The 72,089-nt window shown below is 39.5% G+C and overlaps 1 protein-coding gene, 2 long non-coding RNA genes and 2 pseudogenes across 3 annotated transcripts; 1 reads left to right on the top strand and 4 right to left on the bottom strand.

The window, feature by feature from the left end:
* Nucleotides 1-6,394: 6,394 nt before the first annotated feature.
* Nucleotides 6,395-7,502, bottom strand: LOC134202811 (uncharacterized). The gene is made up of 3 exons (XR_009977348.1): nucleotides 6,835-7,502; nucleotides 6,605-6,779; nucleotides 6,395-6,548 (listed from the first exon to the last, which is right to left on the bottom strand). It is a non-coding gene; the product is annotated as an uncharacterized LOC134202811 (long non-coding RNA).
* Nucleotides 7,503-16,320: 8,818 nt separating this feature from the next.
* LOC134202807 (uncharacterized) lies at nucleotides 16,321-20,899 on the bottom strand. Its single transcript, XM_062677802.1, has 2 exons — nucleotides 20,212-20,899; nucleotides 16,321-16,499 (listed from the first exon to the last, which is right to left on the bottom strand). Exons 1-2 carry the CDS (start codon nucleotides 20,801-20,803, stop codon nucleotides 16,474-16,476), a joined length of 618 nt encoding a protein of 205 aa, XP_062533786.1. The 5' UTR covers nucleotides 20,804-20,899; the 3' UTR covers nucleotides 16,321-16,473.
* Nucleotides 20,900-43,847: 22,948 nt separating this feature from the next.
* Nucleotides 43,848-46,703, bottom strand: LOC134202813 (protein TAPT1 homolog; annotated as a pseudogene).
* A 5,149-nt stretch (nucleotides 46,704-51,852) lies between these two features.
* Nucleotides 51,853-53,123, bottom strand: LOC134202809 (uncharacterized). The gene is made up of 3 exons (XR_009977347.1): nucleotides 52,609-53,123; nucleotides 52,255-52,537; nucleotides 51,853-52,103 (listed from the first exon to the last, which is right to left on the bottom strand). It is a non-coding gene; the product is annotated as an uncharacterized LOC134202809 (long non-coding RNA).
* An 8,777-nt stretch (nucleotides 53,124-61,900) lies between these two features.
* Nucleotides 61,901-69,048, top strand: LOC134202808 (peroxisomal N(1)-acetyl-spermine/spermidine oxidase-like; annotated as a pseudogene).
* Nucleotides 69,049-72,089: the final 3,041 nt, after the last annotated feature.

Here is a 72,089-nt window from a genome sequence, read left to right as displayed (position 1 = left end):
AGGTGGGTCAAAAAACACTTTTTCAAATTTTTGATGGGCCGCCCTCTTATTCGGTTCTATTTAATGCCCTGATGCTCTGGACAAAATTTCAGCCAAATCGGTCAACGTTTGGGCGGTGCTAAACTCGTTGGAAGTTTATATGGAAAAATGTATGCAGAAATATCCAAAAACAGTGATATGCAGTTAGATGGTACAATTTACGATCAAGAACTATGATACTCAAACAGTTCTTGTAGAATTAAATACAGAATGTTATGCTGAAAACCGCGAGAAGATTAGAGTTTATTACGCAAAGATATTAGCATTTTACTGGAGTGTTGTAGGGGTGAATTTATTTCTTTTCAAAGGTAAAAGAAACGAAATTTGCTCAAACCCCACTGTAGAGAAATGCTAATAACTTAGCCGGGCAAACTCGAATCTTCTCGCGGTTTTCTGCATAACATTCTGTATTAAATTCTCTAAGATCTGAATGAGTATCATAGTTCTTCATCGTAAGTTTTTTTTTCCAATTTCGTTTATTTGGTAGGCTTAGGCGTGTATAACACTTTACGGAGCCATTGTTCTTTGTGATATATACAATCAATATATTTTTTTTATACGGTTAGTAAGAGGGTGCTAGAAGCCAGCGTACTCGTGGTGACTCGAGGTTAGTTTACAATGTTCAAGGATGGACGGGGCTTAGGATTTGGGATCAGGAAATTTCAGCTTCTCATCCGGGCATTTGGCGACAGTGACGATGTGGCGTGTCGTCGTGCTCGGAGAATGGTTCGACTGGGAGCATCTTCCGGATGGAAAGAGCTATGGAGCTCTACGGAACAAAAAGGCAGAGACAGAACAAAAAAAAAACTTTAAAGAAAGAAAAAAAAAAACAAAATGTTAGATTTTGATGTCAGAAGCACAAAGAAAACTATAAATGGCCTGCATATAGACAACATCACGATCTCCCAAAACACCGCGAACTTCCCTGAAGGGTTGTTTACCTCGGGCCACAAGGGTATCCAATAATTGCTCTCTGGAGGCGTCATTTTCCGAGCAGGACCAAACTACGTGATCGATGTCATCATAACCGGCTCCGCACCTACATAAGTTGCTATCGACAAGGTTTATTCTGTACAGATGTGCGTTTAGTGAATAGTGATTAGACATAAGCCTCGACATCACGCGAATGAAGCCTCGACTTAAGTCCTCACCTCTGAACCACGCTCGCCCAGAAACTTTTGGAACTATGGAAAATAGCCACCGTCCAAGTTCGTTGTGTGTCCAATTTCTTTGCCAACTTTGAAGAGTACTCTGACGGACTAATGGGAAAAACTCGTTGCTCGAGTAATGTCTATCATGAACTTCACCTTCCTGTGCGCCCACCTTTGCCAGCGAGTCTGCCTTCTCATTGCCGTAGATTGAGCAGTGAGAAGGGACCCAAACAAAGGTAATCTTGAATGATCTTTCGACCAAAACACGCATCTGCTCTCTTATGTTTGTAAGAAAGTAAGATGCGTGCTTAACAGGTTTCATCGACCGGAGTGCCTCGATAGAACTAAGACTATCCGAGAAGATGAAATAATGGTCTATGGGCTGATTTGAAATTATCCCCAAAGCGAAGTTAATTGCTGCCAGCTCAGCAACATAAACCGAACACGGTTCCTGAAGTTTTCGGAAGGTGGTTGAAGTTACATTGAAAACACCGAAGCCAGTGGATCCGTTGATGCGAGAACCATCAGTGAAATATCTGTTGTTGCAATTGACATGTTCATATTTTTCAGAAAAAGTGAGGGAATAGATATTTGTCGAAGATGATCTGGTATTCCTTGAATAGCATGTTTCATGGACAGATCGTATACAATTGAGGAACTGTCGTTGGTGAAGTGAACTCGAGGGGATTATAACACGGAAGACAAAGATCTGATGATATGTAGTTGAGATAAACTCTCAGGAATCTTGAACGACAAGTTAGTTCAAGCATATTATCGAAGTTATCTAGAACAAGTGTGTTACTTGTTCCACATTTGATGAGTATTCTAAGCGAGAGCTCCCAGTAACGGTGCTTTAAAGGAGTGACTCCAGCAAGCACCTCCAGGCTCATGTTATGCGTTGAATGCATGCAGCCAAGGGCAATACGCAAACAACGATACTGAATTCGTTCCAATTTGATCAGGTGGCAATCAGCTGCTGAGAGGAAGCAGAAGGAGCCATACTCTAAAACAGAGAGAATAGTCGTTCTATAGAGTTTGATGAGGTCTTCCGGGTGAGCACCCCACCATGTTCCGGAGATAGAACGTAGAAAATTGATCCTTTTCCGGCATTTTTGTATCAAATACTCAATGTGGAGTTTCCAGGTGCATTTGGAATCAAACACGACCCCAAGGTATTTAGAAGATAAAGATTGGTTGATGTCATCATTCAACAGCTTGAGTTTCAGTTGAGCAGGATACCGCTTCTTAGTAAACACAACCAACTGAGTTTTTTGCAGTGAAAACTCGATCCCTAAATGTCTGGCCCAAACAGTCAGATTATCCAGGGTACTTTGCAATGGTCCTTGCAAGACAGCTGCACATGAACCTCTTAGAGAGACGACGGCATCATCTGCAAGTTGTCTGAGCGTGCATTGTCCTTCCAAACAATTGTCAATATCTTTAACATAGAAATTATAAAGCAAGGGACTTAAACATGATCCTTGGGGAAGGCCCATGTAGCTATTTCTGGAAGTTGTCAGAGTGCCGAATGTAAAGTTCATTTGTTTTCTGACAACAAATTATACAAGAAATTGTTCAAAATAACGGGTAATCCACTACTGTGCAGATTGTCTGACAGTACTTCTATGGAAACTGAATCAAAAGCGCCCTTAATATCCAAGAATACTGAAGCCAATTGCTCCTTGTGCGCAAAAGGCCAGTTGTATATCTGAAGAAAGCAACGCTAGACAATCGTTTGTTCCTTTCCTTTCGAAATCCAAACTGAGTATTTGAAAGCAATGCATTTTCTTCGACCCAATGGTCGACTCTTGAAAGGATCATTTTCTCCAATAATTTTCTCATGCATGATAGCATGGCAATCGGTCGGTATGAATTGTGATTAGACGCTGGTTTCCCAGGCTTTTGAATAGCTATTACTTTGACCTGTCGCCATTCAGGTGGCACAATGTTGTACTCCATGAAGCAGTTGTACAGGTCAAGTAATCGTCTTTGCGATATCTGGGAGGTTTTTAAGAAGATTGAATTTGATGTAATCGCATCCCGGAGCAGAGTTATTCGATGAAAGAAGAGACATAGAAAGTTCCAGCATTGTGAATGGTCCACCCAAAGAACCGGGATCAGTGACTGATTCTCGAAATAGCGGTTCTGCTGGTACGGAATCTGGGCAGACCTTTTTTGCGAAGTTGAATATCCATCGATTGGAGTATTCTTCACTCTCATTGGTGGAAATGCGGTTCCGCATGTTGCGAGCCGTTTTCCAAAGTGTTGTCATTGAGGTTTCTCGTGATAGTCCCTCGACAAAACGTCGCCAGTAGCTACGTTTTTTTGCCTTGAGAAGATTTTGAGTCTTTCGAGCCTCAAATACTCTTCAAAAGCTCTGACCTTCCGTGTTTACGGAAGGCCTTGAAAACATCAGATTTCTCAGAATACAACTTAGTACATTCATCATCCCATCCAGGAGTGGCTGGTCTTCTGATGACAGATGTACTTGGAACGCGTCGTTTCTGAGCTTCTAGTGCGCTTTTTGAATCAACTCAATAAGGAATCGATATTCATCCAAAGGTGGAAGAGTATCAGTTGAGTCAATACCAATTTTACCGCCGATGCAAATTTTGCCAGTCAATGTTCTTCGTGAGATCGAAAGGAACATTAACTGGCTCAGATTGTTGATAGCCACTCTTAATTGTGGTGACTATCGGCATATGGTCACTACCATGGGGATCTTGAATTACCTTCCACGTGCAATCTAATGATAGTGAATTTGAACATAAAGACAGATCAATACGGCTTTGTTGACCATTTGGTCCTATTCGAGTTACTTCACCAGTGTTCAAAATATTCAAATTGAAATCGTCACACAAATCATAGAAAATAGGCGCTCTATAATCGTCATACGTTTCGCCCCATCCAATACCATGTGCGTTCATATCACCCAATATCAATACTGGAGATGATAGGAGGAGACTGCGCTCCAAAAATGTCGACGATTAATAGAGGCATTTGGAGGAATGTACACTGAAGCTATGCAACGATCTTTATTCTTCACATTTACTTGGCATGCGACGATTTCTAAGCCGGGAACAGTCGGAATGGGAATTCTGTAGAAGGAGTAGCATTTTTGATCCCCAAAAGAACGCCACCATAATGATCATCCCGATCTTGGCGAATAATATTAAAATCGTGGAAGTTGATTTCATCTTCAGAAGAAAGCCATGTTTCACAGAGTGCAAATATATCGCAATCGGAATTGCGAATCAAAACTTGAACACTTCTAATTTATTTTTCAGACTATGACAGTTCCACTGCAGCACAGAGATTGTATCGTGGGTATTGGCCGTATTATCCATCGAAAGATACAATTCCTGCAAGAATGGCCATGAACAAGTCAATTGCTTCAGATAACTTTCCACTGTTGGTATAAAAAGGTCAATGATAGGCCTCAATGAATTCGGAATATTGAATAAATTCAAAAAACGGTCCACAAGGTCCTTAAAGGAGATCAATCCTCGCTTGGACGGAATACTTTTACTAGAAGTGCGAATTACTTTTTTTTTTCGTTGATTCTCCTAGCCGGATGTTTCTTCGAAACATCGGATTTTGGCAATGGCGGGAATGCCTTACTGCAACTAGGATCAAAAGAAGCAGTAGGGACAGGTTGCGTCGGAATTTTAAATAAACCCCCATTACCTTCAGATTTTGCCAAGCTTTTATGGATGATTTTTGTTCTCTTGCGGCGCGATCCCGGGGAAGACGGTTGCTTCCTCTTTTCGGGCACGTGTACCTCCGCAGGATCATTCATATCGGCTGCGTCAGAGTCCAATTCATCAATGGATATGGAATCATAATAATCACTTACACGAACGGTGGCTGAAATAGCAGTCGATGCAGTGGCTGTGGCGGATGTGTCTTGCGACTTAACCATTTCCGCATACGACTGCTTGGAGCGCTGTACCAACGAGCGCTTCACTTTTTGGGTGCGCTTTTTGTACACCGGGCATTCCTGCAAACCATGGGGAGGATTCAAACCACAATAAGCACATTTTGTTGCCTGTTGCTGGCAGGACTCCTCCCGATGCCTTTCAGAACATTTGCCACAACGTGGTTTGTTGTCACAAAACTCGGCAGTGTGACCAAGTTGTTTGCAATTGGTACAATTAAATACCCTTGGCACAAAAAGACGCACCGGAAATAGCATGTTTTCAATATCAACATATTTTGGGAGCATCGAACCGGCGAACGTCACCCGAAGCGAACCTGACTTGGAATATACCTTCTTTCCATCTACCGTGGCTGCTGAATGCAATTCCTTGCAGTCCAGAATATCCACGGTAGACTCCATTGCATTCTTTAGGCGGCCTTTTCCCGCAAGTACATCCTTGCAAGTCAGGCTCGCTGCGTTGATCACACCTTCAATTTCGACCTCCCGCGAGGGGACATAAACCATATATTCAACATTGTACGCCCTGTCGCCAGCAATTTCATTCGCCACCTGGTATGTAGGTGCGGTGATGCGTAGTTTGTTCCTGTTGATCTGGCAAAAATCAAGCTTCGGAAAACGACGCGTCAAATCTCGTTTAATGCCGAGAAAATCTAGGCTTTTTACTTTCTGCCGAAAGTAAACAACCCAAGACCCAGGCGAAGCCGCATGGTACAATCGAGTGCGCCCTCCATTTTTAGCAGGCACATTGCCTTCTCCAGTCTCCTCCTCCATTCTCACCCCGCAAGGTGGAAGGATAATTTTGCTAATACTAACTTAGAACTAATAGCAAATTAGAAAAAAAAACTTTAAAAAAAACTAATTCGATTAATTCTAAGCAGTTCCACTCTGTATCAAACAGAAGGGAGAACAATAAAAAGTTTTGCCACTTATCTGCCCCTGCTGCTGTAGGTAGCAGCAGTAACAATAGCCTGCTTCACTGGCGTCGCCAGAAGCAGCTACACGCAGAAAAAACTATTTTAAAAACAATAATTTCTTACATAAATATAATAAGAATTTCACATTGTTTTGGCGGTAATAAGAATTATTATTGTTTCAACAATCCGATATTGTTGTTTTCATAGGAGCTTGCAAAGCATAAACTTGAAAAGCTTTTTCTGAAAGCTTAAATCTATAATAATAGTATTATTGTTTTAACAAGAAATCTATGTTTGATTCAAACATCATTATTTTCAAAATAAATGGTTTTTCTTTTTATTCCGAATTTCATTGCTTTTTAAAACATGTCAATGTTGATTTTTTTATTCGTATATATTTATTTAATATTAAGGGATATTCGGGATTATTTAGATACAATTCATTTTTCCATTAAATTTTACAGCCTGAGTTCTAAGGCAACAGGGAATCCAATAACTGCCGATCTAGAACAAAGCATTTTCTGTAGTACAACATTGTAATATCGAATTAATTCACTTACCTAAATAGAAGAAACCTATTAGGCAGCATTTTACATAATGTATACAGTACATATCCTCCACTATAATGCTTCTCCAGATCTTCCAAGTGTCTGGGAGCTTTGATATGCCGCAGAAAGGATCAGCTACATCAGATCCTTTAATTGTGAACTATGAGGTGAACTTCATGTCAAATCGCTGGAAAAAAACGAAAGTAAAGTAAAATAATATTACAAAAGCAAAATATACATACCATTATCTCAAAGATCTCACTCGCAATCGCCAGTATTCCTGGTACCTCCTGGTATTCCTCCGATTTTTGACATTCGACGATTTGGAATTCATCCCATGGTTATTTACATTAAAACCAAGCCAAACATTTGATAATGCCAATTTGTTGAAAACAAATATGACAAACATCAAATGGTTCTGTGCCTTCTGTTAACGATAAGATATGCGGCTACAGGACGTGTTCATGCTCAAGGCAGATGGTTTATAAAATTGATCGCAGTTAATAAAAGAACTTGTGTCATGGTAGTAAGACCTAGTTGGAAAAGGGAATTATTGTCGACGTGTTATAACGGCTAAGGCCGTCGTAGCGTCCTTGAACTCCGCGGCGTGGACATGGTGTTAAAAAGATGCGAGTACAGAAATAAAAACGCCGTCATAACGAAAGTACTTAATGAGCGATTTCATTTAAGAAGGAGATTTACTACCGTACTTGCTTGGACGTGGCGTATAGTTTAAATCCACCACGTAAATATCGGGCGGGCCAAAAGATATTTTAGTTACAAGATAAACATTGTCGCTGTCGTCGCTGTCCGGAACATCTTTTGCTGGCGAAAATAGGGGATCTCAATGTCAATGAAGGAAAAATACATACGATTTGACAGTTAGGTACCAGCACACATGTTTCGGACAGCAGAACAAAGGGAACCGAAGCGACAATCTAAATCTGGTAACTAGAATATCAGAAAAATATATTAAGCTCTTTTAGTGGAATGTATTAAACCGTCTAAGACGAATTAAGTACCGTCCATTTAATTCCACCAGTTAATTTTCGTTATCTTTGCAGATACGTATACGGAAGTGACGTATACGTATACGGATACGGAAGTGACGAAGTCGAGTCAAGTACAAGACACTGAAGACGACCACACAGTTGTGGTCGAAATACGTATCTGCTAAGATAACGAAAATTAACTGGTGGAATTAAATGGACGGTACTTAATTCGTCTTAGACGGTTTAACTAAAATATCTTTTGGCGGGCCTAATTTGTCCGTTTATTGACGTTGAACGTCAAAACGATGTCATATTCAACTGCATTAATGTCGAATACAAAACAATAGTTTGACACCTAAAATGCATTATAATTATCGAGCGGAGTTTTCTAAACAAATCGTGGACATGTTGCACTTATCAAACTACACTAGCCTAGAGTTCTATAAGAAGAGTAACGTTATGTACCACGTTTGACAGGTCTCCTGCTCGTTTGGAACGCGCATTTGTATGGAACTGACAGACGATTATGTTCCAATTCTGACACTTGACGACACTGTTATTATAGTCACTGTACACTAGCCGATCGATAACTTCAATATGTTTACGTTTCAGGGAGCGCATGCCGTTATTAACTGCAATGTATTTACACGTAAAATGGGTATCAGTCGACGTTAAGATGCTGTGACTGTGAATTTGATTGTGCAACACAATGCAACAGCTGTCATTGAGCTTGACATCATCGGTTTGAAGCTTTGTGGTCCGATAACTGCAAAACTATTGCCACTATCGAATTGAATTTAAATGGCTGGAAGTTATCAAACGTCTACTGTAGTGAATAATTTCATATCATTGACACCAAAAATTAATTTTTTCAAATTTAGCTACAAAAATGAACTGAGGTTATTTTCAACTGTATTATGATTTTTGTTTGTGCTTTTTCAAAAAGCTTATTCTCAAGGAGTATTGTTGAAACAATAATACTTTGACATTGATGTTATCTTAACAAATCTTGTTAAAACAATAAATCTCTTCGTATTTTCTATAAAATTTGGTTATTTAAAAACAACAATCCAATTTTTTGGTTCAATGTGAAGAGTTTTCTGTCCGTGTACTTCACTCGCCGACAGTGATCGCCTTGGATCCGTAGGTAGGAGCGCACCACACAATAGCCTTTTCACTACCTAGCACAATCCGCGATGAGACACAGCACACACGTCTGGCTCTTTCGAACTATCGGCACGGAATGGGATTCATCGTAAGTTGTGTAGTCCAGCTGCAATTGACTATTTTTGGATGTTTCTGCATACATTTTTCCAAATAAACTTCCAACGAGTTTAGCACTGGCCAAACGTTGACCTATTTGGCTGAAATTTTGTCCAGAGCATCAGGCCATCAAATAGAACCAAATAAGAGGGCGGCCCATCACAAAAATTGAACAAAGTTTTTCCCATACTAATTTGCGCCACCCTAATATTCACCCTATCATAATGAAATGTGTGGAAGACAAATGAGCTTGATTCTCATTTCTGAGAAAGATTCCTATGTGGTAGTGAAATTGCACTTGGTGTTAATTATGGAAAGGCAATATCTAATTGAATTGAAAGCATCAAAATTAGCTTGATATGAACAACAACGGAAAGCCAATCAAAGCAATCGTGGTACTTTGCCAGCAGTCAAAGACATATGGTCAACCATCACGGACTGAAGTGGCATTTTTCCAGCAGACTGCTACTTGCCTATCAGCATGATAATCTCCACAATTCCCATCAGCATCCGAGAAAGATCCTCATCAGAATCCGAAAGGAATTCCCATCAGAACCCGAGAAGAATTCTCATTAGAATATCTAAAGAATTCCTTTCAGAGACATCAAAGTATTTCAACCCAAATCCAGAAGAATTCACACTGGATTTCTTTCGGTTTCGTTGAGGGATATACTTGGGAATCTTTGGGGGATATTCTTCATAATCCATGGAGGGTGTACTTCAGAATCTCTCGTTAATTTTTCACAGTTAATAATTCGTTCGAAGATTTGTTTCGGAATCGTTCGAAGATTTGCTTCTGAATTCCATGACGATTTGCTTCAGAATCTCTTCTAAATTTAATTAGGAGTCTCTCGACGTTTTGCCTCGGAATCCCATAATGATTTGCTTTGCGGAATCCCTCGACGATCGTGTGGTGAACACCAGCCAATTTCTTTAAACGCCGATCCATAGCGGATGAAATACTGTTCCAACCGTTCGCTGCAAACGTCGTCGAGAGAATGCCAAGTTTCTGGCCCTCAAATTTCAATTCGGTTTATCCGAGAGATACGAAGCAGTACGTTTAGAGAAAAGAAGGAGAATTCTAGGAGAAATTTCGCAGCACGATTATACATATGTACTCTCATGGTCGAACTTTTAACTCTCTCTCTCTTTTTTTGATCTGTCGGATATAATTAATGAGTGACATCAAGCTTCGCTCTTTTATTAAGAGAAATCTACTTCCGCCTCTATTCATTGAGGTACTAGATGTAGCTGAAAATTCTATACACATATTCAGGGACATATGCAGATATGTAAAATAATTAAATATTAACCTCACTACCAGAGGAATATTAACCTCACTTGAAGGATTCTTTACGGAATCCCTGGAGAATTAGCATTAGCATTAGCATTAGCATTGAGCAATTTGCACAAATTCGTAGGTGGTACAAGCCAAGACTATTGTATGAGAGTAGCATCACTTTCATCCGTTACCACAGATATTGATTTGGGACTAACCACTATCTCTTAGATGGAAGCAATGCACTCTCAAATAGTCGAGATCTGTCCTGGCCACGTCCTTGCGAATGCTGAGGAAGGGGAAGGATGGTTAGTTGGACACCTACTTAAGAAAGATGCAGAGAACTCTACGACCTCTCATAGGTGCCACGGGAGGTTTTTGGAATTGTTAGTGTGGAAGGTTATAACAGTAAGAATCGTTTCGGTAGAACGTGAAACACAGAAAGAACTAGAATAGAAATACAAAGAAGGAAAGGGACGAGCCTGGAATTGAACCCACGACCTCCTGCTTATAAAGCAGAAGCGGTAGCCACTAGACCACCGAGCTCGTCTTTTACGGAATCCCTGGAGAATTAATTCGAAGATTGCTTAAGAATCCTTCGACGATTTGCTTCTATACCCCTGGAACATTTCCTACGAAATCCCTGAACATTCACGTTGGAATTTCTGGAGGTTTTTGATGGAATCTCTGGAACATCCACGTTGGAACTCCTAGAACATTTCCTTTGGAATTCCCAGAGAATTTTATTAGAAATCTCTAGAAGATTCTCATTGGAATCCCTTAAACATTTCCTAGTAACGCCAATGTCTATGCCGCTCTTTATTTTGCATGGATCGACTTTTCTTAAGGTTTTTAACAGTTAATAACAACAGGCGACAACGGGTGATTTTTTCATATAGTTTTATTTCAATGATTTTTTTCTGGTTATTCCGAAGGCATTAAAATTTGATCAATTTTAAGTTTGTCTGCAAATTTCGCTTCCATTTGTATGGGCGGGATTTATGGGATTCCGTTGCAGAAAATTAGAATTTCGGCCCGTTTTAAATTAAATTACAATCCTGTCGGAAATCCCCGAGAGTCCGAGCTGCAAATCAGCCTATAAATTAGCCAAGATTTGTTTTACTATTCGCGACGAAATTGCACGAGTCCCGCCTTTTTGGAAGCATATGGGAACTATATTACTTACTTTGATTATTTTTTGTTATTTTCAATTGTTCAGAATTGGAATTGATATTGGTCAGTAATAAAATCCTTAATGCATGTTTAAGAGTTAAATTAAAATATAATTTCAAAATTCCACAATTTTTTAAAAATATTGTAAAAATGCATTATTTTGTGTTCATTTATATTTTTGTCCGCGCCCCTTTGAAGAGTGAAATATTTGTAGTTTAGTATTTATCAACTAACTCAATACGATAGGTGGTGAACGATTGACTCTAAAATTTTGAAATTTCCACAGCTCTTGAATTTTGTCACTAGATTTTTCGACATGTCCCGTTTTTCAGGTGCGTTTGTCCCGTTTTTCCACGGAAATGATCTGCTCAGCCCAATTACGTCACATTTATTTATTTATTTATTACCAGACTAAGGCCGGAGTGGCCTGTGCAGTACACAAAAGACTTCTCCTTAAGGCTTAAAGTGATGGGCATGTGCGATAAATTATCCTCCGATGAGTTCATCGAGATTTAAAAAAATCAAAATGAAGAGATCGCTATAAATGAAGTAAAGGTTATCAGGACGTACGCTTCAAGTACAACAAATACAATGTTGTGATTGAAGTCGATAAGGATACTCATAGTTGCTTGTTGACCGCAAAGAAAGTGAATACAAGGTTTGATCGGTGCCTTGTAGTTCCCGAAGTTAGTGTTCTACGATGTTTCCAATGTTGAGAATTCGGGCACATGAGTACGGAATGCAAGAAAAGTGTTGCGTGCTCTAAGCGCAGCGAAGGTCACAAAACATCTGATTGCACGTCAACTGCTTTGAAATGTATCAATTGTTTGAAAATGAATAAAGAACGTAAAATGAATCAATTCCGATAATATCGATATCGTCCGCAAATCCCAGGAGCATATGCGATTTTGTGATAATGGTACCGCTTCTTTGCACACCAGCTCTCCTAATCGCTCCCTCGAGCGCTATATTGAACAGTAGATTCATCACCCTGCTTTAATCCATCTAATGTAACAAATGACGTCAATATTTCATCCGCAACCCTTACACTTGATTTCGATCCGTCCAACGTTATACGAATCAGCCGTATCAGTTTCGCCGGAAAACCATGTTCAAGCATAATTTGCCATAATCAAGGAAGGAGCGCCCAACAGAGCTCTAGTCCCCACTGGTCCCTATCTCACGCTTCCACGGGTCGTCCGATGACAAAAGACCGCCAGCTAAGAGTTGTGTACTTAGCTGGTAGTGCAGCCTGGGCACTGTTGTCCTTCTGACATCAGCTAGAGTGAGAATGTACGCCTTGAGCGTCTGTTCACCAGGAGGTGCGGCTCAAACAGCGTCTGCCTGGTACCCATCGGCTGATTAACGAAATGCTGTATCGCGTCAGCTATACCTAAGGTGGCAGCCCCATCATCGCGATATAGGTAACGCGACCCCGATAAGGTAGCTTACTGAAGCCTCTCAAATACCACGAAAAATGGAGATAGAAGAAAAAGAGAACGTTATTTTTGGCAACCGACCCGGCAACGAAATAAGGACTATGATTGGAAACTCGGTACCTGGAATGTCAGGACCCTAAATGAACCTGGACGTTATCCCCACATGCTCCTTGAATTGAAGCTTACTGTCGATGATGACTCCAAGATCGCAGATAGAAGTGACTCGTTGCAGTACCTCCGTTCCTAAAGTGTATTGGTGGTGTATTGGGTTGCTGGAACGAGTGAATGATATGTTCTTGCACTTATTGTTGTTTAAACGCATGTTATTATCACTGTACCAGATCTATATGTTGTTGATATCTTCCTGCAGAGCGATGCAGTCATCAGGGGATTCTATGACGCGAAAAAACTTTAAGTCATTGGCGAATGAGAGCTTGAAAAAGGATAGCTTAACGCTTAGGTCGTTCACAAACATGTTGAATAGCAGTGGACCCATTAAGCTGCCTTGGGGCACTCCGGATGTAATACAGAATGAGTGCGAGCTTGCTGAGTTGACCACTACGTACGAGGAACGACCAGAGGGATAGGAGGAAATCCATTCCGTAATCCAATTTGGGAAGCCTATTGGTTTTAGTTTTTCGATGACTAGGGAGTGAGGTACGGTATCGAATGATTTTGCGAAGTCAACGTACACCGAATCGATTTGGTTTCTCCTTTCCATTTCTCTTGAAAGCGTGGATACGTAGCACATCAGGTCAGTTGTGGTTAAGCGTTGCCTCATGAATCCGTGTTGATTGATCGAGATAATTGGTGAGGCAATGGTGTAAATAATGTTGTGCATCAGCTGATGATGATGATGATGATGGTCCCGCCACATACCCCTACAAAGGTTTGAGCTAGACGATTTATCTTTAAGATAATTAATTGAATTTAATTTTTCAACAATTTAATCAGATTTGCAAAACAAAACAAAAACGATCTGATTACCATCACAGATATAAATTTCATAACTTTCCATTACTATCCAGCAAAAATAATAAATGTAAAAAACTGTTTATTTCATCTACAGATTCTCATAAGTATCAGTAGTGATGCTTCGAGTTCATAAAAATGCAAAACTTGTGATACCTCTCGCACAGATTTCAAAAGTTCCACCAAGAATCGCGTTTCATGTTATTACAAGTAACGTTAGCCACTCGAAAGCATCAATAATAATCTAATAAACTATGTCGTCAACAAAATCAAAACTTGTGTTACCGCTCCGTCGATATCAAAAGTTTCGGTATCAACCGCGGAAACCAAACTCTACTAGATAGCCTATTACTAATCCGCAGAATCATTGAAACAGCTGAAAAAGCGCAAGTCTGTACATAAATTTAAAAATCATTCATATCTGCCTTACGCGCGCGAGACTCAAACTTTTGTAGACTACACAAGAAAAAGGTCAAATTACAATTACGTCAATAAATATAAAATCCATCATCATCATCGAGGCGAACAAAATAGTTTATTAGTGCCTCAATAATTGAAAAACACAATTGTCCAAACTTAACCAAAATTAACGAATCAGCTATAGAGATAATTGCAATACATTAATGAAACATATTTCAGCGCTTTTGAAAAAAAAAACTGTTTCTTTTTTCTTCTATTCGAATTATATTTCTTCTCGAGCGATATTGTCGCACGCGTCACTGTGTTCCGTTCTTAAAGCCACAGCTTGACAGCTAGCACCAAGTTTAGCACCAAGTTTTCGGCTTCAATCATATTGTATGCAGATGACAGCCGTTTCAGGGGGCTGCCTAATACACTTCCCTGTGGTACACCAAGGTCATTCTCCACGGGACACGACACATAATCATTGAAAGCAGTCCGTTGGGATCTGTCAGACAAATAGCTTTCAAACCATTTGTATGCAGAACCCGAAATTCCAAAGCGCTTAACAGTTTTCAACAATAAAGGCCGAGAAATTGTCTCAAAAGCGCGTTTGAGATCCAAAAACACAGCTAGAATAGTATCTTTACGCTCCATATTTTCCTTCCATTTAGATAATACCAAGTTCAATGCAGTTTCACAGGAATGACCTTCCCTGTAACCTGATTGTTCCGGTATTAACAAGTTATTACTATTTAAATATGTAATTAGCTGGCCTTTAACTACAAGTTCTAAAATTTTCTCTAATGTGTGCAACATGTTGATGGGACGAAACTCTTCGGCTTTAATCGTTCCAGCAACTTTTTGTATTGGAATCACTAGTATTCCTTCCAAACATGCGGCACGTGCCCAGTTTATAACGATTCACTTATAAGGTCCAGCAAGTTGAGTCCAATTACAGAAAAGCAATCTTGCATAACTCTAGCATTAACATTATCAACTCCAGCCGTTTTACCTAAAGAAAAGCAAATGTTTTTAAGTTCTTCAAAAGTAATCGGGTGAAAACAATCAAATCTACAGTTAATATTTATCGGCTGTTTTATTTCATCAGGCTCATCCACTAACTCGATAGATCGGTTCGGAGCTTCTCGAATACTTTGCTCAAACAGCATAGTATAGAAATGCCGCGATAGTTCGCCACATTACTGATGTTGCCAGATTTAGCTTTATTTAGCCAGATTGGAATGATGAAAGCTGTTTTTCAAAGGGTTGGGAATGTCCTTTCATACAGCAACCGGTTGAACAAACCTATGATCGGAGTTGCTAGTTCAGTGGAGGAAATCCGTCCGTACCTGACCCTTTCTTAGAGTCAAGCTCATCGATGGCTAACAACACTTCATCTAGAGAGAACTGTGTGACGGGTAGGTTGATGTTGTACGAGGGAATATGGGTGAAGCAGGCTTGGCGAAGAACTGGAGAATAGGGTGGTTCAAAAAATCGATTTTGCTCCACAGTGCTCATCTGATTCTTTATCGTGTTCTGAGTGTCCTCTGAAAATTTGAGCTCATTTGGATTAAAACTGATTTAGCACAAGCGATTTCAAGTTTGCATGGAAATTAGTATGGGGAAATTTATTTTTTCAGTATACTGTAAATGACGCTTCCGCATTAAGCGCAGGTTAGAAGAAAACCTACATAGCTAAAAGGAATACTCAACAGCTTTCACCCAACGAAAACCGCATGTTGATTGATTCCCCCAGTAATTAGTAATCGATTTTAATACAGGTTGCGAATCTTTAGTCATGATCGTTAAACTTCTTTGAGGGCATCACTGAAATGTGCAGTGCAACATAGTAGCCTGGATTTGTGTGTGCTATCTTTCGCGCCACGAGCAGCAATGTTGCCTGTTGAGGAGTTATGCAATTAGCTCCAGAAAACCGTGGTATAGATTAAATTCGATTACTAATTATTGGAACGATCAATTAAGATGCGGTTTTCACTGAGTGAAAGATGTTGAGTATTCCTTTTAGCTATGTAGGTTTTCTTTTAACCTGCGCTTAATGGGGAAGCGTCATCAACAGTATAATGAAAAAATAAATTTCCCTATACTACAGTCGCCTCTCCACATCGACAGTCGATATTGAAAGGACCATCGAGATAGGGAGAGATCGAGGAATGGAAGGAAAATTGAAATGTATACTAGATCCTTCTTCTTCTTCTCTTCTATTGTGGTAATTCCACTTTTGGATTGGTGACAGTGACCATAAATCCAGCTGTTTTGATGTTGTTTTGTGTTGCTCTGGCAGTGACAGCCCACCCCTTGTTGACGTTACGCCTGATGGATGATGAGTCCCAGCGTACCGTTTCACATCGTTTCAATAGTTTTCAATGCTTTTAATTGTCAAGTTTGGAGTTTTGTTTATTTATTTATATTTTACTTTTAGTTTGTTTAAGGAATGTTACGACTTCTTTGAAAGTATTTACATTTTTTGTAAGGAAAAGTTCCGTTAAGTTTTTATATTTGCAGTCAAATTCGAATTGCATTCTAGTGTGGCCGAAACGCACACAATGCAGGATAATATGTTCCGCTGTCTCCGGAACATCGCAGATTTCGCAGTTTGGATCATCTTCGAGTTTCATCTTGTGCAACCAGAACTTGCTGAAGTCGTGTCCGGCCATTAGTCGGTTTAGAGTTCGTGTTTCGAAGTTGTCGAGTTGTTTTTTGTGGTACCATGGTTTTTCCGGAAAAGATTGTTCGAGTGCATAGAAGGTTTTCCCTTTTTCCAAGGCATAGTCTTTATACCACTGATTCGCTTCCTCATCCTTCTGGTTGCGGAAGTACAGATATGCATCTTTAAGCAGTATGTGATGTTCGATTGCGTTCGTTTGTTCTGTTCCTTTTTTCGCAAGATAATCTGCTATATCGTTTCCTTCTAGATTTATGTGGCTGGGGATCCATTGTACCACGATATTTCGTGATAAGCATTCTCGGAGTATTTCGTTTATCATGCTGCTTCTCCATTCGTTGTCCTGATTGTTTTCCAGCATCAGACAAGAAGATAACGAGTCCGTAAGTATTACGATACCTCGTAAATTAGTCTTCAGTATCTCTTTGATCGCAATGCTTATCGCCACAATTTCTGCTGTCATTATTGATGTTTCGTGTTTCAATTTAAGTGCCAATCTTCGATTTCCCGCTTCTATGTATACTCCCACACCACAGATGTGGCCATTCTTTGATGCGTCAGTGTAAACCTTGGTATGGTTTCTATATGTTCCGTTTAATAGACAAAGGACCATTTGTTTCATGACCCTCGGATCTGTGTTTTCTTTTCTAAACTTCATTCCAATGTTTGTATTCACTTTTACTTTAGTCCTGGTGATATCTTCAAAGACTACTGGGCTGATATCGTCAAAGACTGAACTGTTTTCTATGTAGATTTTCTCAGTATATGACAGTTTGTCCCTGTCCAGATTGTCCGCTTCCAGCAAGTTGAGTTGTTTGTAGACTGGATTTCTAAATGCCACGCTTTTGGCAATTTCCTTCGTTGTTGCGTATTTCGTTCGAATATCTAACGGTTCTTGTGCTGCTATAGCCAAAAGTGTGTTTAGCGGTGTTGTCTTACTGCATCCCGTCACTTTCCTCAGGCAGCTGTTGATTGCTACTTGGAGTATCTGTTTGTTCGTTTTGCAGGCATTGTTCGTTAGTGAGCAACCGTATTCGACATAATTCCTAATTAGAGCTGTGAAGATCATGTTCATGGTTTGTGGGTGCCCTCCGTATTTCACGCTTGTTAAGACTTTAATCATTTTCAGACGCTCATCTATTTTTCTTTTCATCGTTCTTGTTTGTTCGCCAAAACTGAGAAACCGATCGATTATCGTGCCCAGATATTTGTGACTTTTTACGATATCCACCGTAACTCCGTTCAATTTAACTTCAAATGTTTGTCTGCCCCCGTGGAATAGGACAATTTTGGTTTTTGTCGGATTAATCTCCAAAGATAGTCGTTTCGTAAGCACAACGAATTTGTCAAGAGCCTGTTGTGTTTTGTGTTTCACGTCTTCCACATTGTTCCCGGCCACTATCAAGGAAAAATCGTCTGCGAACTGGACAAGAATATTCTCGCCGTTGGTCAGTTCATGGAGGTCAGTAGTATACATGTTGAACAGTACTGGTGACATTACATCCCCTTGGGGAAGTCCATTGCTCACCATTCTTGAAACTGTTTGTTTTCCAACTTGCATGGTTACTTTCCTGTTTTTCATGAAGGATATCACCCACGTGACCAGTTCACGTGGAAGTTGTTTTTGGTACATTATAGCTTCGAGTGTGTCTGTTTTGACTGAGTTGTACGCGTTGGTTAAGTCGATGAATACCGTAGCTGTTACTAGACTGTTTCTTTTGTTCTGTTTGATCGTGTTCACTACAAAGTTTAGGCATGTTGACGTTGACATGTTTTTGCGGAATCCAAAGGAGAGATCCGGTATGTTGCTGTGTTTGTGTAGGTGTGTCTGTATTCTTTCCAGTACCGCACTGTTGATAATTTTTGTTATAGTGGGCACCAACGATATTGGTCGTTTGCCTTCGATTGTCGATTGGTCTTTGCCATGCTTTGGAATTGCTACTACTCGAATTTCCTTGAGAGAGTGTGTCAAAGCACCGGCGATGAACATATCGTTGATTTGTCTGATGATCATGTTAGTCACATCCGGTTTCAGCTGTTTTAACATGTTGTAGGTAATTTTATCGTTCGATGGGGCCGACTTGTCGTTCTTTTTGCTCAAGATTCTATCCCATTTTTCACGGTCCAGAAGATTGTATTGACACAGCGGTCCGAATGTTAGTGGCACTTCAAGATCCACGTCGTTTTTACCGAAATGGACATCGAAGAACTTCTCCGCAAGTTGTATGTCTTCCTGAACGGAATTGTTGACTATGCGATTGCTCCTTTTTCCGGTAATTCTTCCTATTCTATCCCATATCACTGCTGAACTTGTCTGAGGGTCGATAGATGTTGCTAATTCTTCCATTTTTTGTCTAATTTCCAACTTTTTCCGTCTTGAAAAAACTGCTCTCGTTTTTCTCACCATGATTGCGTTTTCAATGGTGCTGTTGACATTGAATCTTTTTAACGCTTCCATTTTGTTGCGCCATGCTTCTTCTACACTCTCGTTCCACCAGATTTGTGTGTGTGTGTGTGTGTCTGCTTTTCATCCTACAATTTTGGTAACTGCTATTGACTTTAATTTGCAACTCGCTGATGTTATGGATGTTTTCGCTGTCTAGCTTCGTGATTTCTTCGTTCATCTTTTTGTGATTTACAAAGAATTTTGTTTGTCTGACTTCTGAGTTTCCAACGATTTCTATGAGTTTGCGTTCACTTCCTCCACTCGGCTCCGGCTTAACTTTCCAGTTGAGTTTACCAAAAATCTCAGCCGAACAGCAAGTTATGTCGATGGCGGTGGGTTGTCTACCAACATCTAGTGGTACAAATGTCTTTTCTCCGGTGTTCATTATTACCAAGTTGGATCCGTTGATGTGGTCCACTAGTATTGATCCTTTAGCATCGTTTCTGCGATCTCCCCAAGCATTGTGGTGACAATTTACGTCTCCTCCGAATATGACCTTCGCGTGTGCACTCAATTGCATGATGATTGCGTGTATGTTGGTTTTCGAAGTCGGTTGTCGTAATCGATGGTGCCACATAGATCCCTGCTACCACCGTGTTTATCCTTAGGATTTTAGCTGCTACTACCTGGATTTGGTCGGATTGACTGGTGATTTGTATTTGTTGATAATTGTAGTGGTTTCGTATGTAGATGCCTATTCCGCCATAGCCATCTGGTCTGCTGACTATTATTTTATGGTATCCGCTTACGTTGTATACTCTCGATGTCTCTTCCTCTACTTTGCACCACATCTCTGACAAGATGGCTACATCATAGTTTTCCTTATTTAGTACCCTAAAAATTTCTTCCTTGTTCTTCCTAAAACTTTGTACATTTGACTGCAAAATTTTCATTTCCTTACGTTGTTTATTTTTGTTATTTATGGTTTAGTTAAATTTATTTATTTCCAAACTGTTAGCATTGATCTTACCTTTGTCTATCATGTTCGAGACGAACTTCGAGAACTCTTCTTTTTCTGTGCCGTTCGCGATCGCCGGAAATCTGCTGCTCGACGATGGGGTGGGCTGTTGGCTGTTTTCTTGTTGATTTTTCGTTTTTTGTGCTTGACGTAGTTGATCTTTCCATCTCTCTGCCTCGGTAGTTTTGTATTTGTTGAAGAGGGCGACTCCAGTTTGTTGTCCTTCTGCTACCTTCTGCTTCTTCTCTCTGTAGATGTCTACTTGTTCTCCGATGTTGTTTGAGCTTGGGCTGGCCCCTTCCCGCTTCCGTCGTTGGATTCCGGTTGCCGGTTTGTATTGTCGAGACATAACATCGGCAAACGTTTCTGCTGGTGTAGGGTCCTGTGCGGATTGAACCAAAGGTTCGTAGTAGTTTTGCGTATGAATCGGGAATTTTTCAACGACTTCGATTGTTGTCAGACTAGTTCTTGCGAGGATGGCTTGGATGTTGTTTTGTCGACTGCGTTCTGGACATGTTAGGTCTGAGGTTTTGTGTTCTTTCCGACAGTGTAAGCAACGTTGTGGGTTGTCACAGTTTTCGAAATCCTCTTCGTTTTCGTGCATCCTTGAACATTTCTGGCATCGGCGTTTTCCCTTACAGTTTTCCTGCTTGTGATTGTAGCGTAGGCACTTCAAACATAATACCGCTTTCTTGATGAATGGTCTCACTCTGAGCTTGCAATGGAAGATTTTTATTTCCACCGGCAGTTTGGCGGCTCTGAAGGTAACACTCATCCTTTGTGTTGGTTCTTTTTGATTATTGACGAATCGATTCATCCGATATACCTGCATGACTGGATATTCGCATAGTATGTCTTCCATTATGTCTTCTTCTGTTATGTCCATAGGGATTCCACCGATCACTCCAGTCACCGAGATTAGATGTCTTGGAATGTATGCACGGTAGTTCTTCTCCTTGAGGTTTTCGTCACTTGTAAGGCGGTTTGCCAGTTGGAAGTTGTTCATGTATACCATAACTTTGTTACGGCCGATATTTTTCATATCCAAGATGTGTGCCTTGTAAGCGATCATTTTCCGTAGTACGTTGGCCAGGGTTAGCTTGTTGATTCTGATATTTCCATTTTGCGTATCGATGAGTTCTACCATCACTCGGTATGGCCCTTGATCCGCTTGCTCGTACTGGTAATTCGTTTTTTTCGGTAATTCGGCTTTGACTGTGATTGGTTTTCCATATTGAGGTTATGTATTATTCCATGTTCGCTGCCTCCGGGAGGCCTGGTGTTAACTGTGACCGACATTTTCACTTTATGTGTTTTCTCTCTTCGACTCCGCCATTTTCTTTTCTGCTGTATTTGACCTCACTGAAATTATGGCGTCCTTTTCGCCTTTTCGGCTTGTAGTCACTAAATTCAAGTTCTTCTCCTTTCAAGTAGGGTTTTCCGTTTATACTTTTCACTACTCCGTACAAATAGCTTGTAAAAGTCACTAGTCGTGATATATTCTCCGGTGATTTATATTAAATTCAATTGAAAATTCACCTTCGAAAAATAACACACGCGCGCGCGTCCAACGCTTCAACGAGAATGATACTAGATCCAAAAAATGTCGTTGCTATGAAAAACGACAACAAAACAAATGTCATTTTATGTTGTTGATCTGTTTGTTATGGTCCAAAGGTGGTCTAGTAACAAAAAAATTTTGAACATATCGACATAAGGAGAGTGAACGCAGAACAAAATATGATCAGAACACATCGAGATAGAGAGAGATCGAGATAGGGAGGTTATCGAGATGTAGAATGCCAAAATGTATGTAGATTGAAGGGACCAAGGAAACCATCAACATAGAGAGAGATATCGAGATATAGAACATCGAGATGTAGAGAGTCGACTGTAATTTGCATGCAAACTTGAAATCGCTTGTGCTAAATCAGTTTTAATCCAAATGAGCTCAAATTTTCAGAGGACACTCAGAACATGATACAGAATCAGATGAGCACTGTGGAGAAAAATCGATTTTTTGAACCACCCTACTGGAGATACCTTGCTGAATACGCTCTCCAAAAACAGAGGGAATATGTTGGCGGCTTCATCATTTGAACAAGTTTGCGTATTGTTGTAGCTGACATTACAAGGGATTCTGGCTGATGATTTCCGTTCTTTTACAAAATCCCAGAAACGTGATGGATTCTGTTTAACGTTGGTCTCGACTTCAGCTATGTAGTTTTCATAGGTGAATTGCAGAGTAGACTTGTACGATACTTCCACATCGCGGAGAACATGGCGAGCATCCTCGGACTTCGTGACAAAAAATCGCTGACTTGCTTTTCTGAGTGTGTTACGGAGATTACAGAGCTCAGAAGTCCACCAGGGTTTGTTGGATGTGGAGTTAAACACGTCTTCTTCGTGGCACCAAGCCATAGCAAATCGAATTAATCTTGTCGTAGAAGGCGGAAAGCGCCTCGTCAATAGTGCCAAACCGCAGTAGAGCATCCCAATCTGTTCCAGCGAAAGCTTCTTTCAAGAGATTGTAATCACACGATTTGAAATCGTAAGCTGCAATCCGCACGCCCCCGCCGCGTGAGTGCTGGCTGGTTAATATGCTTCGATCGCAACGAAACAGCACATACTCGGATGAAAATTCAGCACTTTCGATATCTTCTCGTAGCTAAATTTCCGTGAATACCAGCACATCATAATCACAGGGCTGGTAGCGATGAATGCCGTTCAATATAGTGACTTTAGTGACCAACGATGACGAAAAAGTGACCAAATAGTGACTTTCAATTGCAGAAAAATGGACCAAATAGTGACTTTTGCATAAAGTTTTAAACCGGGTATAGAACTACAAGTTGCATTAGCATTGTTACGGTATAATTCGTAGATTGCAAACTAGTGTTTTATTTATAAAATACTAAATCTAAAATGCTATCAGAAATTAGGAAAAGACAAAAACAAGCAAGAGACCAGTGGCATAAGTGGCTCATAAGTACCACGGAGTAGGATATTGGGGATGGTATTCGTTGGATCAGCCAGAAGCTAAGAATGTGACAATTGGTACCTCATATTAAGTTACACACCACGAGAAGGTATCTACTCTGCGTCACGGGAACGCGTAGTGAGTTACAAGTTGTGTCACAAAATTATGTTGATAATTACAACATCATTATTGTTGTTTATTGTGAGCTCGAAGTTTTCTGTATAACAGCCAATGATATAAAATAATTGATTCCTAGACGGTGAACTATTTACACTCACAAAGCCTATAAATCTTTGACGAGACCATTTGTTTAAACAATATAAAGTAATTAAAATAATTAGAAAATTTAAAAAATACGATTTGACCCGTTTTTAAACTATGATTTAATGAAAAATTTAAATTAAGTTTTTGAGATTTTGGACACGACGTGGCTTTCTGAGAATTTTTTTTTTGAAAACCCAATAAAACCATGGTCTCTATTAGAAATCCATAGATTTTAATTAACTACAATTTCTAAATGACAGACTTTAGTATTAAAGTTAATAAAAAATGGGTGGCCAAATAATATCGAGTTAAAAAAAAAACTTTTGAATATAAGGGAACTGTTCCATTTTCCATCTCACATCTCACAGCACCAATCTTGCTAAAAAAAAATCACAAAAATAAATAACAAATCAAATACCTTTTCATTGCTGTGTTTTTGATGGAATGGAAATAGGAGCTATGAGATGAGGTACCGAACCGTTCCCCTAATTATTCTTAGTTGCGGATTTAACTTTTGTGTTTTGTAATATCAAATGGAGCCAATGTATACGGAGTGCAATTCAATCGCTTTATTCCTAATACCGTCGTCGGGGGTGACAATCGGTCTGGTGGGTCAGCACTCTCACCGACAGTGCGTAGGTTCAGATAACAAAATCGTTCAAAAAGGTCTCTTATAATTCAGTTTCTTGTCCTCAGATATATTAAATCTTTTCTACAAGCATTCTATGTAGTGACAGTGGAACAGTGACCCATTCTTTTAACTAATTCTATTCACGAAGAAAAAGATCACAGTTGACATAAATCGGAAATAACCCCAAGATTTTCACAAAATACTTGAAACTTCTGCATATTTTCCAAAATTAATATATTGCTACCAGATTTACATTTGATTTGACTCATAATAATAGTAGGTATAAGAGAAAATCTTTTAAACTTGTTTATAGGCAATGCGAAAATAGTGACTTTAGTGACTTTTGGATGCAAATAGTGACTTTTTAGTGACTAGACTCAAAATAGTGATCAAGCCACTAAAACGTGACTCGCTACCAGGCCTGTAATCACAACTGGTTAAAAGTAACCGTAGCTGAACAATGTTGGTGCGCAGGCCTCTCACATTCTGGTAGTATGATATTCTGATTGCAAATATGCGATGGTGGTTTTGGGAGACCCCCTCTCCAATCTCGTATACAGGGCCGGGATGACTGCTGGCCGCTGGCTGAAAGAGCTCGACTGTGACAAGGGGATAAGGGGCTCCCAGAAAACTGGCAGGCGTGCATCCCGGGGTTGTTGATGATATGTTGTTTGAACGTGCCTTGCTTAATGATGCTGATTGCTTACGTTCCACAATCGTGTTGTCGAGCTCGGGAATTTGCTGTTGGATGTAGTAGACTTTACCGGAAGGAAATTGTTCTTATTGTTTATGTACTTGCCTGCGAGGCCAGTTTGGGAGACCCCCTTTCCGAACTCCAACACAGGAGCGGGATGATGGCTGGTCGCTGGCAGGAAGGGCTCGACTGTGACGAGAGGATTGAGGTCTCCCAGAGGGCTTGCAGGCGTGCATCTCAGAGCAAATGTTGATGATGTTGCAAAAAGTTGTTTTTTATAGCACGAATTGTACGTTTATCCAACGAGGCTTGAATAAATACTTCGAGTGCTAAAAAACGAGTTTTGCAGCGAGTTGCACACGCTATATTTTGCAATGACAAAAAGGGCTGTAATATGATAAAACTGTACCAAAATTGTAATTTAATTTACATGATCATTCTTGCCAATAAATTGAGTTGCTGAAGAGAACAATCAGGTGCAATGTTATCGTACCAAATTGTAGAGCTCGACAAGCCATGAAGCGATAGATGAACTTGTTTTTGGATAATTTTGATGTCATGTCCAACAAATTATTTAATTTAGGGCGCAGATAATACACTATTTGAGCACTCACTAAGGCTAATCCAGTAAAATGTAGTCATGTAACTACTGTTCTCATGGTGACGCCCATATGAGTGCTATAATGGATTTGGATAAACCAATTTTTCTAATTGATATATTTTGTGCAAATTGTTTTCCTAAATTCTTTCATGTCTATCCAAGTTTTTTTTCTAGTTTCAATGCCTCCTTTGCAGTTTGCGGCATCTAGCAACTGTTCAGAAATAGCTCCGATTGCCATTCTTTACTGATGGTTATTTATTCAATATTTGTTTACGCTCTGTAATATCCACAAGCCATCAGAGACCTACCGTATTCCAACCCTAAGTTGAATTGCATCATGAAGAGCTGTCCAACGATGACGTAGCACCTTTGCTCCTATTACACTCCCTACTGCTCATATCATCTATGTACCTACTATCAAAGTCCAAAACGCACTCAAACCACTACCCAACTTATGGATGCTCCCCCAAATATCCGTATCGCGTATATCAGCATCGGATCTGTTCGACAGTTTCAAGGGCTTGGGGCACGATAGATGGAGCCTAGCTGTCTATCAGATGAGACGATTGAAATATTTTTTATTTATCAGCATGCCGCTCAAAAGGAACGATATGCGAGGCCTTATTATTCGTTCGGTGATTCAGTGGAATTCCAGAATAACACATGCCGGCGGCCGGGGAGGCAAATAATAGGTCACCGCCGAATCAAAAGACGAATCAATCTGGTAGTTGATAGCTCTGTATGCTTGAATGATTGGCAAAGAAAGCGGATAGGTGGCGGAGGTGAAAAAATCAAGTAGGAAGTTATACCTACTTGTTGTGCTTGTACAATTTTTATGAAAACAGTTTGTTGGTGGCATGGTCGGACCGCAGAGATTATACAGAAGCCCGTTTTGTTGGTCCAGTGTGGCCGAGAGAGAAATTTCGAGTGTTTTCTTTACAAACATTACGGGTTTCTATGTCGTTGTTGCTGTAACCACCTTTACCTAATGGGAGGTAGAAGATGTTGGAGATTTATTAATTTCTTTAGATTAACTACGAGAAAGAGGTAAAGGACAAGTTTTGAAGAGGACCAAAGGTGTCCGATTGCTCCCAGCTTCACCATTTTCAGGACACATCTTGCGTGATACAATAGACCGAACTGCATTTACTTGAAAGCATTTACACTCCTCAATATCCAACAAATTACACTAATCAACAGTGTTTCACTCCCTTCAACCATTTTCAGTGTACTTAAAAGATTTTTTTTCGATGAATTCAGTCATGTATTCAGATTTTTTGTAACACGTCCAGTTTTTGGGAAAAACGTGTTTTAATTCACAAAACTACGTATTCACATGGAAATTTGGTTTCTCTGTTCTATAGAGCTGAATTCTGGCTCATCGCTTTGAGAATAGAACTTGAACGTTTTAGAATGGGAATTATAGAATACATGTAGGTTTTTGGATTTTTTTCTGCACGTTCATTTGTTGTGAAAAACGGAATTAAATTCACAAAAGTACGCCTTTTCATGGTTTCTCTTCACTGTAAAGCTAAATTTCGGCTCCTCACTTAACGAATAAAGTTTGATTTTTTTCTTGAATAAGCCTTGTAGAATGCTTTGTAGCTTTGCAAAGAAAGATAACCATATTTCTATAAAAATACGTACTTTTGTGAAATAAATTCCGTTTTCACAACAAATGAACGTGTCAAATAAAATCCAACAACTCACATGTCTTCTACAAGGCCCATTCTACAAAGTTCAAACTTTATTCTCAAAGTGAGGAGCTGAAATTCAGTTTTACAGATGAGAAACCAAATTTCTATGAAAATGTGTACTTTTGTGAATAAAATTTCGTTTTAGCATTAGCATTAGCATTGTGCAATTCGCACAAATTCGTAGGTGGTACAAGCCAAGACTATTGTATGAGAGTAGAATCACCTTCATCCGTTGCCACAGATGATGATTTGGGACTAATCACTACCTCTTAGATGGAAGCAATACACTCTCCAATAGTCGAGATCTGTCCTGGCCACGTTTTTGCGAATGCTGAGGAAGGGGAAGGATGGTTAGTTGCAGAGAACTCTACGACCTCTCATAGGTGCCACGTGAGGTTTTTAATTTGTTAGTGTGGAAGGTTATAACAGTAGGAATCGTTTTTGGTAGAACGTGAAACACAGAAAAAACTAAGATAGAAATACCAAGTAGGAAATGGACAAGCCTAGAATTGAACCCACGACCTCCTGCTTATAAGGCCGAAGCGGTAGCCACTAGACCACCGAGCTGGTCTTTTTGTGAATTAAATTCCGTTTTTCACAACAAATGAACGTGGACTATTCTACAAAAGTCAAACTTTATTCTCAAAGTGAGGAACTGAAATTCAGCTTTACAGAAGAGAGAAACCAAATTTCTATGAAAAGACGTACTTTTGTGAATTAAATTCCGTTTTTCACAACAAAATAAAATGTAAAATAACATCCAACAACCCACATGCATTCTACAAGGCCCATTCTACAAAATTCAAACTATATTCTCAAAATGAGGAGCTGAAATTCAGCTTTACAGAGGAGAGAAACCAAATTTCTATGGAAAGACGTACTTTTGTGAATAGAATTCAAACAAACTCCACGAGTGTGGGTTTTCCCCAATACTAAATAACTGTTTGTACAACTTGTTGTCTGAGAAACCTATGAGCTTTTCTCATGGAAACTCAACAACTTCAAGAATATGTTACATGGGACTCCCCCTGGGTTCATGTTTAAGTCCCCTTCTTTACATTTTTTATGTTGTTAGAGACATCGAGACAGCTTGCGGATGACGATGTTGTTTCCTTTACAGGAACAGGGGCGGGCGATCTGCGAGGACCATTGCAAGATACTCTGGACAATTTGTCTACTTGGGCTTTGAAGCTGGGTATAGAATTCTCTCCGGAAAAAACTGAGCTGATTGTCTTTTCTAGGAAGCATACGCCAGCAAAATTAAAGCTTCATCTTAGGGGTAAGAAAATATCTCAAGGCATTTCACATAAATACTTAGGGGTCGTGTTCGACTCGAAAGGCACCTGGGGAATGTACATTACCTATTTGAAAGATGTTGCGCGTGCTGCTTGGGTAGACATCTGTATCAGAAATGTCAACAAAGAATCAACTTCATGCGGACAGCTACCGGTAAGTGGTAAGGAGCCCACTCGGAAGATCTGATAAAGCTATATCGTACAACGATTTTGTCTGTTATTGAATAAGGTAGTTTTTGTTTCCAAGCGCCACGAAAACTCATATATTGAAGCTCGAACGAATTAAATATCGTTGTCTGCGCATCGCGTTATGGAACTTACACACGGTCAAGCAGTTCGACCAACATTGACTCCACCTCCCGTTTATTCAAACATTCATCAATTTTTATCAACACCGACACGAACAATCAATTTATTCGACCAACAATATCACACACGAACGACCGAAGCACCAACTCGAGCACCAACCATCAAAAATATATGCGGGTTTGTGCAACTTCACTACAAATGCTCAAACATGTTCGGTGAACCTTGACTCCACCCCCGACAACTCAAACCAAAATCAAACCGTTTTAATTTTTTCCAACCGAGCCGCCAACTGTCAAATGGTTGTTCGAACAACTTCACACACGTTCAAACAAAGCAGCAACCGAAGCGATTTCTTGGGGGCGGAGTCAATGTTCGTCAAACTGCTTGACTGGTGTGTACGTAGCATTAGGCTGTATGAACTCGACTCGACTCATACAATGAGTTTGGAGGTACTCGCGGGAGTACTTCCTTTATCAGATCGCATCGCGGAATTATCGTTCAGATTCCTCATTCGGTGTGAGGTTTTAAATCCATTGGTAATTGAGAATTTTGAGAGGCGAAGATGGCACTGGTCCCCATTGCCCACGTAAGGTACACCGGGGCAAGTTGAAACGGTTTTTTCAAAGTTAAAATTCGAAGTGCTGTAAAAAAGTCACCCATTGATATATTTTGAATCCGTTTGCGGTTCGGGCCAAAGATTGTAAGGTACACCGGGGCAAGTTGAAACGGATTTTTCAAAGTTGAAATTCGAAGTGCTGTAAAAAAATCACCCTTTTATATATTTTGAATCCGTTTGCAGTGTTTGCTAGTTCGGGCCAAATATTATACATAAAAAATAAACAACCTTAACAAACTTTTTTATAAATATTTTTTATATTTAAATTATTTTTTTATATGCATTGTTTCAACTTGCCTCGCGAATCGGGGCAAGTTGAAACACTACATATATTCAAACGTAAGCTGGTTTTTCCGTATTAATAACAAAATGTATGTACTCAGTGAGACTCAATAAGCACGAGGTTGTAAAGGGGACTATAATACTGCCAGGATTCGCATAAGAGTCTCATGTAAGTTTTTGACGTTTTTGATTTTCTTTCAGAAATTAGCTTAAAATTGTCTCCTGTTTAAGAAAAACTGTAGTAGGCTTTGTCCTAGAAATTTGAAAACAAATCCCACTTTTGTTATCTCATCTTGATATTTACTCGCATAAAAATCAGATTTCAGATTTTGATAGGTACTCTTTTACACGGAAAATAAACTTAAGTATGGTTCATTTAATCACAGATAACAGACATTGAAGCTAGAACAAATTTTATTGAAAATCCTGTGTAAACTTTTGAATTGATATACGTTGGCCCACTACTGCCATCTACTCAACTGATTGCGGCAGTACCTAAGGATGCAGCTGAATTACAACCGTCGAACGCAGCCAATGCATTTGACAGCCGCAATCGGGCTGCGTTTTCAATAACAATGATCCTTGCGCCATCTCCAATCGATTGCCAAACGCGGTCCCAATTTAAAATACATTTGAACTAACAGTTGCGAATGTTTACACACGTATGGGATGCCAGCCTCAACATCTGTTATCTGTGATTTAATTGTCCCACAGCAATAAATACGGATAAAGAATATTATGTCATTTTTTTGGAAAGATACAATTTTTTTTCAATTTATTAGATTTTTTTTGTATTTCTCCATGTAAAACAAGTTTGATAAATTCAACGGCATATTACTCAAGTCGGCGAAAGTGACATGGGACTCTTATGCGAATAAGGGCAGTGTACAACAAAGTCACAAGCGTATTTTCAGAGACAAAATTCTGGAGAACGCACTACGCTGAAAATTTATCAAATTGATTTTCTCCTACTGGTGACCACTCGGATTACTATTCAGGATGCTTCATTATTTGGTTCACTTGTATATTGCGCAGTTGATTAATTCTGTTGTAGCTTCTTCATAAATGCACATTAATTTCATTCATCATATCTCTCATAAACTCTTCGATTGGAGAAATAGGCAGCTGGGGAAGTGAAAGGTGGAGTTAACGAAATGTTTACATACTCTATGTTTTATTTTCTGAGAATCAGTGCTCAGAAGATTAAGAATCTCAAAACTGCAGTTTAAACATGACCCCTTTCTATTTTAGTGGAGATTGTAGGAAGGTTGCATTCATGGCAGAATGGGCGGAAATCAATTGAATTTATGTTCAGAAGTTTGCATGTTTTTACAAATTTATGTTTCTCGAATGTATTTACGGACCATGTTTAATTTTGGAAAAAAAATACTTTGAATTGCAAGGGTGACGTTTTGAATCGTTGTTTCAACTTGCCCCGCACCACGCATTTCTATTTGCCCCGATGAGTTGAACATGCAGAGCAATATCAAACAACCAAAATACGAAAAATAAAACGGGTCTTTCATCGATTTTTCATATTAATTATGCTTATTCAACATTGAATCATTAGCTCCCGTGAAAATTTGATGAAAAAACTCTTTCAAACATCGTTTTGAGACCTGTTTCATTGGCACGTCAAATAGTTGGTTTGGATTTTGCAAAGGGCGAAAAATAAATAGTGGCAGGAATTGCTTTTGAAAGCTGCAATCTTTCGGGAATGGCAATCAGAAGATGCGTTTAGGCGAGTAGTTTGTTGAAAAAAAAACAGAACATTCGGTCATTTGCTTTCTGAATTACAGCTTCTGTTTCATCTTACCCGCATTTCAACTTGCCCCGGTGTACCTTACATAAAAAATAAGCAACCTTAACAAACTTTTTTATAAATATTTTGTATATTTAAATTATTTTTTTATATGCATTGGGGCAAGTTGAAACACTGCGTTATATTCAGACATAAGCTAATTTTGCCGTATTAATAACTATTTTACTTAAACTAAACTTAACCTATTTTATACTAAGGATACAAGGAGCTAATCGTTGCAATAGAAGATTGCAACGATTTTTGTCTAAAATTGGAAATTATTTTGTTGGACATTTGTTGCAATGTCTCAATATTAGAAATTCTATGAAGTTCATTGGTACTATACCACGGAGGCAACTTCAGAATCATTTTCAAAATTTTATTTTGAATCCTCTGGAGTGCCTTCTTTCTGGTATTGCAGCAACTAGTCCATATTGGCACAGCATACAACATGGCAGGTCTAAAAATTTGTTTGTAAATCAAAAGTTTGTTCTTAAGACAAAGTTTTGATTTTCTGTTTATAAGTGGATATAGACACTTAATATATTTGTTACATTTGGCTTGAAGGCCTTCAATGTGATTTTTAAAAGTTAATTTTGATCTAGCAGAAGTCCTAAATATTTAGCTTCGCTAGACCAATTAATTGGAACCCCATTCATAGTGACAATATGTCTGCTAGAAGGTTTCAAATAAGAAGCTCTCGGCTTATGTGGGAAAATTATAAGCTGAGTTTTGGAAGCATTCGGGGAAATTTTCCATTTTTGCAAGTAAGTGGAGAAAATATCCAAACTTTTTTGCAATCTACTACAAATGACACGAAGGCTTCGCCCTTTGGCTGAGAGACCTGTGTCATCTGCAAACAAAGATTTTTGACATCCTGGGCCCTGTAGCATAATCAGACTAATAATATTAGCTACAAGTTACAAGTTACAAGTCAACAAATTACAAGTACTTGTAATTTGCGTCGCATAATAATGTTTTGCCAACTAATAATATTAGTACTTGTATTATTAGTAAGATTGAAATTACAAGTCCGTCAGGTTCATTTACCTGGCAAAATTCATCCGACAGTTCACTGTCAATGCGGAGGTAAACGATTTGTTTACGTTTGTTTGCGAATTTGTGGATAGAATATATGTTTTGACTGCGATAAATATGCACGAAACACGAATTATTATCTCTGTAAATTTATTGATTCCGCGGTTTAAGCCGGCTTCGTGGTATTGGCAGTTTTAACCAAGTCAATGTAATGCACACTGGAGTCGTTTTACGTGGTCTTTGGGATTGACTTAAGTTTTATTAGGGCGATTTGTAAGTTACGCGTACGTATCCTCCATGATAAATCGAATCCCGATAGACTTGTTTGTGGTGTGTTTTTGAAATTTACGTGTATTGTGAGACTTATGCAAGTTTGGATTTTGCTTCTAATTCGATTATGAAATTTGAACGATTTTTTTTAGTTCAAAATACTAACTGATGAGAATAGGGCAAAAGACCCGATAGTGGAGGAACTAAGGACGTTCCAACACAAATTTCTCCATAACACCTAATCCATACTTCATTTCCTTTACCTTTATAGTGCATCCGAAAGCTCATTATCTCTATTTTATTCGAAACGTGCCATAAAAGATATTTTAGTTACTAGATAAAGATTGTCGCTTCGGTTCCCTTTGTTCTGCTTTCCGGAACATGTGTGGTACATACCTGTCAAATCGTATGGATTTTCCTTCTTTGACATTTAGCTCCCCTATCCTCGCCAGCAAAAGATGTTCCGGACAGCGACGACAGCGACAATCTTTATCTAGTAACTAAAATATCTTTTCGTGCCATAATTTCATCAAAATCCTTTATTGTTACCTAAAATTAATCCTCCAATTATTGGTACAGTGTTCCAATAGTTGCGATATTTTATAATTCGCGTTCCTATAGTTGCGAATCCCATAGGTTTTATACGGGATTCGCAACTATTGGTGCAAGGAAAAGAAAAAAATAAAGTATTTCAAAGATACTTTACCAGTTTAAATGAGATTCCAATGTTATTTTTGTTCCCATCGTGTTATGACAGGTCGACTAATTGATCGGTGATGTGGGTTACTGCGTTTAATTTGTAAATTCCCTGCAAACCGTACTACCGCAACTATAGGAACACCCACGACTATCGGAACTGTTACCCTATCGCAATAAATTCTATTCAGAATTTAGGTAGTTTTTACGTTTTTCCTTTCTTTCCCATGATTGTTGTCAAAAATAAAGAAATATGCATGGTCTTAAACGAAATTGTTTAGTACAATAATACAATAATACAAATTTCAGTAAATTAATTTCTCAAGTTTGAGATAAATAAAGTCAACTTTGGATAAACTAAACTCAGCTTTGGTAATATATTTTAAAAGGATTAAGTTAAACTACTAAGTGTTAGGAAACTCATTTTACTCAAATTGGGGTTTTGGTACAAAGTACGGAGTTGACCAACCCACTTTTGAGAAGTTTCGGGTTTCTGTGTACTGCATAATTGCTAATGATCTTTAGCGCTCCACCGTTTGAATACTTGATGTCAGCACTTAAAGTACTTCTACTATATATAAGTATATATAAGTCATTTGAAAATTTTCATAATTCTCAGTGTTATGCACTAAGCACAGTATTTCATTATATGGTAATTTGAATCAACTAGAATAATAGTTTCTTTCTCTGTTAAGTCGTTAAAAACAATTAAACGATACATAATTACTTTGCACAGCTAAAATAATAAAATAAAAGCTACTTGTAAATTAAATTACAGCACCATTCATACTTGTAAAAGAAACTACAAGCCATCGCTAATAATTTCTAATTGTATTTTCTTTATGCAACAGATACTTGTAAATTCCGCTAATATTATTAGTGCGGTTTACTTGTAATATTAGTCTTGTAGATTCATACTTGTAGATTCATTATGCAACAGAAAAATACAAGTTACAAGCTACTCTACTAATATTATTAGTAAAATTTCGATTATGCTACAGGCCCCTGGTGGTAAATCAGGTAAGTCAGAAGTAAAAATGTTATACAATATGGGCCCCAGTATGCTGCCTTGGGGGACACCAGCCCTTACAGGTAATCTATCAGATTTAGAATTCTGATAGTTTACCTGAAGTGAGCGATCTGATAAATAATTTTGGATCAGTTTAATGATGTACAGAGGAAAATTAAAATTCATCAATTTTACAATCAAACCTTCATGCCAAACACTGTCAAATGCTTTCTCTATATCAAGAAGAGCAACTCCAGTCGAATATCCTTCAGATTTGTTGAGCCGAATTAAGTTCGTAACTCTTAATAACTGATGAGTGGTTGAATGCCCATGGCGAAAACCAAATTGCTCATCAGCAAAAATAGAATTGTCATTAATATGAACCATCATTCTATTTAAAATAATCTTTTCAAACAGTTTGCTTATTGAAGAAAGCAAACTGATTGGGCGATAACTAGAAGCCTCAGCTGGATTTTTGTCCGGCTTCAAAATTGGAACAACTTTGGCGTTTTTCCATTTATCTGGGAAGTATGCCAATTGAAAACATTTGTTAAATAAATTAACCAAAAAGGATAAAGAGCTCTCAGGAAGTTTTTTGATAAGTATGTAGAAAATACCATCATCACCCGGGGCTTTCATATTTTTAAATTTTCTAGTAATAGATCTCACTTCATCCAAATTAGTTTCCAACGAAGGGTCAAAAACATTCTCTTGATTGAGAATGTCTTCGAAGCTCCGTGTAACCTGATCCTCAATTGGACTAGTGAGACCTAGACTAAAATTATGGGCACTCTCAAACTGCTGAGCAAGTTTTTGAGCCTTTTCGCCATTTGTTAATAAAATTTTATTTCCCTCTTTAAGCGCTGGAATTGGCTTTTGAGGTTTTTTAAGAATTTTCGTTAATTTCCAAAAGGGTTTCGAATTGGGATCCAACTTCGAGACATTATTCTCAAAGTTGGTATTTCTCAGAATAGCGAAACGTTTTTTAATTTCATTTTGCAAATCCCGCCAAATAACTTTCAACGTGGGATCGCGAGTTCTTTGGTATTGCCTTCTTCTCACATTTTTAAGACGGATCAGTAGCTGAAGATCGTCGTCAATAATAATGGAGTTGAATTTAGTTTCACATTTAGGAATTGCAATGCCTCTGGCTTCGACAATTAAATTTGTCAAAGATACGAGAGCATTATCAATATCACTTTTGGTATCGAGAGGAATATCAACATCAAAATTCCTATCAATATAAGTTTTATATAAATCCCAATCAGCTCTATGATAATTAAAAGTAGAGCTGATTGGATTATAAATGGCTTCTTGTGAGATTTCAAATGTCACAGGAAGATGATCAGAGTCAAAGTCAGCATGAGTTACCAATTGGCCACACAGCTGACTTGAATCCGTTAAAACTAAATCAATTGTAGAAGGATTTCGACTGGAAGAAAAACAAGTTGGTCCATTGGGATATTGAATAGTATAATATCCTGCAGAACAATCTTCAAATAAAATTTTACCATTGGAATTGCTTTGAGCATTATTCCATGAACGGTGTTTGGCATTGAAGTCACCAATTACGAAGAATTTTGATTTGTTGCGAGTCAGAATTTGAAGATCAGCTTTCAACAAATTCTTTTGCTGCCCATTGCATTGAAAAGGCAAGTAGGCTGCAATGAAGGAAAATTGTCCAAAATTTGTTTCAACAGAAACTCCCAAGGTTTCAAAACTTTGGTTTCAAATGAAGAAAATAATTTATGTTTGATACGTCTATTAATGACAATGGCGACCCCACCACAGGCGCTGTCAAGACGATCATTTCTGTAGATAAAATAATTTGGATCTCTTTTAATGGAGAGTCCTGGTTTTAAATACGTTTCAGTTATAATGGCAATATGCACATTATGAACTGAAAGGAAGTTGAATAATTCATCTTCCTTACCCTTTAGAGAGCGGGCATTCCAATTTAGAACTTTCACACAATTATTTGGATCCATTGAAACGGAGTCCGATAAAATTTTTTTGTGTACTTTATACCAACCTGAACAGCTTCAGGAATGGTATTTGCTTTGAACATTGCATCAATCATGTGATGCAATTGTTCAGTTAAAAAATCAAAATCGGAAGCAGTCATGCTACCTGAATCGGCAACATGACCGTTATTTTCCGTTGGGACATGGGTATAAACATCATTTTGAGAAGAGAAATTTTGTCTACCAGCAGCGATGTTTGCATACGTAGGTACATTGGAAAAATTGGAATTTACTGAAGTGCTTGCTACCCGTTGACGAGCGGCAAAATTTGTTTGTGAATTGTGGTGGGTATGAATTGCTCGACCGGTAACCGGTTTCGAAATTTGAGCGTTTGAAAAATTTCTACCCGTCGAATCTGGGATCCGATTGGAATTTCCCGTCATCAATTTTGCACGGGAATTCAAAACTTTTGCGTGAAGGGCATTCCCAGAAATTGGATTTATGATTGCCCCCACAATTTGCACATTTAAATTTATTGGAATCTTCTCTCACAGGACATGCGTCCTTGGCGTGAGAGGTTCCACCACAAATCATGCATTTAGCATCCATGTGACAATGTTTGGTTCCATGACCCCACTTTTGGCACTTACGGCACTGGGTGGGGTTTTGTAAATTTCCCCCAGGCCTGCGGAAATGTTCCCATGTAACACGGACATGGGACATAATACAGGCCTTTTCCAAACTTTTCATATTATTTAGTTCACTTTTGTTAAAATGAACTAAATAAAATTCTTGAGAAATGCCCCTCTGGGAAGTACCAGAATGGGATTTCTTTTTCATCTTAATTACATGGACTGGTGAAAATCCAAGTAATTGAGAAATTTCAATTTTAATCTCATCCAGTGATTTGTCATCAGTGGGGAGACCTTTCAAGACGACTTTGAACAATCGCTCAGTTTTGTCGTCGTATGTGAAGAATTTATGGCGCTTCTCAGTTAAATACTGAAGAAGACGTTTGCGATCGTCAAAGGATCCCGGCAAAACGCGGCAGTCACCCTTCCTAGCAATCTGAAATGAAACCTTGATCCCCTGAAGGTTACTCAAAATCTCATTCCTAAAGCCAGAAAACTCGGCAACAGATACCACAATCGGCGGAATCCTTTGCTTTTTCGCATGAATCGAATCACCTGGGCTAGATTCGATTTGCTCAATATCATCATTAATCAAATCGAACTGATTGCTCAGTTCGATAGGAGAAAGATTATTTCCGACATTAGAGTTTGAAGGAATATCTGAATTCTCCAGCTTCCTTCTATTTTTTCCGCGCTTTGGCAGGACGGTCTTGAAACCTTGTTTCTTTGAAGGAAGTGGAGAATTCAAAGACTCTTCCTCTTGTTTTTATTAATACTCATTGCTGAGCGTGGAGACGTGACCTTCTAAGAGGTTTTTTCCCAGAACGGTGTCCCTGCAGGATTACCACCGCTTGTCGGAATTTTACTTCCGCAAACGGGTCCAACGTAAAACGAAGGCACGGGTCCTTGCAAAGATCGTAACGGGATCAGTGGGTACAAATAGCGCTAAGAAGCACCGTTGAAATTAAAATAGCTTCGGGTAGTATTAAAAACTTCCTTCCGCAAAGAGAGAAAGAACCGCACAGCACGAAAGCACGATGCGGTCTGCCGTATTAATAACAAAATGTATGTACTCAATGAGACTCAAGAAGCACGAGGTTGTAAAGGTGACTGTAATTCTGCCAGGATTCGTATAAGAGTCCCATGTAAGTTTTTGACGCTTTTGATTTTCTTTCAGAAATTAGCTTAAAATTGTCTCCTGTTTAAGAAAAACTGATAAAACAGTAGGCTATGTACTAGAAATTTGAAAAAAAAAACCTACACACTTAGCTCATTTCACAGTATTCGGTAAATTTTACCGAAATCTCAACAGCAGAACTGTTCGGTAATTATTTTACCGATTTTTTGTAATTTTTTCCATTGTTCAACTGTCAAAATCACCGAAAATCAGTTAAATTATTTACCGAACAGTTCTGCTGTTGAGATTTCGGTAAAATTTTACCGAATTCGGTGATTTATTTTAAGTGTGTACTTTTGTTGCCTCATCTTGATATTTACTCGCATAAAAAACACATTCCAGATTTTGAAAGGTACTCTTTTACACAAAAAATAAACTTAAGTATGGTCTATTTAATTGTTCCACAGCAATAAATACAGATAAAAAATACTATGTTAAATTTTTGGAAAGATAGCAATTTTTCTCATTTTTTTTTATTTCTCCATGTAAAACAAGTTTGATAAATTCAACGGCAAATTACTCAAGTCGGAGAATATGACATGGAACTCTCATGCGAATAAGGGCAGTGTACAACAAATTCACAAGCGTATTTTCCAAGACCAAATTCTGGAGAACGCACTACGCTGAAAATTTATCAAATCGATTTCCTCCTACTGGTGACCACTCGGATTATTATTCAGGATGGTTCATTATTTGTTTCACTTGTATATTGTGCACTTGATTAATTCGGTTGTGGCTTCTTCATAAATGCACATTAATTAACCAGCCATCATATCTCTCATAAACTCTTCGATTGGAGAAATAGGCAGCTGGAGAAGTGAAAGGTGGAGTTAACGAAATGTTTACATACTCTATGTTTTATTTGTCTGAGAGTCAGTGGATTAAAAATCTCAAAAATGCAGTTTAAACATCACCCCTTTTCATTCTTTTCATTCATCGTAGGAGAGTTACATGGGCTGCAAAATGGTGGGTTGACATCAAGGAAGGAGCGCCCAACAGAGCTCTGGTCCCCACAAGTCCCTATCTCACGCTTCCACGGGTCGTCCGATGACAAAAGACCGCCAGCTAAGGGTTGTGTACTTAGCTGGTAGTGCAGCCTGGGCACTGTTGTCCTGTTGCGTCTGTTCACCAGGAGGTGCGGCTCAAACAGCGTCTGCCTGGTACCCAGCGGCTGATTAACGAAATGCTGTATCGCGTCAGCTATACCTAAGGTGGCAGCCCCATCATCACGATGTAGGTAACGCGACCCCTTACTGAAGTTTACTGAAGCCTCTCAAATACCACGAAAAATGGAGATAGAAGAAAAAGAGAACGTTATTATTGGCAACCGACCCGGCAACGAAATAAGGACTATGATTGGAAACTCGGTACCTGGAATGTCAGGACCCTAAATGAACCTGGACGAGTGAGCCTTCTGGCTCGTGAACTGCAGAAGGTTGGAGTGAACGTGGCTGCTATTCAAGAAGTCCGATGGCCTAGATCCGGAGAACGTGAATTCCGAGCCGTGGACCCCACGGGAAACACTGCATTCAAGTATAACATCTTTCACAGCGGCGGTGAAAAAGCAGAGCATGGAGTTGGTTTCGTAGTGATGGACAAGTAGATGAAGCGAGTGATGCAGTGGAAACCCATTAGCGAACGAATCTGTGTGTTGAGGATACGGGGCAAATTCTTCAATTACAGCCTAATCAACGTTTACGCACCGACAAACGATAAATCCGACGACGTGAAGGACACGTTTTATGAATGTCTTGATAAAGCCTATGGAGAGTGCCCAAAGCATGACGTGAAAATTGTTATCGGAGACGCCAACGCTCAGGTCGGTAGAGAGGACTTTTTCCGTCCCATAATCGGTAGGGAGAGCCTTCACTCCGCCACCAATGACAACGGCCTACGGATAGTAAATTTTGCTGCTGCCAGAGGGATGGCCATCAGTAGCACCTACTTTGCACGAAAGAACATCCGAAAGCACACCTGGAGACACCCAAATGGTGAAACTTACAACCAGATAGACCATGTTCTGGTGGACGGGCGCCATTTCTCGGATGTTATCGATGTGCGGACATTCAGAGGTCCGAACATTGACTCTGATCACTACCTCGTTGTCAGTAAAAATCGATCACGGTTGTCAACTGTATCAAACGAATGATCACAGCGAACGATGCGTTACAATATCCAGCGATTGTCGGCGGAAGAAGTATCGGCTGAGTACCGCCAGAAGCTCGACGAACGGATAATGCAATCAACGTTAGCGACAACATCAACGATCTATGGGAGTCGATCCATGGAGCGGTGAGCACAACAGCACGAGAAGTGGTAGGCACTGCACAGAGGCGACCCAGGACGGGTTGATTCGATGTGGAGTGTCAGAGAGTGACAGACGAGAAGAACGTTGCCAGAAGCCGGATGTTGGTGTCGGGTACCCGATCGAATAGAGATCGGTACAAGGAAGCAAGAGCAGCCGAAAAACGAACCCACCGCAGGAAGAAAAAGAGTACGAAGAACAAGTTATTAGTGAGGCGCAGGAAAAAATGGAGCAGAACGATATGCGGAGGTTTTATGAGTCTGTCAATGGCGTGCGGAGAAAGACAGCGCCATCTCCCGTCATGTGCAACGACCAACAAGGGAATTTGCTGACAGATAAAACTGAAGTGGCTGCCAGGTGGAAGCAACAATTCGAGACTTTTTTGAATGGAGAAAGTGACGGTGAATCGGTGAACAAAATAAATGTTATCGACGATGGACAGGCTATGGAGTCACCTACATTAGATGAGGTTAAAAAAGCTGTTAAAGAGCTGAAAAACAATAAGGCTGCGGGGAAGGACCAGCTGCCGGCTGAACTTCTCAAACATGGCAGTGAGCAGCTTTATGAAGTTCTGCACCATATTATGTCGAAAATATGGGAAGACGAGGAAATGCCTGCTAGCTGGTTGGACGGCCTCATTTGCCCTCTCTTTGAGAAAGGGCACAGACTGGAGTGCGCCAATTACCGAGGAATAACCCTCCTTAATTCGGCGTACAAAATTATGTCCCGTATTCTGTTCAACAGATTGAGACCGCTTGAAGAGTCCTTCGTCGGCGAATACCAAGCAGGTTTTTGTGAGGGCCGACATCAATAAGTCACACACTTCACTGCCCACAAGTAGTTGGTTTTAATTCCCGCACACGGTAACAATGGATATTCTGTCGGTCAGGCGAATCACACATCGATCACAAGCTAAACAAATCTCTTGCGCACGTAGTGCCTGCTTGGCAATCAACCGACAACTAACTGGGGAGATCGGATTCTATCTCTGCCTACCGTGACCTGCCCTAATTCCGCGCATTGCCTAATACCGTGGATTTTATCCAAATTGATAAATATAGAGGTACTGTCTCTCATACACATCACATTATTTGGTGAAATACACAAATATATATTAGAAAATGTTAGCAAATTATTATTGTGGGTATTTGTGACGTAAATTAGGCGCTAAAAAATAAATGTGAAAATGTATGGCTCGACCAGCCAAAATTTGCATCTGCTTAGCAAAACGCTTAAAATTATGATTATATTTCTAAGTCTTGTAACTTGATTTTTAAATGATATTTACTTCCAATATATCATTGAGCCCAGTTTTACAGCTATAAAAAATGAGCTGGATACTGAAATGGTATTTAAATTTCTTGTTTTTGCATTTTTATTGATCAAAACAATTATCGCGGCATTAGGCCATCTTCTTCGCCAGTAGTGCCTAATACCGTGACTAGGCTATACCGTGAAGTTGATACTCAGAAAAATAAAACGTAACCATCACATTGAATACATAGACCACTAGACAATATAGTATAGGTATTTAAACATTCATATTAAATATCTACGACATTTTATTCGTAGAGTAATCCGGAAGCATCATTCAGATGAATAACATATTGCAATATGTATTATTCCAATACTTCCCCAAAGAGAAACTTCTGTTGGAAGACTTGAAGATGGTATACATCTAATGAACATACAAATCGTCTTTATTGTGTCGTTCAGCACATACGAATACAATATCATTTATGCGATATTTACCACAGACTATAGACGTAAATATTTTTCCTGTGCAGTTTCCTTTAGAAATAAAGGTAGAGTATTTTTCATCTGAATACAAATCCTCCCATTGTTTTCAAATCTACTTAGACAGTCGATTGGATATCATCTATCTAAAACCTGATGTGAAGTAAATTATTTGAAAAATTAATAAACGCTTTTAAACCGTCAATATCCCAAGGAAATGATTCTTTTCCCAGTAGGTATCTGTGTAAAATAGTAAATTTTTATGCGTTATGTATGTATGTATGACCTAATAATTTAATTGAAATTTGTATATGATTCAATTATTTACATATTTTATTGTAAATGTGCTCTTAAGCTCATCATTTGAGCTTGTTTGATAGGGCACGGTATTAGGCAATTTTCTGCGCGGTATTTGGAATCTTCTTCGGAATGTACGCGGTATTAGGCATATTCATAAGTCAAATGTCGAATACTATTTTCTTCATTTTTTTATGAGTTGAAGTACAAAACATATTTTTCCCTTCAAATGTATTTAATATTGATTAAAGCGACATAGTTTTTAAGGGTTATTGTTACAAATTGAATTTTATATAGCGAATTTATTGTGGACACGTCCTTAACCCCACGGTAATAGGGCATGTCACGGTACTGAGATGTGTATTGCCAGCTATCGTCTGGCTGATCGTTATCTATACTGCCGCTAACCGCAGTATAGTCGGGAGATTATTTCAGTAAAATGCTGCGAGAATATTGGATGACACGGGATCCATGAACCAATTTATGGCTCGCTTGGTAGCCAGTATTAAGCTGCTGCCCGAAAATGCTGCAATCTAGGCAGGTATTTTTTGTGCAGGTTACAAGCTTATCGAACGAATCTTCCAATCAAAATTTATGACTTTTTTTCGATTTCTCGTCAGCAGGCCTTGCTCAGTTGGCAACGAAAATGGGATGAAGGAGATTTGGGTATGTGGTTACATTCTATTCTCCCGCAGGTTTCGAAAAGACCTTGATTCAAGGGGTTGGACCTTAGCCGAGGCTTTATTAAGGTAATGTGTCGGCTAATGTCCAACCACTACTCACTAAACGCACATTCCTATCGAGTAGGGGTCGCAGACAACAATCGATGGGGTTGTAAGGTAGGCCATCAGGACATCAATCACGTTATCTGGAACTGTCCACTATCCTGTCCAATTTTTTGAAGCGCATCAACGTCATTGTTTAAATCCCTCTCCCCCCATTCGTAGGGCCATGTCCAACTTGTTTTCTCCCACTCCGCTCGGTAGAAACGTTTTGCTTGTATCATTACAGTTTGTCCTGTGTTATTTTTTTTTGTATGTACTCCTTAACCTCGACCAAGCCGCGAGTTTTTCGGCTCCCCAACACTAACATACGAACATAAGAAGCAAAAGATGAAATTGTAATAAAATTTCAATTGACTTTCGGCTCCGTTATGCCTTCGAGCGCTTGAGCCTTCAAATAAACGAAAAAAAAAGTTATCTCACTGCACATTACTCCCCACTTTACAATAAACTCAAATTTCATACAACACATCGTCAGCAACTCATTCGTTCCACGAGTTCCATTTTCTTCGACATTCCCAGGGGGTTTCTCTACAATGAATATTTTACCTATTTTAAACGACAATTTCTTAATAGCATTCCGCAAGCGAAACGTTCAAAAACGTGTTATTTACAAAATATTGCAAAAACAAAATAAAAACCACTCCTTAAAGCTAAATGCTTCTAACAAATATAATTCTACTGACCAAGGCAGAATTGAAACAGCACGATAGTTAAATTTCCAATAAGTCCCTATATTAAGATCCAGCAGAATGGTGTAAAGCTTGTCTATAAGCCAGCCTTTGCTTTGGTGCCATCAGACGGTTGTGACTATCCCGGGGAACCTGCCGGGCTCAAGTACCCGCTCTAAGGTCCGGGTCCAGCTGTATCGACGGTTCCGATTCGGATCGTTTGTGCGTCCGATGGTGCATTCCCTGGAACGACGAAAAACTATCGCCCTCCCCAGATGAGCAATCGCCCGCCGGACTACAGCCGGCCGCCAACGATTCCTGCTGCAGGTCAGGGACACTCCGGGCAAGATTTTCGTCCTCTTTGCGGGACAGATCCTCCGTATCCGAACACTGATTGAGAACTTTGTCGTTTAGTTTTACGTCGTCCAAATCAACGTCACTGTTGGAAAAAAGCGCAGTAGCACCTAGAGAGGAAGTTTCACGAATTACGCTGTCTGATTGTTGTTCGGAAATTTTAATCAAAGGTGTTGAGTGCGGCACGGACTCCATGGTTTGTGATCGCTGTAGCAGATGGTTTGGATGATGGATTGGAGAGGTAGCGATATCTGTCGTTATTTTACTGGCACTGCGGGCTTGTTGAATAGGCGTTGATGTAGAATGGCCATTACTGTTTTGAGAAATTTGATTCTTTTCATCCTGGTGTTTTTGCATAAGATCGCATGCCTTGCCCAGGGTGCAAACTGTGTTCAATACTCGGCACGAAAGGAGAACCAAATATGCTATGATGAACAGGGCAACAGAAGCCGCATTCTCGAAGGAGAGAGCATGGTATAGGGCTTTTACAAGGATTACTCCCAATGGGAAAGGGATGAAGCCCATTCGCCGAGCAACCAGATCCGAATGGTCCGAAAAGGCATGCTTCTGACGAGTTTGGGTCATGTCATAAGCCAAACTTGTCGTGTACTCTCGATAAACATCCACCGGAATCTCGTTGAACCGTGTGATGAATGCGTGCTTAATCCAGTCGACGAAAATTTCAGTCAGCATCACATAGATGCAGTCTGGAATCATTACAAAAAATTGTTCCGATTTCCAACTGAACTCTTTCATGGTTTGAATCAGTACAATCAGCATGAGTATTGTAAGATGAAACCGCTCTCGAACGTCACTGCAACTTAACTGGAAAAGGTTGTTTTGTCAAATTTCTTGAACACACTGCCCTTTAACTCCACAAAGTTATTAGACATCATAATCGTCAACAGTCCTTTGTTGTTCGAGTTGATTGCCACATTCAACGACGTGGCCTGGAACATCACCAAGGCACTATGAATCGTAACATAGATGAGAGCAAACAGAAAGTGCGGTATCGTTCCAAGATGCTGCTTCTTGCTGTCCTTTGGTTCTGTGGCAGTCCAAAATAAAGCGTCGATTGTATCCTGTCCGAAAGCAGACAAAAGTCTATCACCGACCTCCAGCATATTATAGAATATGTACAGTTTTATGATTGATTGGCTTTTTATCAGATGGTACAGCATATTTGTGTCTACGTAGAACATCACCCAACTACAAATAATCCAAATTAATCCCTTCAGTAAGTCACAAATCTCCGCTGGAGCCAACAATCGCTGACTAGGGCGCCTCAAGCCCAAACACTTGGCCACAGGTCTGGTCATCAAAGCCCACAGGGCCAGGACAAACCTCAACGGAAGGAAAGTGTACATGTACAGAAACGAATCGGCGCATTGAAGCACTCCATAGGCCATAAAACTTTCCAGCTCTCGGGGAATCTTCATGAACGAATAAATTTTCTCACGTCTGGCCGAGTAGCGTTCCTCATCGTGTTCCAGAACGTAGCCACGGGTCAGCTCAATCCGGATGAAATCATACAAACTGTTGTGGCTCGAATTATCTGCAATTTTAAATATTGAAAACACTTTTAGATGATTTTTTTTGTTGCTGTATAATAATAGATAAGTTTTTATAAAATGTGTTGCCTATTATTTTTAATCTAAGTAATTAGTACGAAGTAATAAAATGCACTCATTACCCAGACCCATTACTTTTAGAGTATTAAAAGATTGTCACATTTAAAAACCATTGTGGCCGTACTAAGAAAAGAATCCAAAGAACTGGTACCAGTCTGGCAATCAAATTATGAAAAAAAAAGCAAGAATAATTTCTTCTAAACCAATTAAATGTTATTACTAAAAATCAAACGATGAATGGTCATTATATTTTAAGGCAAAAACATTATATTCCGTGTTTTTGAGCACCCCTACTTGACTTCGTTGCATACTCAGCCGAACCATAACAAATCTACAGAATCCTACTCCTTGCAGATCACACAAAAAAATGACGAAGAAAAACTAAAACTTACCTTTACCGTCACCTATTTCTCCGTTCCGAGTTGCATTCCGGCGGGTGTCAACTTCATCCTGGAATACGATATCTTCAACTCGATTCAGGCCAGCGCCAGAAGTATTTGGGGCCGTTCCTTCCATTCCCGCAAAGCCATATTGCAACGCCAGATCACCGCGGAAGCGAAGTTTCCTCTGCTGGCCGGGCGTTGAAAAACTTTCCTCACGCAATCGTTGGGCCATGATTGTTACCTGTTTAGCAATGTGACATTCTACTTTCCGCTAGCTAAATTGTTGGAATATTTAATGCTCTTCCGATATTATACAATTTTTTCTTCACAAAAATTCACAATGCGATGAAGACTGCTGACCAGACACAAACAATGTTTATTTTGACAGTTTAGAATTACAAAAGCGACAACAGCTGATGCGACGCGGGCTAAGTTCGCTGCATGCAGGAATGGCACACTGAAACAGTGTGGAGTAATTTTTGCCATGGTCGTGTAGTAAAAATAACAATAGGGCACTGCACGGACTGCTTTGTCCCTCACTACAAAAATTCCACAAATTTTTATTGGCAAAAATCCATTAATTTAATTCATGATTCTAATTAGAGCACACATAACCACTCTCCACGCGAAGTACAAATATAATCTATAATCAAATAAAATGTATGTGTGGTCTCTAATATGCAGTTATACACTGTCGAAAAAATTCATATCAGGTTTATGTGTGGGCTATATAGATATTTGCAATTGCTTCATAATAATGAAGTTTATGTGTATACCATATAACAAATGTATTAGCGGTACACATATATTCGATTATTGTTAAGCCATGCATTCTATATAATCTGTTAATACTTTTGAATGGTATTTATTCATAAAATTCATTTATTTTCATCAATATGGTATAATGGTATATAGAATTAGCTTTTGAATTCAGTAATTAAAAAAATAAATTTTATTTATTTATAATCAACTTATATTTTCAATACATAATGAATTATTATACAGTAATCTCAAAAGTCGCACAGCTTTTAACAGCACCCGAATAAAAAGTACAATAAAAAAACAGTAGCTTTTTTTGTTACAATATGAAAGAATACATTAAATTAACAATAAAAATTATTGTGGATTTTACAATACAAATATAATACAATTTATTGTGGAGCACCATAAAATGTATTGTTATTGGCACTTTTACAATAAAAACATAGGGTTGTTAGTTACCGTAACAGTAGGAAAATCCATTTTTTCTCATACATTTGGAAACCTAAAACAACAATTCCTATTGTTTTTGTATTGTCATAAGTTTTTGACCAAAACAATGAAATTTATTGTTACATAATTGTTTTTCCAATTGAAATTATAATTTTATTGCGATATCAACTCCAAATTGTTGCCCGACAACATTTGACAACGTAATTATTTATTTTTGAGCGTCTCAGCGGAATTTCACAATTATAAGGTTAAAAAATTTCTATTTTTATTTACTTCTGCTTTTTTACTTAAGCTTTTGTATATCAACATATGCATATTTCGTTTCTCAATTGAATCCCTAAAAGATTCCCTGTGGAATCCCCAAATAATTCCCTGCTAAATCTCCAAAAGAATCCATAAAATATTTCTTTCGAAATCCTCGTTTGAATCAATTTCGGGGTGACTGGAAGAAGTTTCCGGAGGATGTTGGTTAGGGGTAGATAGGTTTCGCTGAGATAAAGGTTGACGCGGAGATTTTTTCGTCGTCCATAATTATGGGGCTCAATGAAACGGGAAGCTTGATGGATTTTTGAATGACACGGAGCAAATTTTCTCGTATGTGAGTGAGTGAGTGAGTTAAATTGGTTTCGAGTTAGTGATCTTCCAGGATTGACTTTTTTTAAAAAGGTTCACCACAAATGGCTTCTTCGACCCCAAGCAATGTAACAGAATGCAATCATTCATGCAAGTAGTTTGTCGAACCAACCAGCAGAACCTGTCGACGGCAAAATAGACTTTCATCGCGAATCGACTTTCCTGCGAATTACAAATTCTCTGGCCCTATTGGTTTACCTCTCACACGAAGTTCCCCTTTTTCAAGTTTAGCATCAGCACATAAGCCCGAAACTTTGCTTCATTTGAACATTCCTTTCAGCCCATATTTCAACCAAGTGAAGCCATATTTCAACGACTGCAGGCAGACACTTGTTCATGTTTTCCGTCTTGATCTTTTGGTCGAAAACGGACGGATCTTCGGCGACCAGCCTACCAGCACAACGGATATGGAATCTTGCACATTGTTTCACTAATCGCACCGCCCGAGCACAACTCCTGCTGCGTTGATACCCTTCCGAATGTTGCGCATCCAGTCCCAAACAAAATGGAGCCAATAAATTGTGGTCCGCGTGTTCGTCCTCGTCTTCGCATAAATCCAGAATTCTCATCAGCAAATAACTCATCTCTCAATGTAACTTGAACGCAAAGAGAGACGAACTTCTTGAGTAATGATTTTGTGAGCTTCCCCCGGCTTCCTGCGACGTCACTTGAAATATACACTTTCTATGACTATGACTCTTTCATATAACGTTTCTTCTCAGAGGGCACATATTTTTGCACGTTTCCTGATAGTTGCTTTTGGGCTACTGAATATTTCTGGTCCGTTCGATCGTGAACCGCACGTACTTCTCGTGAAATCGCTCCACTGCCACTCGATTTTGAGTTTTGCTTGAAACGCTTTCGGATTTCCTGAACCTGGGAGGACATTTCTTCATACCGTAGCCATCACCGCTGAAGTGATTTTTTGACGACCTCAGTTTATCCAGAAAAGGCTTCAAAATATGTTCGCAGTAACAGCTGCAAAGCAAAATATCAGAAAATACTTTTTTATTCTGATTAAAGCGCACTTACCTTATGAATTTCCGTTGTGGTGAATCTTCAATCAGAATAACGTCGAAGAATTTCTATATGGAAATCGAAACACAACCCCAGAATCAAAACAGACCTAGAGCTCGTTGTTGTTCAGTAATCATGCCAAGAGTTGGCTGGCATATCGCAAATTGATGAAGGTCAAATCGGGGCTGATGTCCTGTCGTCTCTTTTGGCTTCCAGCAGTAGCTCTCGAGTCAACTCCAGCATCTTTTGTAGCCGAGTGACCCTCCAGATATTCTGTACTATCATCGGTACGGAACGAGCAGAACAACCAGGAATTATGTTTTCCAGGCAGCGAGAATCGTGTGCCGGAAAACCTTGTCATCAAGAACCAAATTGATGTCGCAGAACTCTTTCCTGTCGGATTTCAATTTATACCTTCGAATCAGTCGGTATCTGTGTCCTAATTTGTAAATATTATTATTGAAAGTTGATGTAACAACTAGAGATGGGCAAAACAGCTCATTGCAGTGAGCGGATCTGATCCGTTCAGCTCATTGAAAAGAGTCAGCTCCTTGGATCAGCTCTTCAGTTCTTTAATTCTATATAATAAAAATGAAATGGTCTGTGTTCGTATCCACATAACTCACAAACGGGTGGACGAATTTTCTTCATTCCTTCAGCTGATATGTCCGTTATAATTTCCGACGGGTTTATATGATATTTCCTCATGCTGAAATCACGAGTAAAGTTGAGAAAATAATGAAAAACTAAAACCAAGATTTGTATGGATATTTTGAATGGGCAGTTTACAACGCGTATTTTCGCCTACTATGCAGGACAACGTCTGCCGGGTCGACTAGTGCTACATATATTAAAACATAATTGTTAATATTATTATTTTAATTATTGTTCAAAAATTTGAAAAATTTATGTCATTCATTAATTTATTCATCCATTCATCATTCATCTATTTACCTCACTTTGAAATTTTTAAAATGTTAAGCTACAGTGAGATAATAATTTCTATTGAAAAATCGACAATTTTAAACTAATAACATTTATTACGCTTTTTCTGACCATCTAGGAGTTCATTTAGAACCATCACATTTATTTCTATACAAAAACTAAGTCAACATTATTTTCTATTCATAATTCTAAGTTACATTTTGTTGATAACGTTTCTCAAATCGTTAATTTGAATAATTCAGTCCCTAGCCTCTGATATGTATATGAACCATATCACGTGTCATAAGTTTTCTCTTCATACTGGGTGCAGCAAATCAATGCCTTGTTTGCGCGCGCTTCTAACCCTTCTAGTCATGCGTAGTTGGCATTTTCATACAAGCGAGCCCATTCATCTATATTGGTTCCCGAAATGCCAGAGAAATAAAAACAAGAGAGTGAAAAAAATACAGAGCACGGTGCTACAAACAAACCGAGTGCACATGTAGCAGTATGCTGGCGGGAAAACCCGTCGCAAGTAAAAGATCCGCTCCGTGCAAGACACAGCTCCCAGTTCGGTTCGTTAGAACCACACGGTTCGCTCGCTAGAATCGGTCGCGACTGATCCGGATCGAGATCCGTGTCGCACGGATCAGAGCTGGTGGCGCAGCTCTCGCTACCATGTCACAGCAATTTCGAGATGGACGACGACATGAGCGGAACTGAGAGTTGTTCGGATCTTCGGATCTTTTGCTTAGTACGGTTCGTTCGCTACCGCACTACTAGATATTTTTTGTTTGTCCGTTCGTAGCGCCGAGTATGTGGGTATGGGTTAAGAAATAGACGGCAAGCTAGATTATTTTTGCTTGTGTGTTTCTTATTCCTCTCTGCAGCAGAAATGATTTCTGTTGCTTGGCTAGATGGTGCTGTCGCTTGGCTTGATGGTGCTTGAGGTGCAAATAATAAACGATCAGCACGTGCGCGGTACTGGACTGGAATGCTCATACAAGCTCGCTTGTGTTGTGTACCGCGAGCGTGGTATTTTCGTTTGTGCTGTACAAAATACAACAGCGCGCGTACTCGAGTGCGTACGCTCGAGGGAATTTCTCTAGGCGCGTGTTTGACAATGATTTCATCAATTTAAAGTGAGCTGCTGAGCTGGGTTTCTTTAAAAAAGATCCATGGCTCATCAGCTCAATGTAAGGAAGCGAATCTTTGGAACAGCTCCTGAGCGGAGCGCCCATCTCTAGTAACAACAAAAACTATTGTAAATCTATGGTATGAACAATATACTCTGTCGAGATAAAACATTTTACCGTAGACCCCCGATAATTTGAACGGTACCTCATTCAAATTAACGGGGTTCATTTTTAATATGAACTTCTGGTTACTCTATTTGCATCAGAAAAACTGGTTTCTGGCCGCTCTCTTTGCTGGTTTGTTTTGATTCTGCGTTCCGTTTCGCGATGTTTCATTTTTCTTCTCTAGACTCCACGTGCTAAATGACGTTTGAACCATTTTTAATTTGAACGATGTTTAAACCAACGGGGTTCAAATTAAAAAGTGTTCAGATTAAAAGCGGTCATATTACCGGGGGTCCACGGTATTGTAATTTTGTTGTAAATACAATAGATTGGTTTATTAGTATAAAAAACCGTACAATACAATCACAATATTTTTTATTGTTTCTCATAAATTTTATTGTTTTTGTACAGTTTACACCATTCAACCTAAGATTTTTTTCTTTTCGGGCAACCCTCATTACGATTTGTATAAGCTGTGACCTGTTTCCGTTACGCTAAATCTCGGATCTTTGATGAACAACATCGTACTTTCCAAAAATGGAAAAGAACTCCGGTGATTTCGGTGCCGTAGCCGAACAACCAATATGAAACTCGGTTTTGCCAAGTTTTTACGTTACACGACCTTTTGAGCACCGCCCGATGCTGGTCCCCGGCGTTTCGCTCCAAACTTTCGATTACATAATTTGTTGACCGGTGAATAGCTGCAAAAGAAAACATATGACAATTAGTGATTTTGTGTTCCATGATGGACACTGTCACTGTGTGAAATAGCGGTGCCTTTATTTTTCTTTTGATCTATGGTGTGTTTGAGTCAAATGTTTATCCGGATTAAAAATCATTTGTAACACTTACCTTGTGTTTCATGCTTCTAATGGAAGGCGGCGGAAATCAAATCCGGTGTTGCTCCCGAAGCTCGCAACCAATCATCAGCAACAAAATATCACATCATACCGCAGAGTCCTTTTCATTGATTGTATCAATATCAGTAGGTTGTTTATTGGCGGGACGATTTGAGCGGGGAGTCTCCGGAACAAAGATGACCGAATGCTTCCAGCAGTTCCATTTGGGAAGTTCAGAGCGGCTGGTGGGAACCGATTGGTTTGTCCACGGATACAGCAACAAGCTACTCCCGCACCTATGGGAACCATAACATAAAATAAACAATAATTATGTGAAATCGGACGATAGAAAAAAATGGTATTTTACCTGCGCCGGCAAATATTTATTAGATTCTCCATCGGGGAACAGATTTTTATCGCTGGAAAATGCACTAGCTTCAAATGCGACTCAGCATATGAATATTGTTTATTTTATGGCGAAAATGCAGTATACACTAAACTAAAAACATGTTGGAATTTAATTGAAAGAGATATTAAATATATTTATTTTAAAACGTTTAACGTATGATGAAATTTAGAAATGAAAGCGCTTTATTTAGCTAGGAGTACAAAACCGAACTTTTTTTCAGGCGCCATTTTATTTTTGCTTCGCTTTGCTTCTTGAATTTCGTTATCAATGTCATTATCGAAAAACAATCCATTATATGTGTGAGATGTTATGGCTTTTATATTTATGTGTGCGACAAATATATTCAATATAAAGAATTTTTTCGGTGCTGGGTTCTGCGAATAGAGGTATTGTCGCGCTTATCTTTTTCTAGACTTTCGCGGCGGTCTTACTCTCGCAGGCTCGACTGCGAAGGTAGACGTCAAGATAGCCACAGGGTTAAAAGATAAGGAAAATTTTCCCTCTCAAAACAAAACCACGTGCTTTTCGCCAAATGACAGCAGTACTCGATTGTATTAGTGAGAGGCAACCGGAGTCACTGAGTACATGGAGAGTGTTTATCATGACAAGTGCATACGGTGGGTAAGATTTTTTTTGACTCTGTCGTGTTTAGTGACTGTTGCGAATACCTGAGAAGCAGCCAGCAGGACGCCGCAGTATTCTATATTTTCTCGAGATGCATAATAATAAACTATAGAGGACGATTGTCGCTGCGGTTCCTTTTGTTCTCGTTCCCAAACATGTTGGGTACCTAACTGTCAAAACGTACTGATTTTTTCTTCGTTGACGTTCAGCGCCCTATCCTCGCTTGCAAAAGATGTTTCGCTAGTGACGACAGCGACAATCTTCCTCTATAGTTTATTACCTCTATTGTTCTGCGGATAGAGCCGCTTTTCTGCGCTTATTTTGCAGTTACTTGGCTGTCCAACATTTCCCGCTCTATGAATTTCTCTTTCCACGCTACATGAGAGCGCACAAATGCGCGAGACTCTACATGACTTTTCTATGGTTTACATACATTCATGTTCCGATCAGCTGCTGAATCTCGTGAAATTTCGTAACGAATGCTGTTTAGTTGCATTCCCACTAATTTTCCACTAGAAATATAATGTGAGAATATTTGTTACAAAGAATACAAAACTCAAACAAAGTTTATTTTTATTTTTTCCCAAAATAATAACAATACTTCTCAATATTAGATCAGAAACGAACATAACCACAATCTTCAATGTTTGGCTCCGGCACAATAGAAAATTTTGGCTTCAGTTTGACAACCAAATTGATTCTATCCGCACCACCCAGCTTTGTCCCTTTCTCGCTGCAAAGAAATTAGAAAACAACGAGGCCAGTGTCGTGACGCCACTCGCGAAACTAAAACTTTCGGCTGCTGCCAGCCAACAAACCGCGACCAAAATACGTCCTATCGCCTTGAAAATCGCCAATAGAATGACACAGAAGTTCCTTGGTGAGAACTTCAGTCTCAACCGTTCGACGAGCGAAGCCGACAGGTCTCTCTCTCTCTCTCTCTCACAGAACATCAATCGTATCCGTTCGCACTTTTGCTCAGCCAACTCGCTCGAAACTATTGCAAGAGGCATCATTTTTTCTTCCTTCTTCCCTCATTCGCAGGTATTGCCTAACGTGACAGCAGTTTTATTTTCGTTCTCCCTCTCACCTACGCAAAACGCATCGACTGACGAAAGGAATCTTTTGTGTAGTCGGAGTTCATTTGCTGTCATCAATTGATGATGATGATAACCAAGTGTGCACTGATAAAATTATTGAAACATTTTATTCTTCTATTCCATCTGAGATCTTATCTACTACAGCCAGTAAACGTCAAAATTTATGAAGAACGAAAGAGAAAGAGATTTTTCCATGCAGTGCTCTATATATATCTTCACGCGACGATTTTCGGTAAGAAGAAAACCAAGGTGAATACAGACATACAGAGTGAACCCTGATATAAGAACCCTGAAGAAAACATTCGATGCGGGCAATGTTTACAAAAAATTAACCTCGACATGAACATCCGGTGAACTTATTTAAATGCTCCGAGTTCACTGAAATATGGTCCAATAGACTAACGCAAAATGAACTCCCCCAAGAAATTATGACGTTTGAGCGGGTCGCATAATGAACGCTCAAATGTCAAAAGCCATCGGGTGAGTGAATTCGATGAACCCCTGCATAAGTCTATGCACCGAATAAACACAATGACGTTTGAGCAGTGCGCTTAGAGATGTCGTAAAATCCCGATTAATCGATTAGTAACCAATCGATTACTCTCGATTCTTGTCGATTATTGAATCGATTAATCGTTGTGTAGTAATCGATTCAAAATTAATCGATTATCACAACGATTAATCGATTAATCGAAGTAATCGATTCATTTGCGACATCTCTAGGTGCGCTGTTCACTAAAAATTAACACTTCCCGCATGGAAGAATATCTAGAAGCGAACAGGAATCTACCTCGAAAAGACTTGGGCCCGTATAATAGTACTTTCGGCTATTTACAATTGTGTGTGTATCTACCGGTGCACTCGTCGAAACGGTTCAAATGCTACGCGCCGCGCCATCTTTTTTACTCTATCATTCGCATCGCACGCGCACCGTACACTGTACCCCTCCCATCCGTTCACGGCAACTTGCCGTAAAATTCGAGCGAAAATACCACCCGTGAAAACAGATGCGCAGATTCGTGGGCGGCGACAGTGCAGTGGACATCGGCTTAAAATCGTCGGCATTTTAACCCATTGGTATAGTTTAATTCACGAATCGGACGAAAGCCTAATGCTACGTTTAGACAAGGCAAGTGAATTGAGCAAGTCGCTTGAATCGAACGCGAACTGAACGTGTAAACACCTTAATTCAATTCACTTGAACGAAAAGAAAGTTGAACATGTTCAACTTTTGGCAAGTCAATTGATTTCAACTGAGTTGTTCAACTCACTTGCCCTGTCAAAACGTAGCATAAGCGTTCACATTTCAGACACGCTACGTCTGAATATTCTGCCGCAACCTTGGGAGAAAAATACCAGCCATCAACACCGATGCCAACACTCGTAGGAAGGATCGTGACCCAAGCGACAATGAAATGGAGAGCACCACATCGGCAGGACAACAAGACTCATCATCCAAGGCCTCCTCAGCTGACTCAGGCGGTATCACTATGACCGTATACCGTGGGGTACACCAAGTCAGTCGTTGAGAAAAAGGAACCGATTCTCCGACGATAAGGACCGGGTTGACTGTGCCCTGCGTGATAGCCCATTACTAAAAAATGGACATTCCGTGTATTGATGCACATGTCCAGGTATTTTTCGTATCCGATTACCCAATATGTACCGTAGTTAGTTGTCCCCAATTTATATTTTTGTTATAATTATCACCCTTACAAAAATACATAGATGTTTTATATCTTCCTAAAAAAGGTGTGTTTCATGAAATTTTATGTAAATATCAACAGAGAAAAGAAAAAGAAGAAGCAACATGGTACCCACATCTAGGAGAAGTCTAGAAGACCCGTGGTATTCGAGTCTAGAAGATATCGAGGTAATATCTAAGAGACCACTCCTGTCATATCCCTATCGGTTCAAACGGTCTACTCGTCTAAAATTTGAGGTAGACACCGGTTTAAACGGTTGTTGCATTTGAGGCGGATTTGAGGTCTGACAGGTTCTAGAAATCGACCAAAAATATCTAGGAGACTAATTTTTTTGTCTCAGAGATATCACGGGAGATTTCTAGAAGACCTTTCCGAGTGGGTTGAATAAACTCAATGAATAAAAAAGTATTCATTCCTAGTAAACAGCACACCGCTCAAACGTCAATGATGAACTCGGTGCATTGGACCATTCATCGGCCCGCAGCGCACACTTAATTTTTTTCGCCGAGGTCGGCAAAATAAATTGCCGAGAATCCAACAGCTGATATCTCGGTAAAATTCTCGGTGAAAGTTCAAACTACCGATTGGTCGTAAAATTTTCGTTGCCATCCAGCTGTCAAAATTTAACGCACCGTTTGGTAATACGTTACCGAGTTAGTCGGTAAATTGCTTTGCTGAAATTCAGTAAATAATTGTTTTAATTTATTTTCAGATGAATCAAAACAAATAATAAAAGCATCAATTAATATAAAAGTGAAATGTATTTCGTGTCGTATTTTTCGCATATTGCTAAACAAAAATTAGAAATGGTATTGCAAATATGAAGTTGCCCACCAAAAAGAATAGGATTTCTATTCTATATATTTTTTTGTACAATATCGGAAACTTTTACTATTATGTACTAACCAAATACTACAAACCATGTCCTGATGTAGGAATCTGTAATTCTGTAACGTTGAGAACGGAAACAGTGGGTCTTGCTCGAATGGTTCTTTTCCCTGAATTGTTTTCCGATTTTTCCAATGATGTTAAATCATATTTAATTTAGCCGCTTTCTCGCGGGCAAAGCGGTTACCATCGATCTTGTTTTTTGGTTTTAAATACAGCTGAAGCTAAAATTAATACGAAAATATTATTACTATGTATCAATGTTGAAGTAATCATGCCCGGAGAGGAAATGGATTATTAATGAGATCAAATGCTCACCCAAAAAATTAGAGATGAAATTCCCATTATTCTTCCTCACGTTTTTCAACGGCGACAGAAACGCGAGAGGTTTCACGTATGACAGATGGGTTTACCGAAACTCAGTTGAATTACGAACTACCGATGACTACACTGTGCCACCAAAGTACTCTTTAATGGGTAAAAAAGTACCCATTATGAAGTTAAATAGTTCAACTCATTAAAAGAGTAAACAGCGTTTACTCATTAATGAGTAGTAGGCCTGTACGTCAGATTCAGGAGTAATTTTTACTCATTATGCAAAACATTGAATCCCCAGAAATGAGTATTTTTTACTCTTGATGGCAATATAAAAAAATATAATAATTAATTTACTATAATATTAAAACAAGCAACGCATTTATATGGGGCTTATGGAATAGTTGTTCTTTATTTATAATTTATCAATAGTGAAAATACAGAGTCGATGGACTTTTTTGCTGCTTTGCCGAATCACGTTCCAGATTGTATTTAGTTCTCGTCGTAGATAAATCCACCGAACTTACTATGCTGGATCTATCAGAATGGAAGTACTTCCAGCAGCAGCCTCAGAATTCAATCCTGCAATGGCTTTTCCGACAATAGTGGTCAGCGCACAATCCGACGTTATTTGAGTGCTACGGTAAAAAACCAGTTAGACCAGAAAAGCCTTTATTTGAAAGTATCCAATTTACCTTTTACAATTCCTCCTCCTAAATTTGAATCACCGGAAGCTGCCGACGGAGGGAATCAGCACCGCGCAAGACCGCCTGATTCGGTTCCATTTGGTGGACGACGGGCATGATGCATGCAGCATAATGTTGACCTGAGGATGGAGCATTTCAATAGCGCTATGTTGCACAAGTTGGTTTTCCGCGACAATCGAACTTTTGTTTGTTTCCCTTGGGACATACTAGGGATCCTATAATGAGAGATATGCAAATATTTTTCCAGACGATTTAGCAACGCTGTTACTTTTGTTAGCAAACGCTTCCAGCACTTGCCGCAGCGCAAAGTGTTGAAGCTTGTATATGACTTTACATTTGATAACAATTTGGATTATGTTTGTCTGTCCACTAACAGTGTTTAAATAAGCTTTATCACTAAAATAAAAGTGCAATACAAACAGGCGAAACACAATACAAAAACTATATTACTTCTATTCGCGAAAGTAAAACAAATTATTTATTCGATGAAACTTTTCTTAAAATCTATCTCAATACCTCTCAACCTCGTCTCAATCTGCAACAATAACAACGTTCATTTGGCTCACGTTTTGACAGTTCTCAATGCTCGATTGGCTTACAATGGCCGCTTTCGCATATCTCTCATTATAGGATCCCTAGGACATACTGAGAGACAAGGCGTTTGTGAACTAAAAAAGAATCAATTAATTGTTCGATCATTTTAAATATATTAATATATTAATAGTAAAAACAAAACTCTTACCATTCCTCCGCCAAGAGTTTATTTGAAATTTAACTTGTTTTTCACCCACTAATGGGTAAAAACAGGCAACATGAAAATGGGCACAAAATGCTCATTTTTAGGAAAAACAAATTACCCATTATTTTGACAGTTCCCTATATCGGTAAAAAGTGTTCATTTTTTACTCTTTAAAGAGTATTGTAGGGTTTACAGTGTACTGCAAATTTGACTGCCGAGTTTCAGTAATTTGAATAAACGTCATACTTATTAACGGGATATCAGTGAAAATCAACTTTTACGGTCATGTTCGTTAATTTATTCTACCGAGAAAAAAATTGTCGATTAAGTGTGCGGATGTCACTTTTCCGACCGATAAGAAGAAGAATCGTGGAAAAAGAAGACGCTCGTGGTTAAGTAAAAGATATTTTAGTTAGACGATCCCCACCAGTGCGTAAATAAAGCCAAAATAGCAACCTCTATCATGACGCGAACTCGCACCGGTCGTTGGTAAACGGGTTTGGGAAATGTAAACGCAACCTTCGGTGAATAGCGAGTTGGCAAATTTGGCGACCCGCTCCAACCGTTGCCAAACCATCACACGGAAATATAAAGTAACCCATAAATAAAAAATCTGCCGTCTGCTGAAAAACCATTGTGATGGAGGTCAGTTTAGTTTGGATTTCAACTGATTGGCGGTGCTATAGTGCATATGAAATAACCTGATAGGTTAGATATCTCGAAATCTGGAATTTTTAGAATATTGGCGTCTTCTACAAAGTTGTTCGGGTGGTCAAAACCATCATGACGAAAACAAGTTTAATTTGAAATACAACCGCTTGGCGGCGCTAGTGAATTAGAAATAACCTAAAAGGTTAGATATTTCGATAGTTGAAATCTTAAGAATATTGCCGTCTTCTACAAAATTGTTCGGATGATTAAAACCATCATGACGAAAGCAAGTTTAGTTAATAATACAACCGCTTGGCGGTGCTAGTGTATTGGAAATAACCTGAAATGTCAGGTATCTCAAAATATGTAATTTTTAGAATATTGCCGCCTTCTACAAAGTTGTTTGGGTGGTCAAAACCATTATGATCAACGCAGGTTTAGATTAAGATATAACCGCTTGGTGGGGCTAGTGTATAAGAAATAACCTGCTAGGTTAGATATTTCGAAAACTGAAATTTTTAGAATATTGCCGTATTCCAAAAAGTTGTTCGGGTGGTGAAAACCGTCATGATGCAAGCAAGTTTAGTTTTAAACACAATCGCTTAGCGGCCCTAGTGTATAAGAAATAAACTGATAGGTTAAATATCTCAAAATCTGGAATTTTCAGAATATTGCCGTATTCTACAAAGTAACTTGCCATAAGACGAGTTCGTATAATTCCATTTAATTCCACCACTTGGTTGTACCTTTGACAGATACTACAGTAAGACCATCTTCAGTGTCTCGTACTTGACTCGATTCAACTCAACTCGAGCGCCAATGAGTATTGCGGTTTCAAACTAATCTTCTGGTTTTGACTACCCTTTTAAATCTTACATAATAACCATCCTAACAGATAATTCGGATAACTTTGTAGAAGATGGCCACTTTCTAACTCTAGCGGATGTAGAAATATTTAACCTAACATGTTATTTCTCATACGTTAGCGCCGCTATGCGTATAATTTCCAAACTAAACTAGTCTCCATCAAAAATGCTATGGCTACCCGAACAACTTTGTAGAAGACAAAATCTTTCTAAGTCTTATAGATCTCGAGATATCCACCTCACTAAATTATCGCATATAAGCTAGCGCCACCTAGCAGATGTGTGTCTAGCTAATCTGATAATCACAAAATGCATTACGCACATATTTATATTACAAAAGTTGGAGCGCGTTCTGAAAGATTTGAAAATAAATAATAATTTTTTCCTGATTTTATTTATTTCCGTGTTTGCCTCAATAGCAACCGGATATTCACCACCGGTGCGAAGCATGATTGCACTTCAACAACCTTGATAGAAACAACCGGTGCGAGAACAAGTGCATAAATAAAATATGAACGCATTTCGTTCCTATACTAGACACTCATTTGGATACACATCGGTGGGGATCGTCTTACTAGATAAAGATTGTCGCTTCGGTTCCCTTTGTTCTGCTGTCCATCTGTTAAGAGCAAGATTACCGGTGGTGAGTTTAAGCCGTTTGGCAGCGCAGTATCATTACTTGACACTTTACCGGTCGCTACTAAACGCGCTGCTATAACAGTATAGCGCTACTGACAGGTGACCAAATTTGGTAGCGCGATAAGAGCGCTGCTATTTGATGAACTGTCAACTGTCAAACGTCACCGGTACGGAATACAGCAACCAAATTGAGAGCCGAAAATAGTGACCGATACGGAAACGAGTGACGAAACTAAAATGAAAGCGCTGCGCGGGTGATTAAAATGCTCGCGACCGATAATGATGCTCTAAGTCCATGCATCGTCTATTCAAGACAAAATTTTCAAAACGACTTTATCTGCTTTTGTAAACAAAGATTCAAACGACGATTTCGGCACCAACAGTCCAAAAGGGCGAAACTGCTTTTGCACACAAAAGCTTCTTACGTAGCTGGTGGGATAATTTGAGCCCACCCACGAAATCTAACACCACGGATGAAAGCAGCGGATCCTCTTCTTTCATTGAATGGTGCTGGATTGCGTAGGCGAGCACAAATAAGCTCACCAGAGACGTGAGAAGCTCTTGTTTACAAAAGCAGTTTCGCCCTTTTGAAATGTTGATGCCGATTTGACGAATCTGATAGCTCTCCCACGCAAACCAACACCATCAACAGGTAGCGGAAACCTTCACCTACCTATTGGTGGTGTTGGTTTGCGTGGGAGAGCTATCAGATTCGCCTAATCGTTGTTTGAATCTTTGTTTACAAAAGCAGATAAGTCGTTTTGAAAATTTTGTCTTGTATTGTGTTTCAGGACAAAGCTTGGAACCAATAGAGGTAATAAACTATAGAGGACGATTGTCGCTGCGGTTCCCTTTGTTATCGTCCCCAAACATGTTGGGTACCTATCTGTCAAAACGTTCTGATTTTTCCTTCGTTGACATTTAGTGCCATATCCTCGCCAGCAAAAGATGTTTCGCCAGTGACGACAGCGACAATCTCACTCTATAGTTTATTACCTCTATTTTGGAACCGAACAGTAAACAGCAAGTGAAACACGGCATCATTGCAAAATCGTCAAAACGTCAATTTTTATTATTTTCAATCCGTGCTCAAGCAACTCAACACCGAGGAGTTTTTCCCGTTTTCCTTGGCATTGGCAGTGCGAAGAAAAGTGGTGAAAATTGAAAAATTGCAGGTTCAGTTTACGTTCGTTTGACCCGGCTGGAAGACCTTTTGGAAATCGGTTGTGTCTGATCGCGGTTGGTTACATCGCCTAATGTTTGTGGTCCGACAGTGCAGGCGGAACTAAAGAAGCCAGCACCCAACTCGGCATGAGTAGTGATGAAAATGGAAAATCTACGGCGACGAGTGCATCATCGTCATCTTCGTCGGATCCTGCTGCAGCAGCGGCAGCAACAGGGAAGAAGAGAAAATACAAAGTTATCATAATCGGTGCTGGTATGGCTGGATTATCCTCGGCAAATCATTTGATTAAAAATGGATGTTCAGATTTTGCTATTTTGGAAGCGCGAGGCCGGGTTGGCGGAAGGATCATCGGCATTGATATGGGGTCACAGAAGGTAAATATCGACATAGTGGATCTCGATGCTAGGGGAGAGATGCACGTAGAGGGAGATTGTGTTGTGACGAGACATTTTTTGCAATAATTTCGGTGCCTTATGTAAGGAGAGAACTTATTGCATGGAACGGTATCGATTAATTGTTTTAGGCTGTTGATAAGATTAAAATTGGCAAAACACACATATTGCAAAAGTATCGGTGACTCAGAATTATAATCGTTTTAAAATTTTATTTGCAGGTGGAGCTGGGTGCAAATTGGATTCATGGCGTTCTTGGCAATCCTATGTTTGAACTTGCAATGCAGCACGGTCTTATCAGTATCATCAATATTCCGAAACCGCACAAAGTGGTCGCAGCTACTGAGGACGGCAAACAAGTGCCTTTTCAGGTCCTACAAGAAATCTACGAAGCCTACGTTTGCTTTCTGCGACGATGTGAGGAATATTTCCTTTGTCAGTATCTTCCTCCCCCGGATATTCACAGTGTTGGGAGCATATTAATTTGGAAGCAGAATTGTATTTAAATAATGTTGACGACTACAAAGATAAACATCTTAAGAAATTGATATTTGAATGCTTGCTAAAGCGAGAAACGTGCATCACCGGCTGTCACAGTATGGATGAAATTGACTTACTGGAATTGGGAAGTTATACCGAGCTACAAGGAGGAAACATTGTGTTGCCTTCTGGGTACAGCTCTATTCTGAAGCCGCTATGTGATACACTCCCCAAAGAAAACATAATCCTTTCGTGTCCAGTACGAACAATCCACTGGAAACGAAAAGGCCGGGTTTCTTCAGGCAATAACAGTTCAGACACCATCCTAGAAGAGGATGAAGATGACATCGACTCGGATGATTCCGACAAAACAGTGACGGAAGTGCCGATCGGCGACAATCCCACCACTAGTGATAACGTTGATGATAGCTTCAAGCATTGCACGTCGAACGTTCAAATAGAATGCGAAAACGGTACTATTTTCGAAGCAGATCATGTAATCTGCTCTATCCCGCTTGGTGTGCTTAAAAAGCATGGACAAACAATGTTTGTACCGAGCTTACCGCAATACAAACTCGAATCGATTGATTCTCTATTGTACGGAACTGTAGATAAAATCTTCCTAGAATATGATCGGCCTTTTCTCAACGCTAAGGTTAGCGAAATAATGTTCCTGTGGGAGCACATCGACCCAGAACCTAACGTTGACGAGGAAGAGTACCTGAAATCGAACTGGTACAAAAAAATTTACTCATTCTCCAAAGTATCGGACACCCTGCTGCTGGGATGGATCTCTGGCCGGGAAGCGGAATACATGGAACGCATTTCACACGAAGTGGTTGCGGAAAAGTGCACGGAAATCCTCCGAAAGTTCCTCAAGGACCCGTTCATTCCTAAGCCAAAGCGGTGCGTGTGCACCAGTTGGAGCAAGCAGCCTTACAGTTGCGGATCTTACACCGCCATTGCAGTTGGTGCCTCTCAGGACGATATAGACAATATCGCGCAGCCACTCTACTCTAGTCCGCATCAGTCAAAGGTATGTATAGATGGCAATAATTCCGATCACATAATATCACATATTATGTTAAGATACCAATGAACCATTTATTTTCGAGTATGTACGCAGCTCTTATCATAATCATCAGATTCAGATTCAACCTCGCCATCAATCGTATCGAATTCGCGATGATGATACCTAGAAGCCATTGAATATCAATTATTTCCTTCGCAATAAACAACATTAATTGAAACGGTTTTGCGTAAATTCAATTTTGCGCCGTCAACATCACCAAAACGGCTGAATATTTCACGCATTACATCCTGGATTACATCATGTATACGTGTCTCTGTACTGAAGACGACGCTGATGTCATCTGCATATCAGCATATCAGTAGATGGAGATACAGTAAAAAGACATGCATTGAAAAAAGGTCCCATTGCCGCACCGACATTTGTTTTAGGCATACGACAACCACTTATCCATCCATGTCCCGCAGTTTCTGCGATAACGATTCCAGTATTGCCACTCATATTGGAACTCGGTAACGTCCAGAATACGGGCCCGGGCTCGTGGTCCATTGCGGTTTGTATTATTTGACGGTGAATTACCATTTCGCAGAATTGAAATTACTAATGTTACCAGTACAGGTCGGACTCGATTATCCGGAGTATCGATTTTTTTTACTCCGGATAATCGAATCACTAGAAAAAAAAATCTGCAATTAAATAACGAAAAACTAATGTTTTATTTTGTTTGCAGTGGTGTAGTCAGAAATTATTTAGTATAAACACTGATTAATCCACCTAGCGTAATGTGACCAGGCGTTTCGCGGGACAGTCTTGCATTTTCACTATATTTGTCCCGCACTGAAAAGCGTTGCGAGAAACATCACGCATTTAACATATTTCTAGTTGAAGTTGAAGCTACCCTAAACGGCATAATTGCATTTGGCATAAGTTCGTTTGGTATAACGACCGTTTGGCATAATAAAGAAAAATTGTCATAATGATTTTACGGCCATTTGGCATAACGACCAATTGGGCATAATGACCATTTGGCATAAAAATTAAAAGAATTATAATACTCTAGGAAGAAGCTCAATTTACATCTGTATTATTGCGTTATTCTGGGCATATGCGTATTTTAAGGAGTGGATTTTCTCTTAACGTGTGGCAACCGAAAATGGGATTAAAAAATGTCTCAGGATAAAAACTACAAAGAAGTACACTTCAATCTGATATATGTTATACATAGAGTTGTCCTTAGGCTTCAAACTTTGACTAATAAATATTGGCATATGTTCCGTGGTTCGCCGTGCTGCTTCTGATTCTGCTTATGAGTTGCTTCGTGGCTTTGGTCTTCCAATCACATTTGTATATAATAGAGCTGAGCAGAGTAGACCAAATAATGCCTTGGCATTTTCACGTTTGAAATGTTCGATCGTGTACTTTTCCCATGATCTTTGTTCGCTTGAAATATTTACAAAGCGCGCCGCAGTATTTTTTTTGTTTCTACGGCATGTTGTGAGCAATGTTGGAGTGAAAGTGTGTGTGTGAAAATTCTTAAAGTCATATTTCTTTTGCCTTATTCCGGGTAAATACGTAATTTTAAAGAGGAGTCATCTACACTTTTGGCTTCATTCAAAATGCGTACTTTTAAAGAAGGAGTCATCTACTCTTGCTTCATCCCGGGCATATGCGTACTTTTAAAAAATGAAACATTTACTCTTCTGCCTTATTTCGGGTAAATGCATACTTTTAAGGAAAGAGTCATCTACCCTTTTGCCTTATTCCGGTCAAATGCGTACTTTTAAAGAAGGAGTCATCTACTCTTGCTTCATCCCGGACAAATGCGTACTTTTAAAAAATGAATCATTTACTCTTCTGCCTTATTTCGGGTAAATGCATACTTTTAAGGAAAGAGTCATCTACCCTTTTGCCTTACACTGTTAGATGACTTTACCCATTAATGGGTACTATGTTATTGTTGATATTATTCCCACCGTGAAATAATATCAACCGTGCTTTCAAGAAAATGGGTGAATTTTTCACGGTGGGAATAATATCAACAATAACATAGTACCCATTAATGGGTAAAGTCATCTAACCGTGTATTCCGGTCAAATGCGTACTCTTAAAGAAGGAGTAATCCACTCTTGCTTCATCCCGGGCAAATGCGTACTTTTAAAAAATAAATCATTTACTCTTCTGCCTTATTTCGGGTAAATGCGTACTTTTAAAAAAATGAGTCATCTACTCTTTTGCCTTACTCCGGTCGAATGCGTACTTTTAAAGAAGGAGTCATCTACTCTTTTGCACTATTCCGGGAAAATTCGTACTTTCAAAGAAGGAGTCATCTACTCTTTTGCTTCATCCCGGGCAAATGCGTACTTTTAAAAAATGCTTGAGCTTGAGCTTGAGCTTGATTGACTGCTCGTAGTTGCTACTCCATTATGACCAGATCAGCTGTTCTTGTACAGGGAACCAACAGATGTTTGCTTGGGACAAGCTCACATCTTAAATGTACAAGTACTGGTGATCTCATTTGTTAGGTCATACTGGCGCTTGCCACGTCAGAATGCTAGTCAATGTAGGGAAGGGAAAGGAAATGATGGTGCAATCACTCGCCCACTGCAAGCCGAATATACCTATGCACTTGCCACGACTTCATGCGGAATTTGTTGGAATTTTTGGGTTAGGTTCGAGAGGCAGAGGTCCGTCTTGGTTAACGAGCTGCCAATGTGATAGATAGGAGAAAGCAACTGATGGAATTTATAATTGGATGTTTCGAAACGCGCTTTATAGTTCATTTCCAATTCCAGCAGATTACTGTTAGAATATTCAAGTTGAAGGTATAGGAATTGAGATGGAAACGGTATGGAAGTCCATTTCCAGTTCTAGCGATTGCTAGAACATGAGAAATATAGAGAAAGATACAAAGTAGGAGAATGGAACGGACCTGGGATTGAACCCACGACCTCCTGCGTATGAGGCAGAAGCAGTAGCCATATGACTACCAAGCCCGCTCATGCGTACTTTTAAAAAATGAGTCATTTACTCTTTTGCTTTATTCCGGACGAATGCGTACTTTTAAAGAAGGAGTCATCTACCCTTTTGCCTTACTCCAGTCAAATGCGTACTTTTAAAGAAGGAGTCATCTTCTTTTTTGCTTCATCCCGGGCAAATGCATACTCGCAAACGTAAACAATGTCTTTTCCTGCAAATTTCTCAACAACTGGGACCGCTCCCAGCTAACAACCACTTGGAACTGGTGGCGCTCTGCGCCTTCTATAAAACGGAAGTGGAAAATATCGCCAGAAGTCTTTAATTTCTTTAGTCTCCTAAAATCAGCAGAAGAAGTCAATGTTTACGTTTGCGACTTTCGCTCTTATGAAACAACAATGTCGATATACTCCTACGATTAATCTCTTTTGTGCCAAATGGTAGTTTTCCTAAACGGCCCGTTGTATTTAATACATTTTTCGAGGATTATGCCAAATGGTCATTATGCCAAACGGTCGTTATGCCAAATGGCCTCGAGGTACCCAACAAATTATGCCAAATGGTCGTTATGCCAAATAGCCTTTAGACATCTAATTCGTTATGCCAAATGACAGTATGCCAAACGGCATTATGCCATATGGGCTCTCCCCGTCTAAAAATTTATTATTGGAATATTTGAACTTTAATTTAATTAACATTTGCTTGAGTAAATGAGGGTCTAATAGTTAAAAACAAATCAGTTCTGACTATGTAGGGGAACTGTTCCGATCTCCATCTCACTGAACATATATTCATCTCATCGCGAAACAAAGAAATACAGCACCAATTTCGTCGCTTCTGTTTACCAACATGCGCGCTGCTGAAAAAAATCACAAAAATAAGAAACAAATCAAATTGCTTTCCATTGCTTTGTTTTTGATGAGATGAATATCAGAGCCATGAGATGAATTCCAGGAGCAGTTCCCCTATTTAATTATTAGTTTTATTTCCAGAAGTTTTAAATAAACTAATTGCTAATTATTCTACACAGCATGGAAGTAGTTGTTTCCAATATCAATACCTATAATTAAAGCCCATAAATTCAAAAGTTAAATGTAAATACGTTACGTTTATATAAGTCCTACGTCTACTCGAGGCTATGTTTAAAACATTATCCTTTGCTCGTTTTTTCTTCGATTAATATGTATTTCTTTTTATCTTCAACTTTCCAGCCGTCGGTGCTATTTGCCGGAGAGCATACTCACTCCAACTTCTACTCAACGGTGCACGGTGCTTACCTTAGTGGCCGAACAGCCGCGCAGATCCTCCTAACGCCTGACTCACCGCAGGAAATAGTGATGGAATCGGATACCAGCGATCTTAGCTCCTGGATCCAAGGCATCGCTTTAGAGTAATAAAATGGATGACGACGAAAGCTCCCAGTGATTTCTCTGTAATTTATTGTAGTTTTAGCATTTGCAGTTTGCCTTTATATTTCCATTATTGGCGCGGTCATTTATGTTGTATTCTTTGTTTCGTACTATACAAGTTTTGTGCACGACACCAATCGTCTAATTTTTGGTCTTGTTTTCAAATTTCAGCACTCAATTTTTTTAAGCGGGATTATATACTAGACTGATGTTTTAAGTAGTCTTGAAAATTGCATCAGCATATTTCATATTATAGGCATTTTGATTATCAATGTTGGTAGCGCACAACTCCTACAGTTTGTTTAAATTCCATCGACAATATCTGCAGTACACAAGATTAATCGTAATAATTCAAAGAACCCAGATTGTTCTCCCTTATCAACACACCATACATGATGTTAGTAGTGCTATTTGCAATATTAAAGACGTAATTTCTGAATATAATTATCTGTCACATTATAATATTCTGAACATAAATTATGTACTGTCATGTATTCCTGCAGATTTTTATTTGCTCAGTCTAGTCCACTACATTATTGAAACTGTACCTAAACCTGCAAAATCCCAACCAATATACTTTGATTAAGTTATCTAGTTTTACCTGTCTATGTTGTTGAACAATGAAAACTGTTATTCTGCATTTGTATAGCGATACCAAATAAAATAGACGCTTTTTATTAAGGCAGCCCAAAATGCAAGTTGTGTACTGACTAACGGTCAGTTGTACTCTATGATAAGCGCGAAGCTTTCAATATGTACCAATGAAATTCCCACAAACACACTCGCCCCACATTTACACACACAATATGATTAATGAGCCACAAATGCATTCACAATAAGCATTATATCAGCAAAGGAGAGTTGAAATAGGAAAATAGTATGTTTGGATATGGATTGTTTTCGATAGACAAGTTTGGTGTTCGAATCCGAGAGTTTCTTTTTATGCTCGAAGAACGTACATATTGATGCTTGATAGCAGAAAAATAAGACACTATTGGAACGATTTGAATACATAGTTGGTTCGACGCTAAAATAGTTTGCAAAGAAAAAAACGAATGGGAATAAGAAAAAGTCCTTATCAGGCAACAAAAGTATTTTGCTAAAAGTAATAAATTTGAAAATAACACGTAAAGTCGAAAGCATAAAGTAGTATGTGCACCCTAAATATGATTTATGCCGAAATTACACCCTAGAAGGAATCAATTGATTATTTACCTGTAATCTTCGTCTATCTTAAACCATTCCCTAGACTGCTAGCAAACAAAAAGTATGCTGTCTTGTCGAACCAGCAAGTAACTACCAAAGTGGAGATTCCACTCCTCGTCACCTCTTCGAAGGATGTCGCCTTACTTCGCACTGAGCTTGCCAAGAAACAGATTCACACTCTCTTCAAGCTGTGCAGCGTCGGCACGAAGATTATCTGCACCACTGCACCCGACTATCAGGATGTCGGTAAGCACTTGTTGGCCCAAAAGTGTGATTTTTACTCCCACGATTTTCCCGGAACGAAGCCTCTGAAGGTTGTTATTCGTGGGCTTCCGGAATACACCCCGGAAGCAATCATCAAAGAATTGCAAGCCAACAATCTGAAGCCAATCAAGGTGTTCTCCATCAAGCGAGCCGATGAAAACATCCACCCAGATGCGTTGTATCTGGCGCATTTTGCGCAGGACTCCGTCACAATGGCGGAACTTCGGAAGGTAAGGGCTCTCTTCCACATAATTGTGGAGAAACGTGACGTGACGCAGTGTGGGAACTCGTCATTCGGCCACGGAACAAGAAACTGCCACATGAAGCCCCGCTGTAGCGCACCAAACATCTTCGTGTCAACCGATGGAGGAAGCTGCCGAAGTCAAGTGCGCCAATTGCGGTGCGAATCACGAGGGCAGCAATCAAGCCTGCCCTAAGAGTGCGGATTTTATCTCCATCCGCAAAAAAGCCTCAAGCAAGAACCAGCCAGGAAGACGACGAGACTCGCCTCCGTCGTTAAACGACAAGCAGTTTCCGCCTCTGTTGCGACTGATTTTTTCTGGCTAGAAAGAAACAGTTTTGACAGCAGTGTCCATTTCACACAGCTCCAAAGCTGAAATTTATTATGTAATCATGAATTATTATTAAACTTATTATCTATATGAAATAACTTACAAACTAGTTTCAGTTCAATCCACGAGCTACATTCTCCGTCGCCACTCTAAACTATTCTAATTTAATCCTATTGCCTCTGTATGGAAGTATGTGCATACATTTAATAACCAGTGTTGCCAGTTTCACAAAACATCAAACTTCACTCAACAGCCTCTGCGATACAACGTGCCGAACCTTCCACTACTCCAGACAAACCAGCAGAGGACAAGCCGTCCACCGGCCTCATCTGTGCAGCAACGCCTCGCAGCAGACGCCATTTCTCCGCCGTTGCGAAATCCGCTCCCGCCCCCGGGGAATGTGGGACTTGATTCTCCTACTGAACAGCAGTCTGAAAACCTCTACTGTCGGAGGAAATCACAGAGCTCGCTGAATCTGTTCCGCCGGCTGCGAAGCTGCCGAACGAAGGAACAGGAAATCAAAGCTGCTACCTCGGTAATCATGAATTTTCTGACTAAATATGGGCCCTGAAGATTCCATCAAAATCCTTAACTGGAACGCTTGTTGTATTCAGAACAAAAACTCCTGAGCTGAGCTGACCGATTTCCTCAACCAACGAGACATCGGCATTGCAACCATTTCCGAGACACACCTGAAGCCTGAAGTGAACGTCTACATTCCCGACTTTCGAGTGGCCATCGCCTTACGACGAAACATCGATTGCCGATTGCTGCCAAGTTTTCAGTTTGAAATAATTGATGCCATAGGGGTTGAGGTAACCAACACCGCCCCAGGTAACCAACACCGCCTCGTACCATAATCGCGGCGTACTACCCGAGACAAGCAAACATGCGGGGTGGATCGGCTGTGGCCCTGAAGCAAGACATCATCAAACTAACCCGACGGCATGGACGGTATATCATCGCCGGCGATATTAATGCAATGCATCGAGCCTGAGGCAACAGCTTGAGGATATTGACCGGCAACTACTTTTCATCCAGAAGGCGATTTCGCGGGCGCGAAATCAACACGTACCAGTAGTACGTCAGGTAAGCAAAGCCCTAACCATTGACACTCTCACCAGAAATTTGATCCGTCTGTGGATTGTCAAACGAAGGCAATTCCAACGCACCAATCTGCCATCTTTGAAGACAGCTTGGAATCGCTTGCCCAAAATTAATATCAAGTCCAGAATGGTTAAGCTCAGAAATAATGATTTTTCCAATAAGATCAGCGCTCTCCCTATTTGTGCCAAGCCGTTCTGGAAATTGACAAAAATCTTGAAAACTAAACCACGTCCTATTCCACCGTTGATCCCGTTAGACAGCAATGGATCTATGGATCGCTTTATAAGACCTGTCGAGAAGGCTACTAAGATAGGCCGGCACAGGCCGTTAGTTTCCACAATCTTGGACAAAACATTATCAGTCCACATGAAGCTGGTGTCAGACAACATGCAAACAATCTTGATCAACTTCCCAAAGACTTCTCGAAAGACTTGGCGATAACAGCTGACGAACTTTCGAACTATGTCAAGACCTCCAAAAATTTGGAGGCCCCAGGTTTCGACAATATCTTTAACTTGGAACTCAAGCGCATGAGTGAACCGTTTTTCGAACATCTTGCCATGATTTTCAATCAATGCCTACGAC

Source organism: Armigeres subalbatus, unplaced genomic scaffold (assembly GCF_024139115.2).
Source record: "Armigeres subalbatus isolate Guangzhou_Male unplaced genomic scaffold, GZ_Asu_2 Contig1429, whole genome shotgun sequence".
NCBI lineage: Eukaryota > Metazoa > Arthropoda > Insecta > Diptera > Culicidae > Armigeres > Armigeres subalbatus.
Note: the sequence above shows the minus strand (reverse complement) of the source record. Positions and strands in the feature narration are given on the sequence as shown.

Bases quoted from the DNA above. Each gene is read 5' to 3' on its own strand.
- LOC134202807 (XM_062677802.1), bottom strand. From the start codon at position 20,803: ATGCACGAAAACGAAGAGGATTTCGAAAACTGTGACAACCCACAACGT. The intron at 16,500-20,211 runs GTAAGATCAATG...GACAATTAAAAG, and splicing joins CTCGAACATGATAGACAAAG to CATTGAAAACTATTGAAACG.